This window comes from Nerophis ophidion, linkage group LG07 (genome assembly GCF_033978795.1).
Source record: "Nerophis ophidion isolate RoL-2023_Sa linkage group LG07, RoL_Noph_v1.0, whole genome shotgun sequence".
Taxonomy (NCBI): domain Eukaryota; kingdom Metazoa; phylum Chordata; class Actinopteri; order Syngnathiformes; family Syngnathidae; genus Nerophis; species Nerophis ophidion.
Genome location: NC_084617.1, coordinates 77756478 through 77828566, shown reverse-complemented (window position 1 = coordinate 77828566; position 72089 = coordinate 77756478). Strand labels below are relative to the sequence as shown.

The window sequence follows — 72089 nt, the reverse complement described above, 5'->3', positions numbered from 1 at the left end:
CAGTGTTTGAACCTGACAATTTCCCATTAACTCCTGTTGATTCAAATATATTCTCGTTAATGCCCATGGAAAGTTTCCAACTTTGAATATTCCTGGAATTTCGCAACCCTAGTCACTTTCAGCTCATATGCAGCAGCATGCTAAAGTGTTAGACTGCCATGCATATGTGCCACATATATGTGATGGAGGAATGCACAGTGAAGGGTTGAAATCCAACTGAATTTGTATTAAATCAGGTTGTTATAGCTAATAATTATGCTGCAAGATCTAGCATGTTGCATTCAATGTTTATTCCCATTAATTTCCCCTTAATTCCCAATTTTGAATATTCCTGGAACTTCGCAACCCTAGTCACGTATCCACTGGCTTTCAGCACATTCAAGTGTTAAAGTGCATATGTGCCACATGTATTTACACTAGTGTCAGACTTCAAAGTGTGTCTGCCGTGCAGATGTGTGCCTTTGAGTAGCAGCAACCTTTCATGATGTTGAGGACCAGGCTGAGGGGGATCCCCCCTGCAGGGGGCGGGGGCGTGTACATCTGGTACTCCCCCAGGGTAATGTTCCATGCATGGCTCACCACGGCTCGGTAGGAGGCCATGTCCTGCAACGTCAGTGATCCCCCTGAAAAGCACCACAGCAAATGGTTCCACTCAGCAAAAGGCGCCACAGCAATTTCAGCCTGGAATGGATGGCGGCTGCCAATTGTGAGGAAAATGGATTGGCTCGTTGCTAATGAGATCCCGTTGCCTGGCAGATACGTGAAATGAGTGCAAAATGGATCGTAATTGAATTCCTCTGACAATACCTGCCTCCTGAATGTCACGGATCAAATCTTCTGCAATTTTCCCAGTGTAGAAAGCGTCTGCTCCCAGATCTGCGATGGTCGCCAACGTATCGGCCAGAGTCTCGTATTTCACAACATCCCCCGTTTGCAGTAGCTTTCCATTTTTATCCGAGAACAACTCCCTGCAGGACAAAAGAAGAGTCCAACATGGGATCAATGAAGGATCTGCGGTGGTACCTCATTCAAAGATGATAATGCTTTCCAGAAGTGTCTTTGTTAGCGGGGCCGTGTTGAGTCATGTGGGGGCCCGAGGCAAACCTACTCATCATGGCCCGCCCCGTAACAAAAACAACATGGTCATTTACCACGGAAGAAAGTAACTGCTCAGTAAAGCTTGCGAGTTGCACAATAAAAAGTCAAACTCATCCTAAAGATTTTACTGTCATGGATAGGAAGATGAAAGAGGAACTGCACTATTTGGGGAATTTTTCCTCTCATTCCCAATCTGTATGTGAGACAAGACCACATATGTTTTTATTTTTTTGTGCATTATAATTCATAATATGTGGCAAGTATGAGGTGGCTAACGATGAAGCTAATGCCCATCCATCCATTTTCTACCGCTTGTCCCGATCGGGGTCACGGGGAGTCGCTGAACCCAGGACAACTTAGGACCTTCGTATTGTGAGGCACATGCACTACCCCCTGTACCACCGTGCTGCCATGAAGCTATCCATCCATCCATCCATCCATTTTCTACCGCTTATTCCCTTTGGAGTAACGCGGGGCGCTGGAGCCTATCTCAGCTACAATCGGGCGGAAGGCGATGTACACCCTGGACAAGTCGCCACCTCATCACAGGGCCAACACAGACAGACAGACAACATTCACACACTAGGGACCATTTAGTGTTGCCAATCAACCTATCCCCAGGTGCATGTCTTTGGAGGTGGGAGGGGCCTATCCCCAGGTGCATGTCTTTGGAGGTGGGAGGGGCCTATACCCAGGTGCATGTCTTTGGAGGTGGGAGGGGCCTATACCCAGGTGCATGTCTTCAGAGGTGGGAGGGGCCTATACCCAGGTGCATGTCTTCAGAGGTGGGAGGGGCCTATCCCCAGGTGCATGTCTTTGGAGGTGGGAGGAAGCCGGAGTAGAACCCACGCAGTCACGGGGAGAACATGCAAACTCCACACAGAAAGATCCCGAGGCCGGGATTGAACTCAGGACAACTTAGGACCTTGGTATTGTGAGGCACATGCACTAACCCCTCTGCCAGTGTGCTGCCATGAAGCTAATGGGAGTAATATATTGTGCACATAAACCCTCTAATAAAACATGTAAAACCTGCCATCAATACTAGATTTATAACTGATGACCTGAAAAATAAGTATTAGTGACGTTGGTATTATGAGTGCTAACATACAGAAAGTACTTTTAGCAGCTCGGCAACTGCCGGTGAGCTGCTGCATCGCCTTGGAGTATGTAAAAGTTGATTCTAGATTTTTGTTTCATCTGACACCACATGGACAAAGATAAGACCTTGTGGAGGAGAATTCTGTGGTCAGATGAAACAAAAGTTGAGCTGTTTGGCCACAATACCCAGCAATATGTTTGGAGGAGAAAAGGTGAGGCCTTTAATCCCAGGAACACCACACCTACCGTCAAGCATGGTGGTGGTAGTATTATGCTCTGGGTCTGTTTTGCTGCCAATGGAAGTGCTGCTTTACAGAGAGTAAATGGGACAATAAAAAAGGAGGACTACCTCCAAATTCTTCAGAACGAATGCCGTGCTGCTGTGCTCGTGATGCTAATGAGAAAAAGGAAGTTTGTTTGCAGTTGATTTCCTGCTACATTTATTATTAGTCTCATACATTCATGTCTGCAGTAGTTTTTATGACGTGAAGTATGTGATGTGACTGCAATAATGTGTTCATCTGTGTGGAATAAAGCACTTGGCTTTACCACACAACAGCAACCAAGCTTTTTGTTTCTGTTAAAAAAAATACGATGATTTGGACCAACAATCGCAATATTTATTTCTAGGACTTAACATGACGGGAGTTGATTTGCACAAGCAGGTCTTGGTAGTTATGTTTAGGCACAGCAACCACAAAACAACTAAAAACTAATGTGATCTGTTGTCATTTCTTCACTTTTAGTTCTATTATCAACCACTACTGATATGGCAAAGAATAAAGTGGATTGCATCACAGAAAGTTTGTCAAACAAATCAAATGTTCAAACAAACATTTTACAAAGTGATCACTGCAGACACGAGCGATCCGATTGTATTCCGCATGATGATGGCAGTGATATGTTTAAGAGTTATTTCCTTCAACGCACTTTTTTTTTTCTCTGACTTTATTACCATTATGAACCAATTTTTTCAGAACTCTATGAAAGCTCTTTCTTATCTCTCTGTTTGAAGGTCTGCAACACCCAGGAACAGAACAAGAATACAGTATTTGCTGCTCGGACTCTACACTCACTCTCACTTGTTTTAATGCTGCGCTCAACTTGCTCGACCAGCGTGTGGATTAAGCTGCCAAGAAGAAAAACGGATGTGACGTCATTTTGAAACCCTCCTATTGTTGGAGCGTGAGCGCCCCCTAGAAAGTCCTCATAAATGTCTTTCTCAGCTGCGGTCCATTTGGGCCACAGCCTTAGTCATGTGGAATAGACAATTCCACTTTTTACACACTCACGTTTTTTCTTCATTTGCACTTTAATTTTATTGAATGTTTATTTAAGAAACATACATTATTACTAATGTATTTATTCCAGCAGTGCATAATTGTTTGTACATTTATTTGTTATCAGTTTTTAGAAATCCTTTCTTTTGCAGTATATTTGATTAGTTTTATTTTGTAATCAGCCTGCCACAAACCTTCACCATTATCTTTGTGATTAACAAATGGTTGAATGTCATTTGACGAAGTTAATCCTGTTAAACTGTAAATGGGTTAGAGCAGGGGTGTCCAAGTCATCTTAGATGGGGGGCCACATGGAGACTAGTCTACTCCCAAGTGGGCCCGACTGGTAGAATCACGGCACCATAACTTTAAAAAAACAACAACTTCAGATTGTTTTCTTTGTTTAAAAATAGAACAATCACATTCTGAAATTGTACAAATCATAATTTGGGGAATTTTCTACACTTTTTTACACATTTTCTGCTACATCTTTATTTGTCGTTACTTATATTTTCTTAATAAAATGATGTGATAATGTTCATCAGTCAGCTCATTGGTTTTATTTTCAGACTATGAATATAAAAAAATAATATGAAAATCAAATTACAGGATGTTATTTATGTAGTTTGCTCATTTTCCTCCACTGATGTACTAACATCTTGTGCTCTATTTTGTACATATGTAGCATCATCTACAAAGATACAAACAATTGCTATTGCGACATCTGGTGGACACATTTAGAACAGCAGTTTCTTTCATTCAAAAATTTCAGGTTGATTTTTATACTTAGCCGGATAAAACTTGTTCAAGGTATGTTTGTCACCTCTGGGTTAGAGTAAGATTAATAATTCAGTTTTAATATTTGAATGGCCCCCTGGTTTAAAACCCCTCCTTTAAAGTGTATTCAATACATGATTTTTTTTACATATTTAAAAAAAAAATATTACTAACTGCAAATAAATAAATATATTTATTACAGCAAATATTTTTCATCCACAATCAAGACTAAAACCATCTTCTATAAAACATATAAATGATGAATAAATAAATAAAGATAAATTAACATCAGCATGTTAGTGTGTGAATGTGAGTGTGAATGTTGTCTGTCTATCTGTGTTGGCCCTGTGATGAGGTGGCGACTTGTCCAGGGTGTACGCCGCCTTCCGCCCGATTGTAGCTGAGATGACCACCAGTGCCCCCCGCGACCCCAAAAGGGAATAAGCGGTAGAAAATGGATGGATGGATGTTAGCATTTCAGCCAATTTCGTAGTCATACAAGAGATCATTCTAGATTGTACCTGATGTCATGGTTTTATTGATTATTGATTATTTTATTGATTATGGGACAAGCAGTACAAAATGGATGGATGGTACTTTTTTCCTCACTTATATGTTTGTCTTTGGTACACAAATGTGTTTATTTTGGGCCATTGGTTCTTTGTTTTATTTTTGCAAAAAAAGGTTTATATATGAATTTTTATATTGCTCTTTTTAGTATGAACATTTTCACATAAACTCAAAGTTATTGTGTTTTTTTTTTGGTTCTTCGTTGCTATTTTTGTATTACGACATTATATTCTTTGATCATGTTGTACTGCATTGTAATCCTTGGTTTTGTGATCGTGTGATGTTTCTTTGCCTGGACCCCAGGAAGAATAATCTCCACTGCAATGTAGACAAATGGGGATCTTTAATAAAGTAATAAAGTAATAAAAGTCATGGATTATTTGGCGCTATCTTGCCAGCATGCTGAGTGTTAGCCTGTTGAGAGTTTTAGCCGAGTTTGTTCATCACTTTAGATGAGATTAGTCATGGTTGTGTTTGGAGGATCTCACCGCAGTGGCTGCGACTCATTGCTGTCACTCAAAGGAATGTATTGACCCAGGATTTGTGAAATGGGGATCCCTTGTCTGGCCAGCCGGATGCTGGGTTGGAAGAGGCTGGCCCACGGCAACTTGCCATACAGCCGGTGGGCTTCTTCATAGCCTCGGATTTCTCCTGGGATTCCCACCCACTGGCCGCCTGCGTCAAGTACAGTCAGTCAGAGAAAGGAACATATATTATATCCACAACCAGGAACATATATTATATCCACAATCAGGAACATATATTATATCCACAATCAGGAACATATATTATATCCACAATCAGGAACATATATTATATCCACAATCAGGAACATATATTATATCCACAATCAGGAACATATATTATATCCACAATCAGGAACATATATTATATCCACAATCAGGAACATATATTATATCCACAATCAGGAAGATATATTATATCCACAATCAACACTTCTGAGGTGAGTTTGTGTTGAAAAATGAAGTTCTTCGGTCTTTTCAATGTTGATCTGATCGTGACACATTTGGCAGAAGAGATTTGAGATATAAGAAGTGTCTCTCTGGGCTACAACGTTAACAATAGTCTTCCTGAAGGATTAGTCCCAGTCATACAAGGATTGGACCATTTCCCTGCATTGATGTTATTTGCATCCCTGGGTAACACACAGTAAAAATTCACTCTTTTTACCAAATATAAACGATTCATGCCAACAACATTAAACACTAAAAACTACAATTTACTGCCTGTTTCCACATCCTAAAATGTAATTTGACTGTGAAACATCATGTTTGAAATCCTTCAGAAATGTTTGTTTTCACATAACTATATTACTTCTTGTTCAGCTACTTTTGTTTTCTCTATGAAAACGTTTCAATTCACACTTTAGTCATGTCCCTGGGTTTTAATGTGTTCCTGTTACACATTCTAAAAGCTTCAGGGCAGGAGTTTGATAAGTAATATGGTCTGAAGCTGTGTACTCAAATAATATACAAACAACCAGCAGTCTAATAGCCACCAATTACTAGCCATCTGGTGGCCAATGATATATATATATATGTTGACTTCCTATCATTATATATATATATATATATATATATATATATATATATATATATATATATATATATATATATGCATTTCCTACCGCATGTTGGAGCCTATCTCAGCTGCATTCGGGCAGAAGGCGGGGCACACCTATATATATATATATATATATATATATATATATATATATATATATATATATATATATATATATATATACATGTGTGTGGTTCCACCTTTTTTGAGCCAAGGCACATTTTTTTCATAGAAAAAATGCAAAGGCACACCACCAGCACAAATCAGTAAAAAATGTAACTCAGTTGACAGTAAAAAGTGGTTGTGGCAATTGTTGGATCCATCCATCCATCCATTTTCTACCGCTTATTCCCTTTCGAGGTCGCGGGGGGCGCTGGCGCCTATCTCAGCTACAATCGGGCGGAAGGCGGGGTACACCCTGGACAAGTCGCTACCTCATCGCAGGGCAATTGTTGGATATGACTTTAAAGCATAAGCAAGCATGCATGACTATAGCTCTTGTCTCAAAGTAGGTGTACTGTCACCACCTGTCACATCACACCCTGACTTATTTGGAGCTTTTTTTGCTGTTTTCCTTTTGCACTTTTTTACTCTTTTCCTGTGTGTAGTCTTTTACTTCTTGTCTCGCGCTCCTATTTTGGTGGCTTTTACTCTTTTTTTGTTATTCTCCTGTAGCAGTTTCATGTCTTCCTTTGAGCGATATTCCCCACATCTACTTTGTTTTAGCAATCAAGAATATTTCACTTGTTTTTATCCTTTTTTTGGGGGGGGGGGACATTGTTGATTGTCATGTCATGTTCGGTTTTACTTTGTGGACGCCGTCTTTGCTCCACAGTAAGTCTTTGCTGTCGTCCAGCATTCTGTTTTTGTTTACTTTGTTTCCAGTTCAGTTTTAGTTTTGTTCTGCTTAACCTTTCCTAAGCTTGTTAGGAGCACTCACCTTTTGTTTATTTTTGGTTTCAACATTAGACACAGTTTTACCTGCACACTGCCTCCCGCTGTTTCCGACATCTACAAAGTTAAAGTTAAAGTTAAAGTACCAATGATTGTCACACACACTTTTGGTGTTCTTTGCGTTTGACCCAACACCCTTGATCACTCCCTGGGAGGTGAGGGGAGCAGTGAGCAGCAGCAGTGCCACGCCCAGGAATCATTTTTGGTGATTTAACCCCGAATTCCAACGCTTGATGCTAAGTGCCAAGCAGGGAGGTAATGGCTCCCATTTTTATAGTCTTTGGTATGACTCGGCTGGGGTTTGCACTCACAACCTACCCATCTCAGGGCAGACACTCTAACCACTAGACCACTGAGTAGGTTGGAGGTTAAAAGGCAAGTAGCTACCGGCTGCCACCTACTGGTATGGAAGAGTATTACAGGGTTACTCTGCCCAGCTCTAGACAGCACCGACACTCAACAACAACACATCATTTGCAGACTAGAATTACTGCTTTGCAAAAACTATTTTCACCCCAAATAGTTGAAATTAGACAATCTCCCACAGAACACCAGACTGTACCCCAGGACAGTGGCACAGTGGCACAGTGGTCGAAAACACTGGATTAGTTAATGGTAGTCTTGCAGTCTAGTGAGACAGAATACAGACTTGTTTGCTGAAGATCTGTTTGCTACTGGGTTTTATTAGCACGATATGTTTTAGGTACTGAGCTAAACACGAAAGTCCGGTCCATGCTATTTTTTTTATCTCACGAAGTTATCTCGAGTTGATTGTAGTGAGTAAAAACACAGTCCTTGTGTTCATAGTTGGAGATCACATGTCACGCTGTTTCTAGCCCGCTAACAAGGTCACGATGCATGTTTGGAAAAGATGATTGGATGCTTGTTCAATACTTTCTGTGTGGTCTTGGCAGAGCAGTGGAGCCAGCATGCGGGGCCCCCAGCGTCTACATGGTCTGCACCATGGCAACCACTACAAAGAAGAGAACGCTTCAGAGGAACAACTGGAAATAACTACATTATCAAGAGTTTAAAGGGGTCTTATCCTCTTCATATCAGGGGCCCTGAAGACAATGTTGCATCCCACTGACAAACTATGTAAAGTGTGAAGTACTATGTAAAGTGTGAAGTACTATGTAAAGTGTGAAGTACTATGTAAAGTGTGAAGTACTATGTAAAGTGTGAAGTACTCCATACATCTCAAGGTTGTGTACAGGATAAATCTGCATTCTTCTCCTCTTGATCCGACTTCGCAGCCTCTTCCTTGACCACTTTGACTTTCCACCAAAAAAGGAATACTGTATTTATTTGAATTGCCGCCAGGGCTCTAATTAATTTAAAACCTCTTCTCTCTCCGGCGCTTACCAAAGGCATGCGGTAAATTTAGGCCTGCGCTTATAAATTTGAGTGTGATGTAAGGATACCATCAGGAAAAGCACATTTAATAAAAAAAACGTTACTATGGTCTTACCTTTACTTATAAATGAAGTCCATGCGCAGCTCCTTCTGATCAAAAGCATCGATAACTTGTTTATAGAAGTCTTCCTTATCTTTCTTCAGTTTTAAGAGTCTCTCTGTCTCCATGGAGATCTTCGTTTATTACCTCCTGCTTCGATTGAAAGTCCAGTTTAGAAAACTGTTTAATTTTAGATATGTAATCCTCCATGTTAAAAGTGCAAGCGAGAGGAAAAAATAAACTCTTGCTGCTTGTTGTCACTTCTTCTGCAGCCGAGTAGTCGCAAGAAGGATCACTAGCGCCCTCTACCACCAGGAGGCGGGAGTCATTTAATGACTCATATTTGACACACGCAGCTACGGTATATTAATAAAACATAGCTGCTTACTGTTCTTTTTTGCATATTCAATAGCTTGGACCTTAAATCCTACTGAATAGCTCTTAATCTTCTTCCCTTTATGCGATTTCAAATGATTGAAATCAGCCTCCTCCATTTTGAAAATGATGACAGGTGAAGTGTCACTCGTGACGTGACGAGTTTGACCCGGTGGAAATCCTAGGCATATGCTAATTATTTTGCAAAACGAGTTTGACCCGTCAGAAATTCTAGACATGCGCTAATAAAAATAATATTTTTCGAAACGCGTTCGACCCGGCGTTAATCCTGAGCCTGCGGTAATGCTAAGCATGCGCTAATTATTTCACTAAACAAGTTTGACCCGGCAGTAATTCTAGGCAGCACATGTTGCCATCCAGTCAGTTCAATTGAATATAAGTTGAAAAGGATTTGTTGTATTCTCTTTTTCTTTAGCATTAACACAAGGTGACAACTTCACTGCTTCTGGGCTTTGTAAAAGTAGGGGGGGGGGGGGCCTGTTCCTTCTTTCCATCAGTTGGAGGGTCTTTGGCAGTAATGGCTATTGTTTATATATCCAGGACTTGAACTCACGACCTAGCGTGCAGGGCGGACACTCTACTGCATAACTTGTTGGCGGGCAGTAGGTTGGACACCCCTGCCCTACGTGACAGCAGTTTAATGGAGGGAGGATGTCACCTGGGAGGAAGCGGAAGGTCTTGGGACATGACTTCAGCGTGTCGGGGTTAAACCTGCCAGGGACTCGCTCTCTGGAATTGATGATTTGGACTTTGCCTTTGAAAAGAGCAGACATTATTGTGGGCTCCTTTGGAAGGAGGTCCGGTGTTAGAGGAGAATCATGTGCTCGCCACCTGTGCTGTCCATCACTGTGAAGATGGCGCCGCCTCCCAGGCCCATGCTCTGCGGGTTCATCAGCGAGGTGCAGAGCAGCGCAGCAATGGCGCCATCTACTGCCGAGCCTCCTTTCTGGAGCATCTCCCTGCCAGAGAACACAACATGTCATCACTTCATCTCTGGGACTATCTCCTTCTGCTTCTTTTCACGGCCTCGGAGTACTTCCTGTCACTGAAAAGGAAGCCTCGATGTCCACTCACCGTCCAATTTGAGAACACGTCCAAGAGTCTGCGGCCACCGCGGCGTGGGAGAAAGAACCTTCCGGACACTTCCGCCTCATCAGTCGACTGACGCACACCAACAGGACGATGGCGCACAGCAGCAGGAACGCACAACATGTGTACAGCCTCACCTTTGACCTCGCCATGGCCGCTTCTCTTCTTGGGGATCATTGAGGAGCCATCACAAATGCCATTTAGTCCTCAACCTGTCAAAGGTGTCCATGTGTGTGTGTGTGTGGTGTATGGCAAACAGGAAGGTTGGGAGGTTGATAAACACCCCAAAAAAGGTGGGCGTGTACTTGCAAGTTAGGCCCAACCCCCGCCTGAAGTTGTAACTTGCTCATTTCCACTTGTGAAACACTTGATGTGAGTCATGCCATTCTCCACTTTCTTTATGTCTAAATGACCCAGTACATCTAAATCTAAATCTAATATATAAATACACTCTAAAGTGGGAGAGGAATATTTTTTAGATCAGCCTTTTGTGTATCACTTTTGCAGGACTTTAAAAATCCAGTTATGCTACAAATAAAAACACATCAATAGAATAGAATAAAACAATAAAAGATACAGAAGACCACAAGACTCGTGCCGATGGGAAAAAATGGACTGCAAGCTTATAAACGCAGTATTAATGAGTTTACAACATCAGCAATAGTACCTTTGAAGATATATATATATATATATATATATATATATATATATATATATATATATATATATATATACATACACATACATATATACAAACATATATATACATACATATATAGTGTACATATATATACACACATATATACATATATATTTATACACACACACACACATATATATATCATATATGTGTGTGTATGTGTGTGTGTGTGTGTGTATATATACATATATACACCTATATATGTGTATATATATATATATATACATATATATATATATATATATATATATATATATATATATATACATATATTACACACATAATACATACCGACTGACATGCACCTGGAGATAGTTTGACAGGTAACATTAAATAGTCCCTAGTGTGTGAATGTTGTCTATCTGTGTTGGTGACTTGTCCAGGGTGTATCCCACCTTCCGCCCAAATGCAGCTGAGATAGGCTCCAGCACCCCCCGCAAACCCAAAAGGGACAAGCGTTAGAAAATGGTTGGATATTGGAGTATGGGATCCATAATATAAATTAGTTTGAACTAATAAATGAACCTAAAATTTGACTTCTTTTTAATATTGGACACCGTGTGTTTGTGAGATGCGATGCAAGTGTAAGCCACTGGAATGTTTTTATTTTATACATTTCATATTTGAAGAATTAGTCAATTACTTATTTAATATCTGTCTGCTTTTTAAATTATAAAATATTTTACGCAATAATGGTTTATTATGATGGATCTATACTTTGTTCTCTATATTATTTATTATGTAAAAACAAAAATGTATACCACTGCATTTATAGATATTTTTAAAATCTTATTTTACTTAGCCATTGTCTTCTTTTAAGTGAAGTTACTTTTTACCCAGTTTGTACACATTGACCACGTCGTGTGTGCGTTTGTGTGCTTTAATCTTGTTTTATTTGAAGGTTGCTTTACATATCATTTCCACTTTTACGGCCCTCACCTCCTTCCTCTTCATGATGTCGTGTCACTTAGCTGCCTTTCATCTTCCTGCTGAAGCCACATGTGGTTTACAGCAGGGGCTTAACCTCTTTCACCTCAGGGCCTGAACTTTTCTTCTACAGAGAGGCTCACTCAAATGATAACGCTGAATTACTCATTTTACCTTTGATTTTAATTATAGTCAATATTTATAGCTAATCTTCTTGCAGTTCAACAGGATAAATCCTGTCAAATGATATGAAACCTTGGTTAATCACAAGGATTATTGTTTATTTAACACAAACCTTAGGCTTAATTCAGGCTGATTACAAAAATACTCATCAAATATACTAAATAGGTCGATTGGCAACACTAAATGGTCCCAAGTGTGTGAATGTTTTCTCTCTGTGTTGGCCCTGTGATGAGATGGAGACTTGTCCAGGGTCTACACCACCTTCCGCCGGAATGCAGCTGAGATAGGCTCCAGGCACCCCCCGCAACCCCAAAAGGGACATATATATATATATATATATATATATAAATATACACACACAAAAAAACATGCATTTAAATTGTGTTGACACTTAAGCGACTTTTCATTGACTTTAGCTGCAGCTTTCCTCTGTTTGTTTGATAATGTCATTACTGCCACAAGTGGTGGAAAAGTGTATTACAGCTGCGTACTGTTCTAGCACATATGGACCACAGCTGAGAAATAAATATTTTTTGCTGGCACTCAATGGACCTCGGCCCTATGTTTAAGAATTGCTGGTGGCAAGTAGACCTGTTTTTTTACTTTACTGAAGACCAAGCATTCCCAAAGTGCAGCCGAGGGCCATTTTTGACACCTAGCTTGCTTTTTTACACGCTCTCTGCAAGTTCCAAGCATTCTGTCAAATTTAAATGAGATAAATAATTAGTTCATTAATATCTCATCTCTAACATAAAGCTAAAATAAGGATATTCAGATACTGTATATATATAAAATAATGATAAATGGGTTGTACTTGTATAGCACTTTTCTACCTTCAAGGTACTCAAAGTGCTTTGACACTACTTCCACATTAACACACTGATGGAGGGAGCTGTCAGGCAAGGCGCTAACCAGCACCCATCAGGAGCAAGGGTGAAGTGTCTTGCTCAAGGACACAACGGACGTGACGAGGTTGGTACTAGGTGGGGATTGAACCAGGGACCCTCAGGTTGCGCATGGCCACTCTCTCACTGCGTACGCCGTCCGTATATATATATATATATATATATATATATATACGGAGAGGCGGGACACGGCTGGAGCGACACTACAGCCATCAGAGTCAGGTGCGTACACAACACACCTGTGCTCAATCCCTGCATCTTCTGCTGCAGCATAAAAGGGGAGAAGGAGGAGCAATGGTGGCAGAAGTAGACGAGAAGACAACGGACAACAAAGACCACGAGAGCGACGAGATCGACCCTGAGCGAGATGAGTCCCCGCAGCAGACGCAGCCACCGGCCACCGAAAGGTGCGCCACGACGATCAAAAAAACCCTACTTGGCGCGACCGACTGTCAAGACGAGATGTTTATTGAAATGATAAACTTGAGTCAAACCTGCTACGATGCGTCTTGTGTCAATTGTCACCACAAATAATATCACAAATAATAAACTCGAGTCCAACCTGCTACGATGCGTCTTGTGTCGATTGTCACCACAAATAATATCACAAATAATAAACTTGAGTCCAACCTGCTACGATGCGTCTTGTGTCGATTGTCACCACAAGCCACCCGATGACGGCTGGAGTCCTGTCACAAGTACATCCAGTGGTTGGATTGCTTTAGCATATTAAATACAAAATGTATTAAAGTACTCCCCTGCAGCTGAAATGTTTTTGTATGTGTCCCTCGATGACAGAAGACGACCACCCACTTGTGCTTGCTGCTTTATTGATCGCGTTAGGCTCAATGACGGCGGATGAGAAGTCAGGATTTACTGCCAATGAAAATCAAACATTTGTTTGACCTTCCCTTAATGTTTCAGGTCCAGAAAGAATTTATGAAGGCCGTAAAATCTTCAAGCACGTACTTGAAGATGCTCATTGAACGGTTCCAAGCATGGACTTGAAGACCAGGCTTTAAGTGCTTTTAAAAGGAACCCGTGTGCTGCGCTCCAAGGCATGTTTATGTTGATTTCACTGATACCATTCCTCGGGACTTCAAGGGGTATTGTACCAAAGACTGTCATTTTGAGACATATGAACATCAAATACTGCATCTTGTACCTATCATAACACAATCTGAATCAGAAATACTTTAATAATCCCCAAGGGGAAATTAAGATTGTGGAATAAGCGGTAGAAAATGGATGGATGGAACACAATCCCATTCAAGATCAGACAAAATGTTACAGGGAGACAGAACAGGATCAAACGTTACAGGGAGAAAGAACATGCAAGAGAAAACATTACAGAAAGACAGAACAGGATCAAATATTAAAGGGAGACAGAACATGATCAAACATTACAGGGAGACAGAACCGGATCAAACATTACAGGGAGACAGAACAGGATCAAACATTACAGGGAGACAGAACCGGATCAAACATTACAGGGAGACAGAACAGGATCAAACATTACAGGGAGACAGAACAGGATCAAATGTTACAGGGAGAAAGAACATGCAGGAGAAAACATTAGAGAAAGACAGAACAGGATCAAACATTACAGAAAGACAGAACAGGATCAAATATTAAAGGGAGACAGAACAGGATCAAACATTACAGGGAGCCAGAACAGGATCAAACATTACAGAGAGACAGAACAGAATCAAATATTAAATGGAGACAGAATAAAAATTATTCACAGAACAGGATCAAACGTTACAGGGAGAAAGAGCATGCAGGAAAAAACATTACAGAAAGACAGAACAGGATCAAATATTAAAGGGAGACAGAACAGGATCAAACATTACAGGGAGACAGAACCGGATCAAACATTACAGGGAGACAGAACAGGATCAAACATTACAGGGAGACGGAACAGGATCAAACATTACAGGGAGACAGAACAGGATCAAACATTACAGAGAGACAGAACAGAATCAAATATTAAATGGAGACAGAATAAATATAATTCACAGAACAGGATCAAACATTACAGGGAGACAGAACAGGATCAAACATTACAGGAAGACAGAACAGGATCAAACATTACAGGAAGACAGAACAGGATCAAACATTACAGGAAGACAGAACAGTATAGTTGACGGCTGTGCCAAGTTCCGGTGCCCGATACAAAAAAGGTGAGAAACAGGTAAATGCTGGGGGGAGAGAAATAAATATATTTTCAGTCTCGGTCTGGGCCCCTGAATGTAAACAATGTGAGAAAATGAGCAGAATAAAGGTTGCAAGTTTGGTCAGCTGACTGCCAAGTGGTGTAATAGCACTCGCACTTTACGATTTGCTAATCACGTGGCTACTTGTGCCAAAACAGATCAGAAGCAGGTTAAGCAGCAGAGTGTTTCAAATGTCGTTAAAAGCGTACAGACTGTCCTGAATTGTCAGCACAGTTGCAGCAAAACAGGCCCAGAGCATAATACTACCACCACCATGCTTGACGGTAGGTCTGGTGTTCCTGGGATTAAAGGCCTCACCTTTTCTCCTCCCAACATATTGCTGGGTATTGTGGCCAAACAGCAACATTTTTGTTTCATCTGACATCACATGGAGAAAGATAAGACCTTCTGGAAAAAGGTTCTGTGGTTAAATTAAACAAAAATGGAGCTGTTTGGCCAAAATGGAAAGTTAACGCTCTCCAGTCATGTGTGTAAATGTTGCAAACAGGCCCTTTAATATACATGTTTCACGTTAAAAACGATTAAACGATCTAATGTACAATTCATCAGGGTTAGGATTATAACCTAATGTGTCACCCATTTGATTGTGTGTAGTTTAAAAAATGTATATCAAATGACAAAATACAAAATCATAACGTTATTTGTTGTTCTCAGTAAAAGATTTTTAAGTTTTTGAATGTAACTGAATTCAAATCTAGAGAATCAAGCAGTCTGAAGAAATGTAATATTGTACAATAAACTAGTGTATATCAATAAATTACAATATGGTCCAAAAGTTTTTATTTTATCTCAGGAGTGTAATTTAAACTAAGTGACCATGAAACATTTGGGAAATGATTGCAATTCATTTCAGAATTAGTGTGTGAATAAATATTTAATAAAAAATTTAATAAATATATAAATGCTCACCTTTTTTGAGATAACGAATTTGGTATTTTTAATAGCTGTACACAATCAACCAAAAAATTAAGAAACAATTAAGAAAAATATTCTTGAAATTGTTCACAATATCAATCCATCCATTTTCTACCGCTTGTCCCTTTTGGGGTCGCGGGGGGTTGCTGGAGCCTATCTAAGCTGCATTCAGGCGGAAGGGGGTGTACACCCTGGACAAGTCGCCACCTCATCGCAGTGTTCACAAAGTGTGTAGTGTATTTATAGAATGTAAGAATTATGATGTTTGTAGTTAAATTACTGACATTAATGAAAATAAATAATTGTAATAATTGTATGTATAAACTGTATTTAAACTGTATTGAAATACACTTAATAAGAAAAGCATGGATGATGGATGATGATAATCATAAAAGCGCGTACAGCATAATAATGAAACTATACAAGTGTAAATGAACATAAACAGACAAAATAAAAGAGAACATGTTTCGTCCAGTAGAAAAATCATTTTTGAAGAGGTGGATTTTTTTAAATAGTGATTAACTTTTCAACAATAGTCAAATGTATTGATATACATAATAACAGATTTAAAAAAAAAAAAAAAAAAATCGGCGTGACGTTTTGGTTTAGTGGCGAAGTTTATACTGAAATTCTAAACCGGATATAGTTGTTCCACATCTCCGCTGCTTTTTCACACTGGTTGTCTCTTTGTGGAGCGCGAGGCTTCTTGTTTCTTGTTGTTATTTACAACAAAATTACCCAAAAATCTTTTAAGTCGTCGGTGACAACGACGGACAGAAAACACGGACGGTGTGTCCCACGTTTTTGGTAAGATTTCTTTATTTTGTCAAAAATACGAGTGGTGTTCCCTTTCCGGTTTGCTTTCCTTTGTGTTGGGCAGAAATGTCTTTTAATCTTAAACGAGCTATATCTGCCTACTTTGTGCACTGCAGTGGGGGGGACACACCTGTGCGACTCCCAGCGTGCTTGTGTGGCAGGTATGCGTGCTCCATTCTACGTACTAAACAAGCACGGTTGTAAAAACACAACAGAATCAATAAGGTCCATAAAAGGTGTGTGTCAGCATTGTTGTTGGGCGGTGGTGAGGATGATGATGATGGTGATGGTCAAAGTGAGGATGATGATGGTCAAAGTGGTGATGATGATGGTCAAAGTGAGGATGATGATGGTCAAAGTGGTGATGATGCTGGTCAAAGTGGTGATGATGGTGAAGGTGCAATAAGGTGATGCTGGTGAAGGTGCAATAAGGTGCAGCTTGGTGATGGACACTTGCAGCAAGTCTTCCCCACACGCAGTGGGTGTGCGTGGGGGTTTCTCAGTGCTGTCAGACACCATAGAGGATTTATCCCAAGAGGATTACTCTTCCATTTTTGGTGAGGCATCTCGATGGTGACGCAATGCACTCTTAAGGTATTTTTGGACTGCTACATTAGCGTTATATCATCCATCCATCCATTTTCTACCACTTATTCCCTTTGGAGTCGCGGGGGCTGCTGGAGCCTATCTCAGCTATAATCTGGCGGAAGGGGGCGTACACCCTGGACAAGTTGCTACCTCATCACAGGCCCAACACAGATAGACAACATTCACACACTAGGGACCATTTAGTGTTGCCAATCAACCTATCCCCAGGTGCATGTCTTTGGAGGTGGGAGGGGCCTATCCCCAGGTGCATGTCTTTGGAGGTGGGAGGGGCCTATACCCAGGTGCATGTTTTTGGAGGTGGGAGGGGCCTATCCCCAGGTGCATGTCTTTGGGGGTGGGAGGGGCCTATCCCCAGGTGCATGTCTTTGGAGGTGGGAGGGGCCTATCGCCAGGTGCATGTCTTTGGAGGTGGGAGGGGCCTATCCCCAGGTGCATGTCTTTGGAGGTGGGAGGGGCCTATCCCCAGGTGCATGTCTTTGGAGGTGGTAGGGGCAAATCCCCAGGTGCATGTCTTTGGAGGTGGGAGGGGCCTATCCCCAGGTGCATGTCTTTGGAGGTGGGAGGGGCCTATCCCCAGGTGCATGTCTTTGGAGGTGGGAGGGGCCTATCCCCAGGTGCATGTCTTTGGAGGTGGGAGGAAGCCGGAGTACCCGGAGGGAGCCCACGCAGTCACGGGGAGAACATGCAATCTCCACACAGAAAGATCCCGAGCCCGGGATTGAACCCTGAGTACTCAGGACCTTGGTATTGTGAGGCAGACGCACTAACCCCTCTGCCACCGTGAAGCCCAGCAATATATCATCACAATCCTATTTTCTAATGCATCATATTATGCCGCCCCTTCTAAAGTCCAACAATAACTGTGTGTGGGCATCTACACTGCTTATATAAACTTGTGTGTGTGTGTGTGTGTGTGTGTGTGTGTGTGTGTGTGTGTGTGTGTGTGTGTGTGTGTGTGTGTGTGTGTCTGCTCTCACATTCTTAACTGTATCCACCCATGGGGGGATCCCCAAATCTGCGGTCCCTTCCAAGGTTTCTCGTCGTTCCCATTGGGTTGAGTTTTTTCTTGCCCTGATGTTGGATCTTAGCGTAGGATGTAATTGTGGTTTGTGCAGCCCTTTGAGACATTTGTCATTAAAGGGGAACATTATCACAATTTCAAAAGGGTTAAAAACAATAAAAATCAGTTCCCAGTGGCCTGTTGTATTTTTTTGAAGTTTTTTTTCAAAATTTTACCGGTCTCGGAATATCCCTAAATAAAGCTTTAAAGTGCCTAATTTTCGCTCTCTGCGAAGACACTGGCCATTTCCCTGTGACGTCACACAGTGCTGCCAATGTAAACAAACAATGGGAATACCACAGCAAGATATAGCGACATTAGCCTGGATTCAAACTCGGATTTCAGCGACTTAAGCGATTCAACAGATTACACATGTATTGAAACAGATGGTTGGAGTATGAAAGTATTGAAGAAGAAACTGAAGCTATTGAGCGAATAGCTATTGACGCTATTCATAGCCATAGCATGGCCGAATAGCTGCGTTAGCATCGCCGGTAAAATATGCGGACCAAACGATCAGGACTTTCGCATCTTTTGACACTGGAGCAACTTAAATCCGTTGATTGGTAAGTGGTTTTTTTTGCATTAAATGTGGGTGGAAGGAAACGTAATATAGTTGCAAATGCATCTGCAGGTTATCCATACATCTCTGTGCCATGTCTGCTTTAGCACCACCGGTAAATAGCATGTTAGCGTCGATTAGCATAGCATGTTAGCATCGATTAGCTGGCAGTCAACATCAACAAAACTCACCTTTGTGATTTCGTTGACTATCGTTGCAAATGCATCTGCAGGTTATCCATACATCTCTGTGCCATGTCTGTCTTAGCATCGCCGGTCAAATGTGGAGACACTCTGGCACATTCAATGGGGGTCTGGCGGCAGACACTTTGGCATCTTGGGGCCAGTGGTGCAACTTGAATCCCTCCCTGTTAGTGTTGTTACACCCTCCGACAACACACCCACCAGGCATGATGTCTCCAAGGTTCCAAAAAATAGTCAAAAAAAGGGAAAATAACAGAGCTGAGACCCGGTGTTTGTAATGTGTTGAAAATGAAAATGGTGGGTGTGTTACCTCGGCGACGTCACATTCTGATGTCATTGCCTCCAGCGCGATAAACAGAAAGGCGTTTAATTCGCCAAAATTCCCCCATTTAGAGTTCGGAAATGGGTTAAAAAATAGATGGTCTTTTTTCTGCCCCATCAAGGTATATATTGACGCTTACATAGGTCTGCTGATAATGTTCCCCTTTAACAGCTATAGAGGTCAACTTTGATTGATTGAAATGTTCAAGTTGAATTAGCAATGATTGTCACACACACACACTAGGTGTGAAGAAATTATTCTCTGCATTTGACCCATCACCCTTGATCACCCCCTGGGAGGTGAGGGGAGCAGTGAGCAGCAGCAGTGGCTGCGCCCGGGAATCATTTGTGTTGATTTAACCCCCAATTCCAAGCCTTGATGCTGAGTGCCAAGCAGGGATGTAATGGCTCCCATTTTTATAGTCTTTGGTATGACTCTGCTGGGGTTTGAACTCACGACCTACTCATCTCAGGGCGGACACTCTAACCACTAAACCACTGTATGTATAGCCTAGTGCAGTGGTTCTCAAATGGGGGTACTTGAAGGTATGCCAAGGGGTACGTGAGATTTTCTACAAATAGCAACAATTCAAAAATCCTTTATAAATATATTTATTGAATAATACTTCAACAAAATATGAATGTAAGTTCATAAACTGTGAAAAAAAATGCAACAATGCAATATTCAGTGTTGACAGCTAGATTTTTTGTGGACATGTTCCATAAATATTGATGTTAAAGATTTATTTTTTTGTGAAGAAATGTTTAGAAGTAAGTTGATGAATCCAGATGGATCTCTATTACAATCCCCAAAGAGGGCTCTTTAAGTTGATGATTACTTCTATGTGGAGAAATCTGCATTTAGAATTGAATCACTTGTTTATTTTTCAACAAGTTTTTAGTTATTTTTAAATCTTTTTTCCCCAAATAGTTAAAGAAAGACCACTACAAATGAGCAATATTTTGCACTGTTAAAGGGGAACATTATCAGCAGACCTATGTAAGCGTCAATATATACCTTGATGGTCCAGAAAAAAGACCATCTATTTTTTTAACCGATTTCCGAACTCTAAATGGGTGAATTTTGGCGAATTAAAAACCTTTCTGTTTATCGCGCTGGAGGTGTGACGTCGCCGAGGTAACACAGCCACCATTTTCATTTTCAACACATTACAAACACCGGGTCTCAGCTCTGTTGTTTTCTGTTTTTTTGACTATTTTTTGGAACCTTGGAGACATCATGCCTGGTGGGTGTGTTGTCGGAGGGTGTAACAACACTAACAGGGAGGGATTCAAGTTGCACCACTGGCCCCAAGATGCCAAAGTGTCTGCCGCCAGACCCCCATTGAATGTGCCAGAGTGTCTCCACATTTGACCGGCGATGCTAAGACAGACATGGCACAGAGATGTATGGATAACCTGCAGATGCATTTGCAACGATAGTCAACGAAATCAAAAAGGTGAGTTTTGTTGATTTTGACTGCCGGCTAATCGATGCTAACATGCTACGCTAATCGATGCTAACATGCTATTTACCGGCGGTGCCAAAGCAGACATGGCACAGAGATGTATGGATAACCTGCAGATGCATTTGCAACTATATTACGTTACCTTCCACCCACATTTAATGCGAAAAAAACACTTACCAATCGAAGGATTTAAGTTGCTCCAGTGTCAAAAGATGCGAAATTCCTGATCGTTTGGCCCGCACATTTTACCGGCGATGCTAACGCAGCTATTCGGCTATGAATAGCGTCAATAGCTATTCGCTCAATAGCTTCAGTTTCTTCTTCAATATTTTCATACTCCAACCATCTGTTTCAATACATGCGTAATCTGTTGAATCGCTTAAGCCGCTGAAATCCGAGTCTGAATCCGAGCTAATGTCGCTATATCTTGCTGTGGTATTCCCATTGTTTGTTTACATTGGAAGCACTGTGTGACGTCATAGGGAAATGGATAGTCGCATCGCAAATAATGAAAATCAAGAACTTTAAAGCTTTATTTAGGGATATTCCGAGACCGGTAAAATTTTGAAAAAAACTTTAAAAAATACAACAAGCCACTGGGAACTGATTTTTATTGTTTTTAACCCTTTTGAAATTGTGATAATGTTCCCCTTTAACAATTGAATAAATCAGAAACTGATGACATAGTACTGTATTTTACTTCTTTATCTCTTTTTTTCAACCAAAAATGCTTTGCCCTGATTAGGGGGTACTTGAATTAAAAAACATTTTCACAGGGGGTACATCACTGAAAAAAGGTTGAGAACCACTGGCCTAGTGGTTTACCGACTGGTTCACAGGTGTGAACAAGAGATGACGTAAATGAGGTGTGGTTGTATTGTATATTAAGTATGGGTCAATGAAAGGGCATTTAATGACTTTTCTTAATTTTATTATTTGCTATTGTATGATTTTATTGTCATGATTTTATTGTATCTCAATGATTTAGGTAGCCAGGGACTGCAGATGGAAATGAGCTATTTAGCTATAATCTGGTACAGAACATATCTGTCTTTGAACTTAATGTTTCTGTACATTGTCCCCTTCAAATAAAGACTGAACTAAAATGTTGTTAATACCCATCTTGACTAAGTGAGTTTATAAAATTGCCACTGACTGTTTACAGTACACTTGTCATTCACTTCAATTTCACTGAAAATCACTCAAAAATTAATGTCTTTACATGTATACTTTCATCAAAAAATATATGGAGATATATATCAAATATCGAGTTTAAGTAAAAATATATGGAGATATATACTTTTTCACCCAGGCCTAATGTACTGTATAAAATTGTTCTAAAGAGGTTGGGGAACACAGCTGGTGTGAATCCAGAATAAAGTCCAAACAGAAAATAGGAATATAATTTAAGTGACAGGAAATGACACACATAAGAAAATACATGAGTATCATTGATTGGCTGCAGCAGCAGCAGCTCTGTGATGTCACTCGCTGCCTCCTCTTCCTCCCTCTTCACCGCTCCTCTCTTTCTGGCCTTGTTTTTCAGAGAGCAAATAACCCCGAGGCGCGGCGTCTGCCTGGATTTGTGTGCGAGAAGGAGCAGCGCAATCATCGCACCGGCAGAGATCATGCAGGGGGAGGCCGTCCCTCCTTGCCAGGCGCTGAAATGTTTGGACTTGAGACGGCAGGATTGAATCAGCAGACTGTTTACATCGGAGGGAGGGCAGTAAGAGCCGCTTGACACAAGACCCTGTGTGTGCGTTCATGCTGCCTCCTAAACATTTGCACCAGCGCCGCCTTTCTGTTAGATTCTGCCTTGGGCAGCGAGGTTGAGATGGAGTGGTCACTGGAGAGCGTGAGGGAGATGGTGGCCGGAGGGATGCAGTCCGTGAGAGAGTGTGAGGTCTGTGCTTTTGCCACAGTGGCCTGTGTGCTGCTGCTCTTTCTCTGGTACTGCTACAGGGTGGGCCGGGAGCATAGCTCCAGCCCCCTGCGAGGAAGGTACCTGACTGGACCCGGCAGGATCGGAGGAGTGGTCGGGGGCTTCATCGGCTCGGACTGTCGCAACAGGAAAGGGAAGCCGGGTTCAATGTCGGAGGAGCAGAACGGCTTCGCTTTCTGCCAGTCGTCCGAGTGTTTCCGCTGCGCCAGTGCAGGAGAAAGTCTGAACCAGAGGCTCTATCACAGCCTGCAGGAGTACGCCAAACGCTACACCTGGTCGGGCATGGGCCGGGTGCACAAAGGAGTACGCGATCAAGGCCGATACCTTAACAGCCGACCCACCATCCAGCGGCCAGAGGTCTTTTTCCTCCCCGACTTACCCTCGGCCCCTTTCTTCTCCAGGGAAGTGCAGAGACATGATGTTGAGCTCCTGGAGCAAAGCTTCCCTGCCCTTCTGGCCGAGTTTGAGAGCATCTACAACCAACCTCCGGCCCGCAGTGGCTCCTCCTTGCCGCAGGGTTGGAAAGTCAACAGCACGCCTCGTGGCCAGTGGTGGACCTACTATCTGGTCAACCAAGGCACCCCTCTGGTTCTGAATGTCAGGAGGTGTCCACGGGCCTGGAGGGTACTGGGCCAGCTGCGCACTTTCATTACAAACAACGTGTTTGGAAACGCCTGTTTCTCCGTGCTGTCTCCAGGAGCGCTCATCGCCGAACATTACGGTCCGACAAACGTGCGGCTGCGCTGCCACCTGGGTAAGCCATTCAACAACGTGAGCAGGTTCTTGTGGAAGTCTGGAAGGCTATAACCGCCAACTCCTACCAATTCTAAAACCAATGAAGAATGTTTTTACAACAAATTGGAGACATTTGTGAATAAAAGTGGAACCCTTGCAGACAGCTAATAAGGATACAGAGCTAACATCTCAATGATGACAATAACAGAGAAACGGACAAATGCAATAGATGATAAACAATGTGCAGTTCTAGTCTTTATGGACTTAGCAAGAGTATTTGACACAATTTACTATAATATCTTTGTTAACAAATTAGAACAGTAAGGTATCAGAAGGTGTTGAAGTAGGTAAGAAGCTACAGGTGGCAATACGTGAAGCTAGGTGAACACACGTCTACACTTCTGAATATAATATTGCAACATAGCCCAGAGGTCAACACCAAGACCAACATCCTTCAAGCTCTATATAAACAACACTTGTCAAGTTACAAAAGTCTTAAAGTTAGTACGTTTTGCAGACGTGCGACCGCCTTTTGTTCAGGAGAGAACACACAGAAGAAATTAATAAATTACAGAGATGGTTTGACAAAAACGGAATGTCTTTGAATCTCAGTAAAAAAAAAAAAAAAGGTATTCGGTAACAGTATAAGAGAAAAGTCAACCATAAATACAAATAGAGAATACATTTACATGGTAAAACAATACGAAATGTTAAGGTTGATTGAAACGTGTATTAGTAGATTGCACAGTACAGTACATATTCCGTACAACTGACCACTAAATGGTAACACCCCAATAAGTTTTTCAACTTGTTTAAGTCGCGGTCCACGTTAATCAATTCATGGTAGGTGGTAGGTAAGTGTAATATTAATATTAGGTAGGTGTAATATTAATATTAAGTAGGTGTAATATTAATATTAGGTAGGTGTAATATTAATATTAGGTAGGTGTAATACTAATATTAGGTAGGTGTAATATTAATATTAAGTAGGTGTAATATTAATATTAGGTAGGTGTAATATTAATACTAGGTAGGTGTAATATTAATATTAGGTAGGTGTAATATTAATATTAGGTAGGTGTAATATTAATATTAAGTAGGTGTAATATTAATATTAAGTAGGTGTAATATTAATATTAGGTAGGTGTAATATTAATATTAAGTAGGTGTAATATTAATATTAGGTAGGTGTGATATTAATATTAGGTAGGTGTAATATTAATACTAGGTAGGTGTAATATTAATATTAGGTAGGTGTAATATTAATATTAGGTAGGTGTAATATTAATATTAAGTAGGTGTAATATTAATATTAGGTAGGTGTAATATTAATATTAAGTAGGTGTAATATTAATATTAGGTAGGTGTGATATTAATATTAGGTAGGTGTAATATTAATATTAAGTAGGTGTAATATTAATATTAAGTAGGTGTAATATTAATATTAGGTAGGTGTAATATTAATATTAAGTAGGTGTAATATTAATATTAAGTAGGTGTAATATTAATATTAAGTAGGTGTAATATTAATATTAGGTAGGTGTAATATTAATATTAAGTAGGTGTAATATTAATATTAGGTAGGTGTAATATTAATATTAAGTAGGTGTAATATTAATATTAGGTAGGTGTAATATTAATATTAAGTAGGTGTAATATTAATATTAGGTAGGTGTAATATTAATATTACGTAGGTGTAATATTAATATTAAGTAGGTGTAATATTAATATTAGGTAGGTGTAATATTAATATTAAGTAGGTGTAATATTAATATTAGGTAGGTGTAATATTAATATTAAGTAGGTGTAATATTAATATTAGGTAGGTGTAATATTAATATTAAGTAGTTGTAATATTAATATTAGGTAGGTGTAATATTAATATTAGGTAGGTGTAATATTAATATTAAGTAGGTGTAATATTAATATTAGGTAGGTGTAATATTAATAGGTAGTTGTAATATTAGATAAAACATATATCCATCTATCCATCCATTTCCTACCGCTTATTCCCTTTGGGATCGTGGGGGGCGCTGGTGCCTATCTCAGCTACAATCGGGTGGAAGGCGGGTTACACCCTGGACAAGTTGCCAGGGTAATATATATAATATATATATATGTGCATATATATGATATTAGATGATAAAATGAACGGAACATTTCATGTAAAAATATGCAACATAAGGTAACAAAACATACGTCAATAATGACCAAGCTTAAGATGATCTGGACTAAAAATAACTACTTTTTTTATTATTATTTTGTTTTTGTACAGCTGGCTATTGTTACCATATCTGAGTTATTGTGTAGGAATATGGGGAAAACCTACTAAAGTACGCTTCATTCAATAACCAGGTTGCTAAAGAGGTCAGTTGACATAATGTTGCTTATAGAGAACATTCAAACCCTTTATTTATTATAAATAATAAATAAATAAATGATAAATGGGTTGTACTTGTGTAGCGCTTCTCTACTTTCAAGGTACTCAAAGCGCTTTGAGACTACTTCCACATTCACACACACATTCACACACTGATGGAGGGAGCTGCCATGCAAGGCGCTAACCAGCACCATTATTATTATTGAATTAAAAATATAACAATTCAATGACTTGGTGCATTTGCAAACAGCTCAAGTTATGCACAAAGCAAACTATGACCCGCTAGCCAAAAATGTACAACAATTCTTCTCAACAAAAGAAGAAAAATGTAAGCTTGAGAACATTTACGTTTAAAACATGCGTATGCACGTAGAATATTTCAAACTTTGAGTACGTATCAGTGTGTGGAATGGATTAAGCAAATAAGTCAAGAAAGTACTAATATGATCTAGTTTAAGAAAGTGTTCACATTCCAAGTGTTTACAAAGTACAAAGATGAAGAATCCTGATAAACAAATTGAACTTTATTCAGAAATGAGATCTTTTTCAAATCTTTATGTGATCCACAAAGTACTGAAATATTTATTCATGAGAACATTATGTATTTAAATTTTTTGTGCTAAAATTATAGCACAAGAACTGAACAAACGAACGTGTTAAAAATTGCTTTAAAATGGAAAAGGGGTGGAATTAAATATGATTTGCTTCTCCCTGCTTCTTTTCAGACATGTTGTACTGGGAAACAGGAAATATGTACTGTACTACACTGTAATGTATTCATGTTCTAAACATACTAAAACCATAAACAGGTTGGTCCAAAGAAACATGTCACAATGAGTCAGCCAGCGCTCCATATAAAATATAAATCATTTTTTGCAGTAAAGCGTTATCTGCTTGGAACGCTGATGGCCACCTTCATCTAACTCCTGGACGCCACAACCATTAACAAAAGGAAGGAGTAAAGTTGTCAAATTATTAGGCATGTGCCAATTTATCAACCAGCGATCAGTATCAGACTTTTGTGGTAAAAGTCATGATCGCCACTAATGGTCAGTATTGCCCTTCAATGCCGATCACAAATAGCGATGCCCTCTGGCTGACATTGTGACTTATTTAAGATTATGAAGTATTAGGATGAGACTACACATGTTACACATCAAGAGTAAGCGGAGCAGGCACGTTAAAAGCTAAGCTAGCCAGAAACAACAGAAGAAATACTCTTAAGTGCTTAGTAAACTTTAAGAAATGTAGATAGAACCATTAGTAGGATCAGTATTTGATTGATACTAGAGTGACTTAGATGGATATTTTTATGGTCTCACATTTTTTTGTTTTTGTTCACGTTTACAAACTTGGAAAAAAGTCCCTGCATGGACACAGGACAAAGTTGACAGCAAAAATTATTTAAATAATAATAGACAGTAGTTTTTAATTATGTTTAATTATTGTGTAGCATTCACTTAGTTTTGCTCAATTGTATGTAATAAAAGAGTATACAGTAGTAAAACCTACTCAGTGGTCTAGTGGTTAGAGCAGGGGTAGGGAACCAATGGCTCTCGAGCCAGATGTGACTCTTTTGTTGACTACATCTGGCTCTCAGATAAATCTTAGCTGACGTTGCTTACCAGGATAAGTATTTGATAATTCCGCTGGTAATCAGTGTTAAAAATATTCTTCAAAATATAAAACATTCTCATGCATTTAAATCTATCTATCCGTTTCTAACGCACCTGTTCAAGAAGTCGCATTAATGGTCAAAAGTATAGCTAACTTCAGCATAACAATGTCATTAAAAAGAATAAGAGATGCGCACATTTAGTTGCTGTAATCTGGGAAAGTCCAAATGAACGAGGAGGCGTAGAATTGTACAAGGGTACAGGTCTACGGGTTTCTCTCCTCATTGAGCTAAATTGATTCCTGTCTCTGTTTAATTCCTTGCTTCTTGTCTGTTTAATAGATGTCATCAGTGTTTGAACCTGACAGTTGTATTCGGTGTTAATAATGTTATATGGCTCTTTCGGAAATACATTTTAAAATATTTGGCTTTCATGGCTCTCTCAGCCAAAAAGGTTCCCGACCCCTGGGTTAGAGTGTCCGCCCTGAGATGGGTAGGTCGTGAGTTCAAATCCCGGCCAAGTCATACCAAAGTCTATAAAAATTGGAGCCATTACCTCCCTGCTTGGCACTCAGCATCAAGGGTTGGAATTGGGGTTTAAATCACCAAAAATTATTACAGGGCGCGGCCACCGCTGCTGCTCACTGCTCCCCTCACCTCTCAGGGGGTGATCAAGGGTGACGGGTTAAATGCAGAGAATAATTTCGCCACATCTAGTATGTGTGCGACAATCATTGCTACTTTATCTTTACTTTAACTTTAAGTATTGCACTGATATTGTCAATAGCATTCACTATAAATATATTGAAAATGTTCCAGTTAATGCATGTGATCGGTATCAGTATTGGTATCAACCAAACTCATTCATGGATGATCGGTGTCGGCCTAAATCCCCGATTGGAAAATCCTCAGAAACTATGTTTGGATAAGAGTCTTCTTAGGTTGTGATTCTATGGATGACTCAAAAGAGAACTACCGTATTTCCTTGAATTGCCGACAGGGCACTAATTAATTTAAAACCTCTTCTCTCTCCGGCGTTTACCAAAGACATCCGGTAAATTTAGGCCTGCGCTTATAAATTTGAGTGTGATGTAAGGATACCATTATGAGAAGCACATTTAATTAAAAAAAACGTTATTATGGTCTTACCTTTACTTATCCATGTGCAGCTCCTTCTGATCAAAAGCATCGATAACTTCTTTATAGAAGTCTTCCTTATCTTTCTTCACTTTTAAAAGTATCTCTGTCTCGATGGAGATCTTCCTTTATTACCTCCTGCTTCGATTGAAAGTCCAGTTTAGAAAACTGTTTTATTTTAGATATGTAATCCTCCATGTTAAAAGTGCAAGTGAGAGAAAAAAATAAACGATCGCTGCTCACTCTTGCTGCTTGTTGTCACTTCTTCTGCAGCCGAGTAGTCGCAAGAAGGATCACTAGCGCCCTCTACCACCAGGAGGCGGGAGTCATTTAATGACTCATATTTGACACACGCAGCTACGGTATATTAATAAAACATAGCTGCTTACTGTTCTTTTTAGCATACTCAATAGCTTGGACCTTAAATCCTACTGAATAGCTCTTAATCTTCTTCCCTTTATGCGATTTCAAATGATTGAAATCAGCCTCCTCCATTTTGAAAATGATGACAGGTGAAGTGTCACTTGTGACGTGACGAGTTTGACCCGGTGGAAATTCTAGACATGCGCTAATAAAAATAATATTTTGCGAAACGAGTTTGACCCGGCAGTAATTCTAGGCAGGTGCATACTATATACCTGGCGGCAATTCAAGGAAATACAGTACTCCTGTTCTAATTTTAGGGATTTGTGCAGACATAAAAAATATTCAAATGTGCTTTCTATGTTAAAAACGTACTCATTTTGTGAAATAAAAAGGGTTGAACTTGACGGTGTCTATTTTTATTGGCAGGTCTCAGAGTCCCCCCCTCCTGTGAGCTTGTGGTTGGTGGAGAACCTCAGTGCTGGTCCGAGGGCAGCTGTCTGCTTTTTGACGACTCTTTCCTCCACAGGGCCTTCCACGAGGGTAAGACAGGCTCACAATGCAGTCTTTGGTGTTTTAGAGAAGGCCGGCGTAAAACTTTGAATGGAGACATAAAGGTCTTCTGTGTGTGTGTGTGTGTGTGTGTGTGTGTGTGTGTAGGGGTCGCAGAGGACGGACTCAGGGTGGTCTTCATGGTGGACCTCTGGCACCCGAATGTGGCCGCCGCTGAGAGACAAGCCTTAGACTACATTTTCACCCCAGGCCGCTTAGAGGAGAAGGAAGGGAAATAGGAGCCCGTATGTGAGGAATCATTGGGGTTAGAGCGCCAACTCTCACATTTACTGTGTGCTTTATTCTTGTTACGTGACGGAAACTTTGGCCCTTAGTTTGTCAGCCATAGCGAGCACCCTCAACAGCACACTTTCATATTCCGGTGCAGGACTGATCATGTGGCAAAATGCTAATTATTACACATTGGCTTTCTCAGTCGGAACCCAACCATTCAATTTAGGCAAAGGTAGTGAGTGCACAATTGGGACAAGAAAAAAGGGCCATTCCACCCCACGGCTGCCATTTGCTTGCTGTAACTCTTAAAATTAACTTCAATGTATGTCCTTTTTTCACCTCGCAATCCAATCCACATATTGAACTGCTTAAAATACATATTGGCCAATCTCCTTTTTATAAACAAGGTTCGTAAAGACGACATATTTGAGTAACAGGACTGAGAATAACAGGAGTGAACTTTCAGCAGTTCAATTCACAAATTTATTTCAAACACAACAAGCCATCAATGATTGAAAATAAAAATTAATTACTGTATTTTCCGGACTATAGGGCGCACCGGATTATAAGGCGCGTTGAAGGAGTCATATTTCCATCCATCCATCCATTTTCTACCGCTTATTCCCTTCCGGGGTCGCGGGGGGCGCTGGCGCCTATCTCAGCTACAATCGGGCGGAAGGCGGGGTACACCCTGGACAAGTCGCCACCTCATCGCAGGGCACACACAGATAGACAGATTATTTATTTAATTTTTTTTCTAAATGTAAAAGACTTCCTTGTGGTCTACATAACATGTCATGGTGCTTCTTTGCTCAAAATGTTGCATAGATAATGTTTTAAATATCATCTTCAACTCACTTTCTGACAGTCGCTTCATGATGCGCCGTTTTGTGGGCGCTTTTATATACGTGCCTCCACCTGGATAGCGTCTTCTCCCTGTCATCTTTGTTGTAGCGGTGTAGCGTGCAAGGACGGGAGTGGAAGAAGTGTCAAAAGATGGCGCTAACTGTTTTAATGACATTCACACTTTACTTCAATCAGTAACGGAGCAGCATCTCCTCCTCAACAACACCGGAAATATGTCCCGTGAAGAAGCGTTCGACCGGAACTCTAGTAACTACAGTTCCTTGGGTGAATAATGTAAACTCACTACACTGGTATGTTTTAGCGCTTTCATGGTGAGTCTACTGACGGTAAGAACTTCAGGTAACACTTTAGTATGGGGAACATATTCACCATTAGTTAGATGCTTATTAAAGTATTAAAGACTTAATTCAGAGTTATTTGGACACTAGGGGAACCTATAAGGGTTTGGGTTAGATAGATAGTACTTCATTGATTCCTTCATGAGAGTTCCTTCAGGAAAATTAAAAAGGGTTACTAATAGAAAATAATTGTAAGACATGCACCTGGGGATAGGTTGATTGGCAACACTAAATGGTGCCTAGTGTGTGAATGTTGTCTATCTGTGTTGGCCCTGTGATGAGGTGGCGACTTGTCCACCTGATTGTAGCTGAGATAGGCGCCAGTGCCCCCCCGCAACCCCAAAAGGGAATAAGCAGTAGAAAATGGATGGATGTAAGGTTATTGAGGCGTACTGCTTGTATAATAAGGCCATGCACAATAAGACAATATGTTACTCATTTGCATGTTAATAAGCAACTAATTAATGGTGAATATGTTCCCCATACTAAAGTGTCACTGAACTTTACACTAAAAAAAAATAACTTAGATTTATATCCCGCTTTTCTAAACACTCAAAGTGCTCACAGAGAAGTGGGAACCATCATTCATTCACACCTGGTGGTGGTAAGCTACATCAGTAGCCACAGCTGCCCTGGGGTAGACTGACGGAAGCGTGGCTGCCAGTTTGTGCCTACGGCCCCGCCGACCACCACCTGTCATTCATTCATCATTCATCAGTGTGAGCGGCACTGGGGGCAAAGGGTGAATTGTCCTGCCCAAGGTCACAACGGCAGCGATTTGGATGTCAATAGGTGGGAAGCGAACTTGCAACCCTCCGCTCTACCCACTACGCCATGCCGCCCCTACACTACTTTGTGTTAAAAATGGCAACAGTGGAGAATGAATGTGCACACATGTTCTGGACTTATGCAGATCCCAAATACAGATCAGCAGGTACCAGAAGGTAAGAAAAAATATTTTTGCATGATATAACAAAACGCCAGATAACATGTCTTACCTTATCCACACACCATAATAATACGTGTTTGTTTAATGCGCAGACAATCCTTCAAGCGGCGTGGCTTCATAACTTACCAAAGTCCCACTAAAACATTTTGATAGATTGAGTGTGTAATGTTCTATATTTTCAATGGAACATGTACTATGTTGGTGTTGTTTACTTGAGTCATATTGCCATCACAGTGCAGTCTACACATATCTCTTATGTTTGACTGCCATCTAATGGTCACACTTATCCTTACACCATATACCAATTAAATTGGGTACCTCACCCAAACTTCTTCCTTACATTTGGCACACCGGGTTATTAGGCGCACTGTCGAGTTTTGAGGGAGAAAAAGGATTGTAAGGGCTCCTTATAGTCTGGAAAATACGGTATTTGACAGAAAAAAGAAAAAGAAACATTCTTAATCATCAATACAAAACATAATCACTTGATACTCAAATTTTACTGCAAAATTGTGTTTTTTACAGCATTTACAAGAAATGGAAAAATTGTGCCACTGTTTTTTTTTTATGGTACTAAGCTGCCAGATCTTTACCGTAAAAATCTATGGTCATTTTTACAGTGGATAACTTCCTTTGAAATCATAAGTCAAACAGACATTTAAGTGATTATTTTAATTTGAACAATAATACATTTTGAAATGTATAATATATAAGTTAAAGTAGCAATGATTGTCACACACACACTAGGTGTGGTGAAATGTGTCCTCTGCATTTGACCCATGACCCTTGATCACCCCCTGGGAGGTGAGGGGAGCAGTGAGCAGCAGTGGTGGCCACGCCCGGGAATCATTTTTGGTGATTTAACCCCCAATTCCAAGCCTTGATGCTGAGTGCCAAGCAGGGAGGTCATGGCTCCCATTTTTATAGTCTTTGCTATGACTCTGCTGGGGTTTGAACTCACAACCTACCCATCTCAGGGCGGACACTCTAACCACTAGACCACTGAGTAGGTCACTTATTTCAGTAATGAATAATATTAATTACTGAATATTATTAAAGTATAAAAGGTAAGTGTGACGGACTTCCTGCCGTCTTTGTGCGGGTTGCCGTGACCATCGATGCAAGACGCATGGTAGCAGGCTTGACACTCGTTTATTATTTCAATGAATGTGCCTTCGTTCCCGCCGATCGCGCCAATTTCTAGCACGACCTTCGGTCCTACTCGTCTCCGCCCGCCTTTCGGTTGCCGGTTGCTGCGTCTGCCGCGAGGTGGCATCTTTGGACTAGTCTCTGTTGTCACTCTCGTGGTCTTTTGTGCCGGGTAGTTCCTCTCCTAACTCTGCCACGATCGTTCCTCCCTCGCCCTTCTTATGCTGCAGCAGCAGATGGAGAGATTGTGAGCAGGTGTGTGTTGTACGCACCTGACTCAGATTGCTGCTGTCGTGCGTCACGCCTCTCCTCTGCGCCGCATGCGCCGCCTCCTGGCCTCCATCTTGGTCAGGACAGTTTCTCTCAGCCCGTCGCCTGCGTCCCTCCACAGTAAACAATTGCATGCAATACATGTATTTCTTTCTGTGAAAAGGTAGAGAATAAATACATCGTGTAAAAACAGATGTGTGTAAGGGTAACATGACTGAGTGAAAATCCAGGGACACGACTTAAGTGTGATTTGAGTTTTTCTTTTTTAAAGAAAATCAACTTAAAATCTGGTTAGGATGAGGAGTAAAAAACAAAAATACAATTAAAATGTTATTTATTAAATATACAATCCACTTTGCTCATTTAAAAACATATATTTTTGTTGTGCATTTTAACATTTTCCAGACAAAAGGCGAATGGCACCAATTGAGTGGAATGCCCCTTATATTTGCCCAGTGTTACTCCCGTGGCGTATGATCGGAGTGTCAGTCCTGCCATGAATGTTTACAGAGCTCATGACTCCTGCTTGTGGGCTGGCTTCATTCTGCTGAGCTCCTGGTTGAAAAAGCACATCCCTGCTTGGATCATGTAAGTTGCCCTGTGGACAAACAACCTTTGTGTTCAATTTGCTAAACTCTTGTCATTTGTTAGTATTTGATATTACCTTTCTAATCCTGTAAATATGTGGGGGTGGAGGTTAAACCGGGGGGAAACAATGATCTTCTGGTGTGTTTTGAAGAATTCTGATAAGTAAGGTGTTGTCTTGAGTTGCAGTGCACTTTATTTGTTGATCCAAAACTTGGAGATTTTGCAAAATACTGCAGTACGGTGGTACCTGAGTTTTCGTACGCCCCTTGTTTCATATGATTGGCCAAAATACCGCCCCAGTTTTTGGGCAGTATTTGGTCTGGGTAATGGTATGGCTGGACATTGCAACCTACTAAACTTGTCCGTTGTCTTTCCAATCCTTGCAAAAAATCAAGTGCCCAGTCAAATAATGCCACTGGTTGTAGGTGTCAGTCTTTGTGCTTTTCTTATTGAGTATGACTGCAAAATAAGCCACCTTCGGCCCAAAAAAAGTTGCAAGTGTCAGGGCTAGGGGTTTCATACCACAGTTTTTTTTTTTAAACTAAATTATGTGTTTATATATATATATAAATATACACGTGTATATATATATATATATTTATGTATATATACACGTGTGTGTGTATATATATGTGTGTATACATACAGTATGTTTAAATACATATGTATATATGTAAATATATATATGTGTATGTATATTCATACATACAGTATATATATATATATATATGTGTATGTGTGTATTTATATATATACATACAGTATGTATATATATACAGTATGTATGTATATATATATATATGTATGTATATATATATATATATATATATATATATATGTAGGTGTGGGAAAAATGAGGGGTTTCCTCAAATCTCCTGATGATTGAGGGAACCCCTCATGAAACAGTTCTGTAGAGATGAAGTAGTCTTGTGATTTTTCCCACACCTACATATTGCGCTCTACCACGATATCGAGTACTATTTTCTGGATAATCCAATCAAGGTATATATATATATATATATATATATATATATATATATATATATATATATATATATATATATATGTGTATATATATATATATATATATATATATATATATATATATATATATATATATGTGTATATATATATATATATATATATATATATATATATATATATGTGTATATATATATGTGTGTGTATCTATATGTATATATATATATATATATATATATATATTAGTCGAGGTTGCTGTGGTTTATCTGTTATACGGTGCTCAAGAGTGGAATATACGTCAGGTCAGGAAAAACATGGTGAATGTCTCCTGTATTTCTGTTAGCCTTTAAGCTAGCCAGCCATTAGTTGGGCTATCTTCTATCTTGCTTCTCCAGCAGAAATAGTCCCAGAGTTAATCAAAGTTTGTTCATCAATCATGGCTTTATGGTGATTTCAACTTAAAGCTGCAGTTTATTAATAATACCATTAATCGTTATTTCCCGAGTCAGCACATTGATGAAGAAGGTGAGACACATTATTGCAGTGGAGAAAGAAAGCAGTGTCCGCTTGGTCGAATGTTCATTCATCCATTTTTTTTTTCATCATTTACAAATATTTCGCATTGTTTTCTGCATATAAAATTATATTATTTCTGTTTTCATACAGCTCGGTCTTCATCACACCTTTTGGAACTATTTGCTAACGAAAACTGAGGTACCACTTTGTATTCCTGCTCTGTGATATTTAGTTTTGACGATGTGCATGGCCTCAAAACAGCCAGTCTGACTATAATCCATATTGCTTTGATGTACATGTGGGGCCGTTTTGTGGCAGCAGTTCCATTACTTGGAGCAGCTTCATGAATGCATTGCAATCAACTTGGATGTTCACACCATCTGAGAACGATGGCACTCACTTTGCGTGGTGTGGGTTTCAATTTGGATTTATGACTGCGGATAGAGAACATCATCAAGAAGTTTGTTCTCTACACTTGATGATGGGACGTTTTGTTTACATTTGGAGAAACACAAAGAAAGCCTGCTTGTGCAAAGGCAAGAGCGCCCTCTGTTGTCTGAGTTGGTGATTACAGTACATTGGTGCCTGGTGTAAGTGGTAGTAGGGAGAAACTATTTGACTGTCAAAGGTGAAGTTTTGGTCTTAGATGTTTGACAGCTGTCACCACGCTGTAGTGATAGTGTCCTGCTTGGTCCTGTGGTGTCTGAATGCATAAACACACAAGTGACAGTGACAGTGCCTTCAAAAGTCTTTACGAGCAACTTTTGAATATAAACTATGTCTTATGATGTGTTATTGTTTTCCACAATAAACGTTTGGTGCACAGAGTGGGGAAATAAACCATGCATCAACATTGTTCTCTTCATTCCAGTACTGAGATTCTCTTTCTTCCTTGGTTGACATTTTGAACTGCATTCACTCATGTGTGAAGAACATTATTTGACCAGCTGTTGCCAGAAGTGCCACCTTTATGGGCATCCTGTCATAAAAGAGTAGTCCAGTCCTCTGGGACAAAACAGATGAAGGAAATTGCACCGTAACATGTTTGTATCTATTGTGATTCTACAAAAGCCCAAAAGCAGTGAAGTTGTCACCTTGTGTAAATGCTAAATAAAAAGAGAATACAACAAATCCTTTTCAACTTATATTCAACTGAATAGACTGCAAAGACAAGATATTTCATCTTCACACCAAGAAACGTTATTATATGCAAATATTAGCTCATTTGGAACTTGATGCCTGCAATGTGTTTCGAAAAAGCTGGCACAAGTGGCAAAAAAGAGTGAGAAAGTTGAGGAATGCTCATCAAACACTTATTTGGAACATCCCACAGGTGAGCAGGCTAATTGGGAACAGGTGGGTGCCATGATTGGCTATAAAAGCAGCTTCCATGAAATGCTCACTCATTCACAAACAAGGACAGGGCGAGGGTCACCACTTTGTCAACAACAACATGAAGAACAACATTTCGCAGTAAACTATTTCAAGAAAGTTAGGGATTTCACCATCTATGCTCCATAATATAATCAAAAGGTTTAGAGAATCTGGAGAAGTCACTGCATGTAACATTGAATGCCCGTGACCTTGGATCCCTCAGACGCTACTGCATCAAAAAGTGACATCAGTGTGTGAAGGATATCACCACATGAGCTAGGGGAACCCTTCAGAAAACCACTGTCAGTAACTACAGTTGGTCACTACATCTGTAAGTGCAAGGTAGAACTCTACTATGCAAAGCGAAAGCCATTTATCAACAACACCCAGAAACGCTGCCGGCTACGCTGGGCCTGAGCTCATCTAAGATGGACTGATGCAAAGTGGAAAAGTGTTCTGTGGTCTGACTAGTCCACATTTCAAATTGTTTATACAAACTGTGGATGTTGTGTCCTCCAGACCAAAAAGGAAAAGAAACCATTCAGATTGCTGTAGGCGCAAAGTTCAAAAGTCAGCATGTGTGATGGTATGGGGGTGTGTTAGTGGCCAAGGCATGGGTAACTTACACATGTGTGATGGTATGGGGGTGTATTAGTGGCCAAGGCATGGGTAACTTACACATGTGTGATGGTATGGGGTGTATTAGTGGCCAAGGCATGGGTAACTTACACATGTGTGATGGTATGGGGGTGTATTAGTGGCCAAGGCATGGGTAACTTACACATGTGTGATGGTATGGGGGTGTATTAGTGGCCAAGGCATGGGTAACTTACACATCTGTGAAGGCACCATTAATGCTGAAAGGTACATACAGCTTTTGGAGCAACATATGCGGCCATCCAAGCAATGTTATCATGGACGCCCCTGCTTATTTTCAGCAAGACAATGCCAATCAGGTGTCCTAATTACTTGGCCCAGCCACAGGTGTATAAAATCAAACATTTGTGAAAGAATGGGTCGCTCTCAGTGATTTCCAGCGTGGAACTGTCATAGGATGCCACATGTGCAACAAATCCAGTCGTGAGATTTCCTCGCTCCTAAATAATCCAAAGTCAACTATTGCCTTTATTATAAGAAAATGGAAAAGTTTGGGAACAACAGCAACTCAGCCACCAAGTGGTAAGAATGTGAAATTTGGTGAAGGAGGAATTTTGATGTGGGGTTGTTTTTCAGCAGTTGGGCTTGGCCCCTTAGTTCCAGTGAAAGGAACTTTGAATGCTCCAGGATACCAAAACATTTTGGACAATTCCATGCTCCCAACCTTGTGAGAACAGTTTGGAGCGGGCCCCTTCCTCTTCCAACATGACTGCACCAGTGCACAAAGCAAAGTTCATAAAGACATGAATGACAGTCTGGTGTGGATAAACTTGACTGGCCTGCACAGAGTCCTGACCTGAACCTGATAGAATGCCTTTGGGATGAATTAGAACAGAGACTGAGAGCCAGGCCTTCTCCACCAACATCAGTGTGTGACCTCACCAATGTGCTTTTGGAAGAATGGTGGAACATGGCTATAAACACACTCGGCAACCTTGTGGACAGCCTTCCCAGGAGAGTTGAAGCTGTAATAGCTACAAAAGGTCATATTGAACCCTATGGGTTAGGAATGGGATGGCACTTCAACTTCATATGAGAGTCAAAGCAGGTGGCTGATAACCTTGAGCAATATAGTGTATGTTGGTTTGATTCCGAGCAACTGTAGGGCTGATGATCGTGGTGACCTTGTATTGACCTTAAGAATAATCTTCTAATCCTCTAAAAATCTAAAATAGTACGAACGACCATTTTAACGGCACAAACACAATAATAATTACTGAGACTATTCTGCCATATGTTTTCACTTTTCATGTTGTAATTAATATATATATTTGGTTCTTCTTTGACTGGAGGTGAGCTTGCATGGGAAGCAGGCTCCTCATCGTCGTCATCCTCCTCATCTTCTGATTCCTGAGTATTGTTGTGATTTTAGTACACAGCTGTATGTTTCAATATATTATTATGTGTATTTAAAGGCCTACAGAAATGAGATGTTCTTATTTAAACGGAGATAGCAGCTCCATTCTATGTGTCATACTTCATCATTTCGCCACATTGCCACATTTTTGCTGAAAGGATTTAGTAGAGAACATCCACGATAAAGTTTGCAACTTTTGGTGGCTAATAAAAAAGCCTTGCCTGTACAGGAAGTAGCAGACGATGTGCGCGTGATGTCACGGGTTGTGGAGCTCCTCACATCTGAACATTGTTTATAATCATAGCCACCAGCAGCGAGAGAGATTTGGAACGAGAAAGCGACTATTTCCCATTCAATTTGAGTGAGGATGAAAGCTTCGTGAATGAGGAAAGTGAGAGTGAAGGACTAGAAAAAAATTTTTTTTTAAAAGGGCAGTGGGAGCATTTCAGATGTTATTAGACACATTTACTCTTGATAATTCTGGAAAATCCCTTATCTGCTTATTGTGTTACTAGTGTTTTAGTGAGATTATATGGTTGTACCTGAAAGTCGGAGTGGTGTGGTGACTGCCAGTGTCTCTGTGGGAAGCCACGTTTCTTGACAAGGGAAGGTAGCCAGGCTGAGACCCCCCCCCCCCCCCCCCCCCTCCACAGTGTAAGCATCCGACTGTCGGGGGCGGCCGGTCGAAGGAGGCAAGAGAGTCCACAGCACCAGGAAGAAAGACACAAACTCTCCGCTCATGTCTACGGTAAGAACCGACTTATTGCCACCGTTTTCTCACCGAAACCTGCCAGTCGATATGTGGTCGGGAACCATGTTCGCTTGACTGCTCTGTTCCATAGTAAATCTTCACGTCAGCTTTCGGGAATGTAAACAAGGAAACACCGGCTGTGTTTGTGCTGCTAAAAACGGCTGTAATACACCGCTCCCTACCTGCAGCTTTCTTCTTTGACGTCTCCATTATTAATTGAACAAATTGCAAAAGATTCAGCAACACAGATGTCCAGAATACTGTGGAATTATGCGATTAAAGCAGACGACTTATAACTGGGATCGGTGCTGGATCAAAATGTCCGCTACAATCCGTGACGTCATCATACCGAGACGTTTTCTACAGGATACTTCGCGCGGAATTTAAAATTGCAATTTATTAAACTAAAGCGGCCGTATTGGCATGTGTTGCAATGTTAATATTTCATCATTGATATATAAACTATCAGACTGCGTGGTCGCTAGTAGTGGCTTTCAGTAGGACTTTAATATTTGCAGCATGTCCTCTGCTGCCATTGGCTTGCAGTGCACGTAAAGTGCGCGCGCACACGAACACACAAACAAACACACACACATACACACACACTCTCACCATACACACACATAGCAGGTGTAATTTATCCCGCGCGGGAGAAAAGGTGTGGACAATGGCGGGAAAGGCCACGTGACGTGGCGAGCACTCAGCCTCCATGACACGAGACAAGAGTGCAGACCCGCAGCCATGAGTTCTTCCTTCCCGCCATCTGACTCCACGACCTCCTTGCTGAAATCGTCCTCCAGAAGACCCCCGCAGGTCCACCAGCGTCCGCGCAGTCACCATCCGCACCGCCACCACCGCGCCGCCGAGCAGGCTAGTTGTCTGCCCGCGGAGAGCGAGGTGAGTGGCCGCCGTCCTCTCTGCCGCCCCTCCTCGCCCGTGACGGACGGAGGTGAGTCGCCGCGGGTCAAGTGTGGCTCCCACGCGGCTGCTCGCCAGGACGCGGCTGATGCTGACGAGGACGGCGGCCGCGGCGCGCACCGACATCACCGCAGGAAGCACAACCGCGAGGAGCGACAAGCGGCGCTCGGACCACCGGAAGCCGAACCTCCGCGACGTTGCCGCGCTCGCCCGCCCCCCAGGGTGCCGTCTTTTCCGGACAGCCACGACGACAGGACTCCGCTCTGTGAGCCCCGGGAGCGGAGGAGAGTCGCTGCGGGGAAAAGCGGCTGTCAGGTTGCCGCCAGCTCTCCTGTGCCGCCGTCCAGCTCCTCTTCCCGGCGCTCGCGGAGGTCCAGCGCCGCGTCTTCAGCCTCGGACGTCAATTTACGTTCCGTCCTTCATTCACTCTTTGGTCAGGTAAGACTTCGAATATTGTCCAAAGTATTCTTATTTTTGCAACTTTACCAGTTGACTAGACTGACCTTTACACTTGACGCTTGCATTAAAACAAATATAGACATTATTTTATGGAGCACATTAAAACAAATATATACATTATTTTATGGAGCACATTAAAACAAATATAGACATTATTTAATGGCGCACATTAAAACAAATATATACATTATTTTATGGCGCACATTCGTCCATCATCGTTCCCCATCCTTTATGGCAGGTTTGTCAAAGTCATTTGAGGTCAGGGGCAACATGGAGGACAATCTATTCCTAAGTGGGCCGGGATGGTAAAATCATGGCATGATGACCTAAAAATAAAGGCAACTCCATTCTTCATTTATTCAATATACAAACAAACATGTGGTCAACAAAATACACAAACAGTTTTACATTCATACATTGAAAATGTTGCAGAGCGGAAGGGGTTAGGCTGAAGTTGAACACTTATTGTGCCTAACCCTGTAAGCAATGGCAAAGACAAGATGAACTTAGGGACAGCGTGGTGCAGTGGAAGAGTGGCCGTGCGCAACCCGAGGGTCCCTGGTTCAATCCCCACCTAGTACCAACCTCGTCACGTCCGTTGTGTCCTGAGCAAGACACTTCACCCTTGCTCCTGATGGGTGCTGGTTAGCGCCTTGCATGGCAGCTCCCTCCATCAGTGTGTGAATGGGTAAATGTGGAAGTAGTGTCAAAGCGCTTTGAGTACCTTGAAGGTAGAAAAGCGCTATACAAGTACAACCCATTTATCATTTAACTTCCTAAAAATATGAAATTTCCTTTTCACAACATATAATAAATACACCTTGTACACAACATAAACACTGTTCAATTATGTACACAGTAAAGACATGTGAAATATCCTTCTACACGTGTTACTTAAACCTTTTGTACCAATTATATACTATATACAAACAGTTATACTTCCATGTACATATACAGTACATTCACTGTACAAACATACATATACACATACTGTACATATACATTCACTGTATAAACATACATATATACATACTGTACATATACATTCAATGTATAAACATACATATACACATACATATATACATTCACTGTACGTGTGGGCCGCCACGAAAGAAATGAATGTGTGGGAAACCCTGATATCCATACATACATACATCCATGCATATAATCACGTTTCATCAAACATCTATTGACCTTGTTGCCCTAGGGTAAACTGGCTAACACATGGCACACTGACAAAGCTTAACCTATTGTTACTATAACAATCTACAAGTTTATTATAGTTCTTTCTTCCCCTCCATTTATCTTCTTTCTTTTGTATTTCAAGTTATTACATATTTGAACAATTGTATTGTTGATAATAGAGGTAAGTATTGTTATTATTAATTATCAATAGTGATATATCTATTTTATTTGTTGTGTAATATTGCTCTGTCATTTCTGTATTATTTATTTCACTAACAGCTTCTTTGCTATCACTTTTACCATCTTATTTGTACATATCATATTTACTGATGGTGTTATGTTATTGTTGTTTGCTGCTGTTGTTGTTGTCCTCGTCGTCTCTGTCTTGTCCCCACAATTTCCCCCTCTGTCTTCCTTCTTTTCTCTGTCTGTCCCCTCCTGCTCTGGCCCGGCCGCACCAAATAATAATATAAATACATTGAATAAAGTCAAATACAAATAAGGCAACAATAGAAGTAACAGAGACTTCTCTTTTGTAAAGTCAATGTGTAGAGCAGATATAGATCATCTACATCTACTATATGATTTGTCTGAGAAGCTGGACAGGACAAAACAAATAAAAATAAAGACAACTTCAGGTTGTTTTCTTTTGTTTTACTTTGGCCAAAAATAGAAGAAGCACCTTCTGAAAACGTACAAATCACGAATAATCCTCTGGACAAAACACTTCAAATGTGTTGAGAATTCTGAGGAAATTGGTGCAGCTTCAAAAACACAACAAACTTAGACCTGGTCTCAGTGAATCTACAAAGCCAGGATTCAACTTTAAGTCACAGTCTTTCTGGGATTGGACATAAAACACAACATGTAAACTCTTTTAGGTATCAAACACCTCCTTTGTCACGTCCACATATCCATCCAGTGCTAACTCAACAAACCCTAAGAAATGGAGGTAAAACTATTCAAAAGGGTTAGTTGACTTTTCTGGTGTGTGACAGACATTTTGGGCCAAGGAAGGTGCTAAATGACCATGTGGTCCAAGCAGAAGACATAAAACAGCAGGTTTTAAGTGTCATGTGGGTGGAGGAGGAGGAGCCACAGTCACCCTTCACTGTGTACCTCTTGCTTGACTCCGGTATAAAGCGTTTGCTTGCCTAACAGAATTGCTATTGTGACATCTAGTGGACACATTAGAACAGCAGTTAAAAAAAAACATCTCATTTTAATACTTGGCAAAATCATCACGCGGGCCGGAAAAAACCTGGTGGCGGGCCTCATCCGTCAAATACATCATCAGCTGCAGCTTCTCCGTATTTTCAAATATCCACCATTATTTTATCATTCTTAGACTCATTCTGCGTCAGTGTGGTGCAGACTAATAGTGCTACAATTGCTTTGCCATGTTGGCTACACACTTGGCCGTGTTTTTGATGAATTCTTTTTTAATTCAATAAATATCATCCACTTCTTCTCAGCACTGTCCTTCTCGCTCACTTTTTTCTTTCCTATGGATGGAAAATAAAGTTATGTCGATCTCTGGCTTAAAGTAACAGTAGTTGTTTGCAACACTTTTAGATGCCCTGAGGGCACCAATTTGAAATGTATTTTACACGCTATGTCCATCCTATTATCCTACTTAATGATGTAAGTACGTACATACGTGACACATGCATGTGCATTAGCTTTAGGTGTTGTTGGTTAGCTCATTGGCCTTGTGGTTGGAGTGTCCGCCCTCAATGGGTAGGTTGTGAGTTCAAACCCCAGCCTAGTCATAACAAAGACTATAAAAATGGGAGCCATGACCTCCCTGCTTGGAACTCAGCATCAAGGCTTGGAATTGGGGGTTAAATCACCAAATGATTCCTGAGTGCGGCCCACTCTGCCGCTCACTGCTCCCCTCACCTCCCAGGGGGTGCACATGGTGATGGGTCAAATGCAGAGAGTCATTTCACCACACCTAGTGTGTGTGTGACAATATTTGCTACTTTAACTCTTTATTAATAGCAATTTGGATAGCTAGCGTTAGCTGTCATTAAATGTATATTCTATCACAACAACACAATTGCAACTTGTCGCTTCTCTTGGTCTGCTTTTGTACGCATTCCCTGCGTTGTTGACACTTGTTGACAAGACAGGGTGAGTAGACACCATTTTATTCAGGCCAATAAAAATCAACTTAGTCATTGTGAACAATATAAATAATTGTCAAACAAATGTGTTTTTAATTTTCCTGAGGGAACTCTCCTGAAGGAATAAATAAAGTGCTAAATATCTTTCTATCTGTTCTGTTCAACCACTGATGGCAACATAAGCCAGCAGGGGGTGATCTTGTTATATTTTTTGCTTTAAAAAATGTTACTGTGAGTAAGTTGCAAAATGCTAGCCCAGTAAGAACAGACGGAGCTCACTGAGACATTTGCTAGGCCGACTCATGGCGGGGATGCTTGTAACTCAGATTTTTGCTTGCAGTTTAATGCATTCCAATTAGCCGAGGGACAGCTCTTAGCTCAAAACACTTTTAAGTTGAAGTATCAATCATCAATCAATGTTTACTTATATAGCCCTAAATCACTAGTGTCTCAAAGGGCTGCACAAACCACTACGACATCCTCGGTAGGCCCACATAAGGGCAAGGAAAACTCACACCCAGTGGGACGTCGGTGACAATGATGACTATGAGAACCTTGGAGAGGAGGAAAGCAATGGATGTCGAGCGGGTCTAACATGATACTGTGAAAGTTCAATCCATAATGGATCCAACACAGTCGCGAGAGTCCAGTCCAAAGCGGATCCAACACAGCAGCGAGAGTCCCGTTCACAGCGGAGCCAGCAGGAAACCATCCCAAGCGGAGGCGGATCAGCAGCCGATACACAGGCAAGCAGTACATGGCCACCGGATCGGACCGGACCCCCTCCACAAGGGAGAGTGGGACATAGGAGAAAAAGAAAAGAAACGGCAGATCAACTGGTCTAAAAAGGGAGTCTATTTAAAGGCTAGAGTATACAAATGAGTTTTAAGGTGAGACTTAAATGCTTCTACTGAGGTGGCATCTCGAACTGTTACCGGGAGGGCATTCCAGAGTACTGGAGCCCGAAATGAAAACGCTCTATAGCCCGCAGACTTTTTTTGGGCTTTGGGAATCACTAATAAGCCGGAGTCCTTGGAACGCAGATTTCTTGCCGGGACATATGGTACAATACAATCGGCAAGATAGGAGGGAGCTACCGCTTCCGCTGCATATACACCTTAAAAGTATTTACCTTCTGCTATCTAGTAGCCGAGCATTTAATTGTTCTACCAGTCACAAAACCTTGCTGGCGTAGATAAATGAACATAGATTGTGGTACCTCACTTTTCCTGGGCACCGTCGTCATATGACTCTTGTTTACGTTGCAAATGTTCACCAAAGCTTTGAGCTGTTATGCCTTTGATGTGTCGCTGATCATCCAGCCAAACATCGTACTTCAACAACTAGTTGGTTTCTTCACCTATAGAAATATATGGAAGTCAATGTGTGTATTTAATATGAATGTTGGGCATCACGGTGGCAGAGGGGTTAGTGCGTCTGCCTCACAATACAAAGGTCCTGCAGTCCTGGGTTCAAATCCAGGCTCGGGATCTTTCTGTGTGGAGTTAGCATGTTCTCCCCGTGACTGCGTGGGTTCCCTCCGGGTACTCCGGCTTCCTCCCACCTCCAAAGACATGCACCTGGGGATAGGCCCCTCCCACCTCCAAAGACATGTATCTGGGGATAGGCCCCTCCCACCTCCAAAGACATGTATCTGGGGATAGGCCCCTCCCACTTCCAAAGACATGCACCTGGGGATAGGCCCCTCCCACCTCCAAAGACATGCACCTGGGTATAGGCCCCTCCCACCTCCAAAGACATGCACCTGGGGATAGGCTCCTCCCACCTCCAAAGACATGCACCTGGGGATAGGCCCCTCCCACCTCCAAAGACATACACCTGGGTATAGGCCCCTCCCACCTCCAAAGACATGCACCTGGGGATAGGCCCCTCCCACCTCCAAAGACATGTATCTGGGGATAGGCCCCTCCCACCTCCAAAGACATGCACCTGGGGATAGGCCCCTCCCACTTCCAAAGACATGCACCTGGGAATAGGCCCCTCCCACCTCCAAAGACATGCACCTGGGGATAGGTTGATTGGCAACACTAAATGGTCCCTAGTGTGTGAATGTTGTCTGTCTATCTGTGTTGGCCCTGCGATGAGGTGGCAACTTGTCCAGGGTGTACCCCGCCTTCCGCCCGATTGTAGCTGAGATAGGCGCCAGCGCCCCCCGCGACACCAAAAGGGAATAAGCGGTAGAAAAATGGACGGATAAAATATGAATGTTTCTTTTTCTTTACACTGAATTTATGTAACTACGTTTATTTACGTTTGAAGTTTGTGAACTTTCAATGTTTAGTGGGAAAAAATGTGGGAGCAAAATGTGTGTGGACATAAAGCAGATTTCATGGCGTGGCCGCATGTCGTGTTTCATTACCAGCCTTTTTGTATGACCCGTGTCATGTGACTTCAAACTTGACTCCTTATTGGCTGGCTGTGAGACGGGATTGATCGCTTCAGTCTTAATATATCGCGTCTTGAAGCAGCAAATTTTGTTTTTTTTACACTGAGTTTTTGTACAACAAGTTCTAAAACACTGAATTTTTAAACACAATTTTTCGTATCTCCTGAATTTTAAAACAATTAATTTTTTAAACACACACTACTGTCAACCGAATAGTTTTCACTGAAATAGTCAGCATAATTTGATGCACATGTACAAAAAAAAATTGTTACATAAATTCAGTGTCAAAACAGCGTTTGTAATAAACACAAAATATTAACCTCCATAAAACTAAAAAATATTTAAAATACTCCACGAGGCAGCAAATATTTATTTGATTAATTGACTCGTCAAATGATTGTTTTTGATCCGCTGTACACATTGGAGTTTGACTTTGAATCTGCAACTTGAATTTAACCAATGTTTAACATACTATACTAAATAAATGGTAATATAATAACCTACTCATAAATTACTTAGAAACAAATGGTTTTACCGTGGGGCAGTATAGCTCGGTTGGTAGAGTGGCCGTGCCAGCAGGTTCGATTCCCGCTTCCGCCATCCTAGTCACTGCCGTTGTGTCCTTGGGCAAGACACTTTACCCACCTGCTCCCAGTGCCACCCACACTGCTTTAAATGTAACTTAGATATTGGGTTTCATTATGTAAAGCGCTTTGAGTCACTAGAGAAAAGCGCTATATAAATATACTTCACTTCACTTAACACAAAGTATGTACCTATATATGTGAATATGTATGTATGTCTATTTATACAGTACATATATACATATAGTATATAAAAGACGTGTGACTAAATGCTGTTATTTCTTGTCTCAAGTGCTCTCATAATGTTGGAAAACGTGTTTCGAAGCTTGTAAACATTTTTTTATGCTCTAGCTATAAAAATAGTAGTTCTATAATTCACAATTCCTACTTTGCGGAAATGTGTTTCTCGCGACCAGTCCGGAACCAATTCACAAAGGATTATCATAGTAGTATGTCTATAAAATAATCCACAATGAGAACAAATAAAGTTGAAAATCTCAGCACTCTGATAAAGAAGGTGAGAAACACCAATAAATTTAAGAAAGCAAAGTTTGAAGATGGTGACCTGATGATCTCTGCACTTGTATTCCGCGGCACAATGGTTTGGAAGCATTGCATTAATTTATACACTGTCAGTGTGGGAATGTGGAAATACTGTCAAAGCGCTTTGGGCTCCTTTTTAAAAAGGGGTAGAAAAGCGCTAAACAAGTACAAACCATTTCCCAGGACAGAGGCCAAACTGAAAGTACCACATCTGGTCGTGTGGTTTGATTAATCTTTGGAAATGTCACGATGAACAGGTACAGTAAATCTGCATATTCTGTGCTATTTTCTTCCATAAATACCAAGATAGTCCACACATCAGTTTTAGTAAAAGGCAAAAACAAAAGTGCCAACACTGTCTGTCCTACTAGAAAATGTTTCTTCTACAAAATGTGTTTCTTATGTAATGTATCCTCCTACAGACCTTCTCAGAGGGACGCTGCTTTGTATTTGAAGTCGAATGTGCTGAGGCACATGAAATCTTCTAGTCAGAGGTGCAAAACTCTCATGTGCTAATGTGGCCAAATTTAACTTGCTGCAATATTTATTGGGAGCTACAGCTGTGATGTCAGACAACTGGATCCATTTTCAGCATCATTTCTATGTGGACTCATTCTGGCTCACAGATCTATAACGTCACTTTTTACTTCATTGATATCACCTTTCTGCATACATTCAAGTCATTGCTCTATAGCAGGCGTCGGCAACCTAAAATGTTGAAAGAGTCATATTGGACCAAAAATACAAAAACAAGTATGTCTGGATACAGATAGTGTCATGAGATATACATTGAATTAAGAGGACTTAAAGGAAACCAAATTAGCTCAAATATAGCTACAAATGAGGCAGAATCAGAATCTGATGCAATATGTACATACAGCTAGCCAAAATAGCATGTTAGCATCGATTAGCTTGCAGTCATGCAGGGACCAAATATGTCTGATTAGCACTCCACACAAGTCAATAACATCAACAAAACTCACCTTTTGTGCATTCATGCACAACGTTAAAAGTTTGGTGGAGCAAATGAGACAGAAAAAGAAGTGGCATAAAACACGTCTTAGAAAGTCGGAGAAAGTTATACATGTAAACAAACCACGGTGCGTTCAAGGACCGCCAAAATTAGTAGGACAAAACGGCGCTCGCCAAATACTCGAATCAGTGAAGCATGTTTAATACAAACAGTGTGTTTTATAACAATTAGGGAGGTTTGTGTCATGTTTGTCCTCCTACAGAAACTATATTAAAACAACAAATATATTTTTTATATTTTTTTCCTCGTCTTTTTCCATTTTTCATACATTTTTGAAAAAGCTACAAAGAGCCACTAGGGCGGCGCTAAAGAGCCGCGGGTTGCCGACCCCCCGCTCTATAGGCTTAGTCATATTATAATGTGATTCCATTTTGAGTTGTATTCTCTGAAGCTGCCATGAAATCAGGGAGAGATTAGTCATGAAATAGACTTGACTGGGAAAAACAGATGTTATTAATCAAGTGATAGGATTTATAAGTTGAAAGCATTCCCCAAGTACAACAATGATTCAGTCAGGCTGTGTGTGACTTGCAAAAGGGTCTTGGTTGACACAAATGTTGGACTATTCAACTGCTTGTGTTCCGACACGCGACTTCTTTCCGGAAGTGAAAACCAGCGGTAGCCGACCAAGCTAAGATGGCGGTTGTACAGCAAGCAGCGTGCGGACTATCTGAGTACAAAAAAGGCTTCAAAAAACAGATACAAGCAAAAAATCAAAATATGCAATGGAAAAAATCCCTGTACGTCATTAAAAAAAGGTTTGTTGCGTTAAAGCAAGGATTATATATGTCGGTCTTGTTCTCAGACGTATCGAACTATTGTGCTAGAGACAGCATTTTTACACAGCAAAACAGATGAAAACTTGGAGAAGCATGGAGGTCTACAACTTCTTTGTGTGAGGCTGGGTCAAGGAAATTTATATCAAGACCCTCTCGGATAAATATGCATACATTCTTCTTGGGTAAGGTCGCATTTTATAATTTAACTTTGCGTCTACTGATGCTTGTTGCTGTTGTACGAGCCTTTTACGAGTAGCTCATTTTTCCCTGTCTTTATCAAAATATAACTATCGATGTCAACATTGTGGATATGCTGAATGTTTCATTTATGATCGTGGCCTTTGGCAAAAGCTTAACTCTTTTGGGCGAACTCGGCTGAAGCTGGCGTCGGAGCTGTTTGGGCGAGCTCGGCTGTAGTGAGCTCGGCCTAGGCTAGCTCGGCTGTAGTGAGCTCGGCCTAGGCTAGCTCGGCTGTAGTGAGCTCGGCCTAGGCTAGCTCGGCTGTAGTGAGCTCGGCCTAGGCTAGCTCGGCTGTAGTGAGCTCGGCCTAGGCTAGCTCGGCTGTAGTGAGCTCGGCCTAGGCTAGCTCGGCTGTAGTGAGCTCGGCCTAGGCTAGCTTAGCTGTAGTGAGCTCGGCCTAGGCTAGCTTGGCTGCAGTGAGCTCGGCCTTGGCTAGCTCGGCTGTAGTGAGCTCGGCCTAGGCTAGCTTAGCTGTAGTGAGCTCAACCTAGGCGAGCTTTGCTGCGGCTGTAGCTAGCTTGCTAGGAGCTGGAGCGAGCTCGGGTGTAACTCACTCAACTTGAGCGGACATCGTAGCTGATGTCGATTTTGGGGTCCATTGTGGAGGGGAGTCATCTTAAACCCGATCCTACAAGATCCAGGCAGTTGCAATTGACTTTCTCTTACATCAAGGACCCACTTGCAAATGTTCTTGGGATTTGCCAACTTTTATAGGTGATTCATTCGTAATTTTAGCAGCAAGGCCGAGCCTTTGACAAGACTCACATCCACCAAAGGGCCTCTTACCTGGACCCCGGAGGCTGAGAGGTTTTTTTTTCCATGACCTAAACAATTGTTTACAAAGCACCAGGACTCATCCATGTTACTCCCACTTTGCAGTTTTTTGTCGAGGTCTGCGCATCGGATGCAGGAGTGGTAGCAGTTGTGTCCCATCGCTCCTCAATCGACCAGAAGCACCAAACATATGCCTTCTTCTCATGTCAACTCACTACTGCTAAGAGGAGTTATGATGTGAGGAATAGAGAGCTGCTTACCACCACTCTCAGTGGAGGCACTGGTTGGAGGCCACAGTAACCCCATTTGTGGTTTTCACTGATCGCAAGAATCTGGTCAACATCAGGACTGCTCAGAGACTTAACTCCCGCCAGGCACATTGGTCCATGTTCCTCACCCGCTTTAACTTCTCCATCACCTACAGACCTGGCTCCCGCAACATCAAACCAAAAGCTCTCTCCAGAATACAGTCTTACGGAGGGGGAAGTCACGCCGGAGACCATCAGTCCTGTGGCCCAGGTGGTGGGAGACCTCCAGTTGGATGTGGAGAGAAGGGTGTCTGGTGCAGTTAAGAACTCTCAGAGGGCAAAAACTTGTCCCGCAGATAAACCGTTTGTTCCAGCTGAGCAGAGGTCCGAGGTCCTTCTGTGGAGAAATGTCTCTAAGGTGTCCTGCCATCTTGTGGTGAGGTGCACAAACTGCTGCCCGCAACCGGACGCTGACTGGTCGCCCCATGATCCCAGCACGGGAGTACCAGCTGGAACAGGAGGTATGACTCTCCTCCAGGAACTCACCGTTGGCTGGTCCTTTCAGGAAGCTGGCTCCAGGATTTGTAGGATCTTTCAAAATCGACAGGCTCATCAACTTACAACTACAGCCTAACCATCATCGAGTGTGCCCCGTTTCCTGCCTCAAGCCAGTCTCTGCCAGCCTGCTGCGTCCTCCGTCTGTGCCGCCTTTGTGAACTCCAGGAGACGTGGTAGTGATGTGCAGTACCTGGTCGACAGGGAAGGTTACAGTCTAGAGGAGCGCTCATGAGTCTCCTGCTCCTGTTTCCTGGACCCGGAGACCAAAGAAGATGTCAGGTATACGGCTGCCACCCAGAAAAGCTCCCTTGGTTGTAATAAAAGATTGAGTAATCAAACAAGAGTCAAGTCTTTTGTATCCTTTGTGATATTACGGCATGTTTACATTTAAAACATTGCAAGATTACGTCATTTCCTCCGCTGGCACCGAATGCTGCCCGCTGGGCACCAGTCCAAGGCTATCAATGAAGGGAAAAATGTTATTTGAAATTATTAGTATACCGTATATTACCAAATAGTAGCCTAGGCGTTTATTTCACAAAATCAAGTTTGGAGACGGGCGTTTAAAAGAAGCAGGCGGTTATTTGCACAAGGCTTTTATATTTCTTTTTGCACCAGCCTGCACCAGCTCATTATTTGGTTACAATGGCTACTGTCCAGTTGTTCTCCTCCTGAGGGTAAAGTTGTTCCGACGCAGGAATCGATGAAGGCAGCACTCGTTGCACCAAACACCACCCTGGTGTCTCTCGTGTCACTGGCGGTGGCATACAACTCTTTGGCCTTAATGCGGATCATTTTGCGAGACACACGGTGGTTCATTCCACGAACGTGATGTATCTACTAACACAAATTAGCATCAAGCTTGTCGCTCACTTTCTTCCTACCTCCACCAGATAAGCGAGCCCGTTTTCCATCGATCGCCGACTGAGATACTAGTTCTCCCTTTTTTGTTTTCATTCTCGTACACGTTTTGGGTCAACGTTAAAATGTTTGACCGCTGCCAAACCAGAATTCTGCTCTGCATACTTCACAACCGCTAGCTTGAACTTTAAGTCAAACTTTCTGTTCTTCTTCCCCTTTAAAGTATTCCCGTCCATCAGTGGCGGGGTACCGGTATCCTGTTCATTCAACTCACTGCTACTGTTGCTTGCCATGTTGAAACTTTTCCTCGTGGGTTTGTTGTTGTTGTTGAGTGTGTGTTACGCTATATGCGGTGACCCATTGCAATATGTTGATTACCCAGAATCCCCACTAACGTAAGCCATCACGGCACAGATTTCTTTAAAGGGGAACATTATCAGCAGACCTATGTAAGCGTCAATATATACCTTGATGGTGCAGAAAAAAGACCATCTATTTTTTTAACCGATTTCCGAACTCTAAATGGGTGAATTTTGGCAAATTAAACGCCTTTCTGTTTATCAGTCTTTTAGCGATGAAGTCAGAACGTGACGTCACCGAGGTAACACACCCGCCATTTTCATTTTCAACACATTACAAACACCAGGTCTCAGCTTTATTTTCCGTTTTTTCGACTATTTTTTGGAACCTTGGAGACATCATGCCTGGTGGGTGTGTTGTCGGAGGGTGTAACAACACTAACAGGGAGGGATTCAAGTTGCACCACTGGCCCCAAGATGCCAAAGTGTCTGCCGCCAGACCCCCATTGAATGTACCAGAGTGTCTCCACATTTGACTGGCGATGCTAAGACAGACATGGCACAGAGATGTATGGATAACCTGCAGATGCATTTGCAACCATTAAGTTAACGAAATCACAAAGGTGAGTTTTGTTGATGTTGTTGACTTATGTCACTAATCAGTGACATAAGTCACTAATTATTGACTTATAAACGATGCTAACATGCTATTTATGCTAGCTGTATGTACATTTAAAACTAGATACCCACATTTAATGCGAAACAAACACTTACCAATTGACGGATTTAAGTTGCTCCAGTGTCACAAGATGCGAAAGTCCTGATCGTTTGGTCCGCACATTTTAGCGGCGATGCTAATAAGGCAGCCATGCTATGGGCCACTTCATTAGTTACACCCATGCTATGGCCAAATAGCGTCAATAGCTATTCGCTCAATAGCTTCAATTTCTTCTTCAATTTTGTTTTCGCTATCTGCCTCCATACTCCGACAATCTGTTTCAATACATGCGTAATCTGTTGAATCGCTTAAGCCGCTGAAATCCGAGTCTGAATCCGAGCTAATGTCGCTATATCTTGCTGTGGTATTCCCATTGTTTGTTTACATTGGCAGCACTGTGTGACGTCACAGGGAAATGGACAGTCGCATCGCAAATAGATAAAATCAAGAACTTTAAAGCATTTTTTTAGGGATATTCCGGGAGGTGTAAAATTTTGAAAACAACTTTGAAAAATAAAACAAGCCACTGGGAACTGATTTTTATTGTTTTTAACCCTTTTGAAATTGTGATAATGTTCCCCTTTAAGCCTTTGATTGTCATGTACCTCTCTGGACTCCACGCGTCTGCTGGTACCGTAATTACCTGAATTACTGCACCTTTGCTTTTCATTTTAGTTTATACATTAGGCTTAATGAAATCAATATGATCTTAATCTAAATTATGCAAATAAACAGCCAATGGGCGGCTATGCGGTTAATTCACAAAACGGGGTCAGACTCTGGGCGGCTAGTAGGACATGGGTGGTTATTTGCCCAAGAGCGTTTATTTGGTAATATACGGTAATTTAAAAAAATATTTTAATATTTGAGGCTATTTTCTACGTTATAAAAATTTTACCCTGCACCCTTCTTTAGCTATTGAAGACAGCTTAATATTGAGATTACACAGAGAAATCATTCTTTTCAGCCTTGTACCAGTGTTTGGATGTAACACAAATAATATCTCCAAAACAATAAATATGATAGTAAAGCAGGCAGCTGCAGGTGTGTGTGTTTAATCACTACCGTTTAAAGCAGGGGTGTCAAACAGGTTTTATCCGCCCCGCGTGATGAGTTTGCCAAGTATAAAAATGAGCTGCTTTTTTTTTTTTCTTAACCAAAGAAACTGCTGTTCTAAGTGTGTCCACTGGATGTCACAATAGCAATTCTGTTAGGCAAGCAAACGCTTTATACCGGAGTCAAGCAAGAGGTACACAGTAAAGGGTGACTGTGGCTCCTCCTCCTCCACCCACATGACACTTAAAACCTGCCGTTTTATGTCTTCTGCTTGGACCACATGGTCATTTAGCACCCTCCTTGGCCCAAAATGTCTCTGTCACACACCAGAAAAGTCAACTTAACCATTTTGAATAGTTTTACCTCCATTTCTTAGGGTTTGTTGAGTTAGCACTGGATGGATATGTGGATGTGACAAAGGAGGTGTTTGATACCTAAAAGAGTTTACATGTTGTGTTTTATGTCCAATCCCAAAAAGACTGTGACTTAAAGTTGAATCCTGGCTTTGTAGATTCACTGAGACCAGGTCTAAGATTGTTGGGTTTTTGAAGCTGCACCAATTTCCTCACAATTCTCAACAAATTTGAAGTGTTTTGTCCGGAGGATTAGTTGGGATTTGTACATTTTCTTGTTCTATTTTTGGCCAGAGTAAAACCAAGAAAACAACCTACAGTCGTCTTTATTTTGAAGTTATCATGCCATGATTTTACCACCACGGTCCACTTGGGAATTGATTTTCCTCCATGAGACCCATGAGCTAAAATGAGTTTGACATCCCTGGTTTAAAGTAACTAAAGTTGGAACCAAGAGAGGGACTTTAAGTGTACATTTGCTACAATATGCTAACATAAAGTGTCTTCCTCTGCATCTGTGTCGTGTCGGACCTTGTGACAAATGGATGGAAGACATGCCAGCAGGGGATCACCGCCCCTTTAGTAGAAAATCCTCCCGTGTCTGTCCTTGGTTTGCTGTTTGCTGTCCTCCTTCCTCTGCTTGGTAGCACACAGCATCACATTCTTATTACTTTCAGTCGTGCAATGCTGAGTACAGAGTAAACATAGGTAGTTAAATACTTCTTTAGTCCTCATGGGTCTTATTCAAACCAGAATTTACACTCCCCTCAAAAGCCATGCTGGCAGTGTGACGGAGAAAAGGGCTTCTTGGTCCTTTCTGATGCCCATTTTCTCCCTTGGAATGGGCAACTGTTTAGATTCAGCCTTCACGACGGTAAGACTACATTTGTCTTGTTTGTTGGAAATTTGAAGTATGTCTGGAACTACTAAAACTTTCATGTAATGCTGACAGTGCAAAGTCTTTCTTGTTGATTGTTGGTCCACCTCATGTTTGGTTGGACAAGCATTGTTGTGATTGCAGCATTTTGCTGTGTGTCCAGCACACAGAGCCTTGCTTTCTGCAGACTTGAGCATGTTTACAGTTCCTGTGACAATGTGCAGTCGTAAGGTGCCACTCCGTACTACGTGTCCAGTAAACTGTTATGAATGATGCGTGGAAACTTTGCAGCATGTTTTTTTTTATGGATGCTTCTAGCTTGTTTTCATACTGTACATTCTGTCCAACTCACTTACAACAACACAGACACTCCTCTTTCACAATAACTTCCCTGAACAAAGATGATTCTTTTTTTTGTGTACCAATGATTGTCACACACACACACACACACACACACACACACACACACGCACACGCACGCACTAGGTGTGGCCAAATTATTCTCTGCATTTGACCCATCACCCATGATCATCCCCTAGGAGGTGAGGGGAGCAGTGGGCAGCAGCGGTGGCCACGCCCGGGAATTGATCTTGATGCCGTGAAAATGTAATTAATTGTTAGTAACAGTGTTATTTACCCAAAAGTGTGTCATTACCATTAAAGGTGTGGCCAAGTACAGAGAGGCTGAACACACATGTAACATTTGACCTGGGACACATTTAAAAACAAGCTGCTGTCACAACTCAAATAATTGTTTGCAATGACTCCATTTTTTTTCTTTTGATTGGGAGCAAGCAAAAGCTATATAAATGTTTGAACCATGACTGCATACTATATGAAAAAAAGTAGTGGTATTAAATATATGTAAATATCAATATAATCCACTACCTTTGCTTCGGAAGAAGTAAAGCAAACAACCCGATGTGGGTTAACGTGTGTGTGTGTGTGTGTGTGTGTGTGTGTGTGTGTGTGTGTGTGTGTGTGTGTGTGTGTGTGTGTGTGTGTGTGTGTGTACTTTTCGGGGGGGTTTTCGGTCCCCTTTTTTAAATAAAGGGGACCACAACAAATCTTACGGTACATTAAACATATGTTCATTTATGCATGTATATAAACATACAGTACATGCAATAGAAGAACAATGTTGTCCTTCAATAAAATGTTGAACATACTAGACAACTTGTCTTTTAGTAGGAAGTAAACAAACAAAGACTCCTAATTAGTCTGCAGTAACATATTGTGTCATTTATACACCTATTATTTTATACACATTATTAAGGACAAACTGTATAAATGGATTATTAATCTACTCGTTCATTTAGTGTTAATATCTGCTTATTTTCTGTTTTAACATGTTCTATCTACACTTCAAAGTCCTCGTGTCCAGGGACATATTTACTGACTCTATAAACATAATATACATTATATATATATATATATATATATATATATATATATATATATATATATATATATATATATATATATATATATATATTTATTTTTTTTTTTTTTGCAAATTACAAATAACGAACAAAAAAAAATTCATGTACATACCTGTAAGTATTCACAACATTTCCTTTGTTGATGCACTTTTGGCAGCAATTACAGCCTCAGGTATTTTTGAATGCGATTTCTCAAGCTTGACACACCTATCTTTGGGCAGTTTCACCCATTCCTCTTTGCAACAACTCTCAATCTCCATCAGCTTGGATGGGAAATGTTGGTGTTCATCCAGGATGTCTCTGAACATTGAAAACCATCCCCACAGCATGATGCTGCCACCACCACCATCCCCACAGCATGATGCTGCCACCACCACCATCCCCACAGCATGATGCCGCCACCACCATGTTCACAGCATGATGCCGCCACCACCACCATCCCCACAGCATGATGCTGCCACCACCGTGTTCACAGCATGATGTTGCCACCACCGTGTTCACAGCATGATGCTGCCACCACCATGTTCACAGCATGATGCTGCCACCACCATGTTCACAGCATGATGCTGCCACCACCATGTTCACAGCATGATGCTGCCACCACCATGTTCACAGCATGATGCTGCCACCACCATGTTCACAGCATGATGCCACCACCATGTTCACAGCATGATGCTGCCACCACCATGTTCACAGCATGATGCTGCCACCACCATGTTCACAGCATGATGCTGCCACCACCATGTTCACAGCATGATGCTGCCACCACCATGTTCACAGCATGATGCTGCCACCACCATGTTCACAACATGATGCTGCCACCACCATGTTCACAGCATGATGCTGCCACCACCATCCCCACAGCATGATGCTGCCACCACCATGTTCACAGCATGATGCTGCCACCACCACCATCCCCACAGCATGATGCTGCCACCACCATGTTCACAGCATGATGCCGCCACCACCATGTTCACAGCATGATGCTGCCACCACCATGTTCACAGCATGATGCTGCCACCACCACCATGTTCACAGCATGATGCTGCCACCACCACCATGTTCACAGCATGATGCTGCCACCACCATGTTCACAGCATGATGCTGCCACCACCACCATCCCCACAGCATGATGCTGCCACCACCATGTTCACAGCATGATGCCGCCACCACCATGTTCACAGCATGATGCTGCCACCACCATGTTCACAGCATGATGCTGCCACCACCACCATGTTCACAGCATGATGCTGCCACCACCACCGTGTTCACAGCATGATGCTGCCACCACCATGTTCACAGCATGATGCCGCCACCACCATGTTCACAGCATGATGCTGCCACCACCACCATGTTCACAGCATGATGCTGCCACCACCACCATGTTCACAGCATGATGCTGCCACCACCATGTTCACAGCATGATGCTGCCACCACCACCATCCCCACAGCATGATGCTGCCACCACCATGTTCACAGCATGATGCCGCCACCACCATGTTCACAGCATGATGCTGCCACCACCATGTTCACAGCATGATGCTGCCACCACCACCATCCCCACAGCATGATGCTGCCACCACCACCATCCCCACAGCATGATGCTGCCACCACCATGTTCACAGCATGATGCTGCCACCACCATGTTCACAGCATGATGCTGCCACCACCACCATCCCCACAGCATGATGCTGCCACCACCATGTTCACAGCATGATGCCGCCACCACCATGTTCACAGCATGATGCTGCCACCACCACCATCCCCACAGCATGATGCCGCCACCACCATGTTCACAGCATGATGCTGCCACCACCACCATCCCCACAGCATGATGCTGCCACCACCATGTTCACATCATGATGCTGACACCACCATGTTCACAGCATGATGCTGCCACCACCACCATCCCCACAGCATGATGCTGCCACCACCACCATCCCCACAGCATGATGCTGCCACCACCACCATCCCCACAGCATGATGCTGCCACCACCGTGTCCACTGTAGGGTAGGGTGGGAGGGGCCTATCCCCAGGTGCATGTCTTTGGAGGTGGGAGGGGCCTATCCCCAGGTGCTTGTCTTTGGGGGTGGGAGTAAGACGGAGTACTCGGAGGGAACCCACGCAGTCACGGGGAGAACATGCAAGTTCCGCACAGAGAGATCCCGAGCCTGGGATTGAACTCAGAACCTTTGTGTTGTGAGGCACATGCACTAACCCCTGTCCCACCGTGCTGGCTCATGGCATCGTATTCCAAACTATTTGAGGCTGCAGTTGCTTTCAAAGGTGCATCAACAAAGTATCAAGCAAAAGTTATGATTACTTATGTCCATGAGATTTTTGTGTTTTATTTTTAATGAATATGCAAATAAATAAATAATCCCCTTGACATCTATAGAAATTTGAGAACAAAAATGGATGTGTTCCATTTTGGAAAGAGGCTGTGACATAATAAAGTGTGTAAAAGCTGAGTGGTGTGGTGTCGATGGCCTGCTGGTAAGTGGCGAGCACTCGGCTGTCTCAGACTGTGCTGACAGCGGTGCTGACGATGCCCTGACAGCGGTGCTGACGATGCCTCCGACAGCGGTGCTGACGATGCCCTGACAGCGGTGCTCACGATGCCTCGTCCAGCGGCTGCTTCCCTTCCTCGGGTTCACGATGTCTCAGTTTGTTTCCAACTCCTCAGCCGTCACGTCCTTGCATGTGACGTCAACGCACAATGTTGTGTTTACACTCTTCACTCCTCCCGCTGTTAACCCCTGAGGCTTCTGGGATATGTCTGCCTCGGTCTCTGCCCTTTAAAGGTTTCTTTCATTGTTGACAAGTGTTGGGAAGGAAAAAAAACAGAAACACAGGTTGATGTTCCTTTGTGAACATTGAAGGTATGTTGTTGGATGATGATTACATACTTTCTACCTTTTTGTCACACGTTCTTAGTTTGTGTTTACAGCAGCAGTTTTATGGCCATCCCTGCCAGTCTTTGGGTCCAATTATGGTGTATTTCTTATGTATCATTTTCAAGCTGGACCAGTGATTGATTGTGTTCTCTCAATAGGACCGAGAGCTACGTCCAGAAGAAATGGATGGTAAGTTTGTTTTTCTTCAACAGTAAGTCGCCAACAGAAAATGTCCTGTCAATCCATGTCATGAATGTCTCGTTAGTCATCTGTCAAACAAATGATCCAAATATGTTGGCCTGTTCTTTCACCTTTGTCATTATCTTCCTCTTTCTGCTCTACTCACTCTATACAAAACTCTCTTTGAAGCACCTCTAAACGACTGTAATGTCATCTGCTGGAACACCTTCCCTAGCTACCCTCACAAATTACAATCAATGCAGAAGTAAATCACAGAGGTCCTGTCATGGTCCAAGTTTAATGCCCCCACTCCACATCTATTCCAGAATGATCATCTCTTAAGACTAACAGAGTTCAACGTTTATCACAAAGATTTTCTAAGCTATCAAGTCATCCACAGGCTGAATCTCAGGCTCTGTAGCTTGCTTCCTAGTTATGGTCCCCAGCAAGCCCACAACACTCCTAACTTTCACCTGATATCAGGTAAACATGGTCTACTGGCTTGTACTGCTCCAAGTCTTGTATGCAGGGGACCAAAGATCTACATCCGGCTTGATGAGAGCCTCAGGATGCTTTATTCATTCTCCAACTTCAAAAAGAAACCGTGTTCATAGCTGTTAAAGGGGAACATTATCATCAGACCTATGTAAGCGTCAATATATACCTTGATGGGGCAGAAAAAAGACCATCTATTTTTTTAACCGATTTCCGAACTCTAAATGGGTGAATTTTGGCGAATTAAACGCCTTTCTGTTTATCGCGCTGGAGGCGATGACGTCAGAATGTGACGTCGCCGAGGTAACACACCCACCATTTTCATTTTCAACACATTACAAACACCGGGTCTCAGCTCTGTTATTTTCCGTTTTTTCGACAATTTTTTGGAACCTTGGAGACATCATGCCTCGTGGGTGTGTTGTCGGAGGGTGTAACAACACTAACAGGGAGGGATTCAAGTTGCACCACTGGCCCCAAGATGCCAAAGTGTCTGCCGCCAGACCCCCATTGAATGTGCCAGAGTGTCTCCACATTTGACCGGCGATGCTAAGACAGACATGGCACAGAGATGTATGGATAACCTGCAGATGCATTTGCAACGATAGTCAACGAAATCACAAAGGTGAGTTTTGTTGATGTTGACTGCCAGCTAATCGATGCTAACATGCTATGCTAATCGATGCTAACATGCTATTTACCGGAGGTGCTAAAGCAGACATGGCACAGAGATGTATGGATAACCTGCAGATGCATTTGCAACTATATTACGTTTCCTTCCACCCACATTTAATGCGAAACAAACACTTACCAATCGACGGATTTAAGTTGCTCCAGTGTCAAAAGATGCGAAAGTCCTGATCGTTTGGTCCGCACATTTTACCGGCGATGCTAACGCAGCTATTCGGCCATGCTATGGCTATGAATAGCGTCAATAGCTATTCGCTCAATAGCTTCAGTTTCTTCTTCAATATTTTCATACTCCAACCATCTGTTTCAATACATGCGTAATCTGTTGAATCGCTTAAGTCGCTGAAATCCGAGTTTGGATCCGAGCTAATGTCACTATATCTTGCTGTGGTATTCCCATTGTTTGTTTACATTGGCAGCACTGTGTGACGTCACAGGGAAATGGCCAGTGTCTTCGCAGAGAGCGAAAATAAGGCACTTTAAAGCTTTATTTAGGGATATTCCGAGACCGGTAAAATTTAGAAAAAAACTTCAAAAAATACAACAAGCCACTGGGAACTGATTTTTATTGTTTTCAACCCTTTTGAAATTGTGATAATGTTCCCCTTTAACCGCCTGTCTATGATGCCTCATGTGGATGGCTAGTGCTCCTTTAGAGGATTAGCATTGTCACATGTGGCTTGGGGGTAGACTACTTTTGGGTTGTGTGTGGTTGTATGTATATATGTGTGAATGTATGTGTGTATGTATGTATATATGTGTGTATGTATGTATGTATGTGTGTGTGTGTTTTTATGTATGTATGTATGTATGTATATGTGTGTGTGTGTATGTATGTATGTATGTATGTATGTATGTGTGTGTGTGTGTGTGTGTGTGTGTGTGTATGTATGTGTGTGTGTATGTGTGTGTGTGTGTATGTATGTATGTAGTATGTATGTATGTATGTATGTGTGTGTGTGTGTGTGTGTGTATGTATGTATGTATGTATGTGTATACTTGCTTTTCTGCTCCTATTTTGTCTTTGTCATATGGCCTTTTTGTGCTTGCCACCATGTCTGAGTATATACTGAGCTCTGGACCCCCCACCAAAAGCTTCTTCTAGCTTATCTGGGGGACCCTTTCACTTACCACCATCCTTAAATGGATATTCACTACTTTTGTAACCGTGATATGGTATTGTGAATAAACTTGAAACTTGAACTTAATCAGTGGCGGTCTGTGCATTTGGTACCCAGGCTTTAATCGAGGACTTAATCGCCCACTATGACGTCAAAATGATACTTTAGCGACCCAGTGTTGTCCAGGATGTTATGTGGTTTCTCAGACCAGGCTGCAGACAAATATTTAAGGCAACAATGTATTCCCGCCGCAGTAGTGCACACTGGTTAAAGCTTTAATGCTGGCCTTATAAGACAAACTCTTCATAGTTGTGGTTATCATAAAGATATGTTTACAATTATTTAGGCCTTCATTGTGTCCGAGAAAATAAATAGTTGGCCATTTCGATGGTATTAAATGTAAAGGACTGTTGTAGATCCAATGTTGATGTGCTGAACCCTCTTTCAATGTTGACTGTTATTTGTTCAAGCACATGATATGTATTATTAATAAAGTATTTGGATGTATCAATTAAATCAAAGTAATAGTTTGCTATTGACAAAGCTCATCTGTGCATACACTACTAAAATACACTTAGGAGATGTACAAAATATTATGTTGAATCACTAAGATGTTGTTTAAGGTTGATTTTAGCTTTTTAAAGGGTACTTCAATGTATATACAGTACAGTACTGTAGGTACTTTATTATCAAATATGTAACTTTCTTATGGGTTACATAGTTTAAAGTTGAACTATGAAGATCTTCCACTTTTCTGACTTTTAAATGTTGTTACAATGTTGGATACTCGATATAAACGCTACTAAAAGTCAAATCGTTAGCTTCATGCATTGTGGCGTGAACGAGCTGACAAAACTAACGCTGGGTTTTGCAGTCATTTCTTATGAATGTGGTCCATTCTAGTACGAAAGCCAAAAGCAGTGAAGTTGTCATGTTGTGTAAATGGTAAATAAAAAGAGAATACAACAAATCCTTTTCAACTTATATTCAATTGAATAGACTGCAAAGACAAGATAGTCAACGTTGGAACTAGTAAACGTAGTTATTTTTTGTAAATATTAGCTCATTTGGAATATGATGCCTGCAACCTGTTTAAAAAAAGCTGGCACAAGTGGCAAAAAAGAGTGAGAAAGTTGAAGAATGCTCATCAAAGACTTATTTGGAACATCCCACAGGTGAACAGACTAATTGGGAACAGGTGGGTGCCATGATTGGCTATAAAAGCAGCTTCCACTGTAAAGAATGTATTTCCATTTCTACATACTTCAACACTTTTCTGTCTTGCTTTACACAGAGTTGCGTGATGCGTTTAAAGAGTTTGATAAGGACAAGGATGGTTTTATCAGCTGCAAAGACCTGGGAAACTGCATGAGAACGATGGGGTACATGCCCACGGAAATGGAGCTGATCGAGCTGAGTCAGCAGATCAACATGAACTGTAAGAATTGAGCCGTCTTGTGTTCTTTCAATGTTTGTTGTCATGTGTACATCATGATATGCTGCTCTTTTTTCTTAAGTGGGAGGTCATGTGGATTTTGAGGATTTTGTGGAGTTGATGGGTCCAAAACTTCTTGCCGAAACAGCAGACATGATCGGGATAAAAGAATTAAAAGATGCCTTCAGAGAGGTAAATGTTCTTGTTTGCTGTAAGTTGGTCTTTTCCTTTTGTCTTCTACTAATTCTTTTTCACCAGTTTGACACAAATGGAGATGGTGCCATCAGTACGTCTGAGCTGCGAGATGCGATGCGTAAACTTCTGGGCCATCAGGTCAGCGTTGTAACAAATCTGTAATAAGATGGAGATGTCCATTGTGTCCACTAACTACTTGTTTGTAGGTGGGCTTGAATGAAGTGGAGGACATTCTACGGGAGGTTGATTTGAACGGAGATGGGCTCGTCGACTTTGAAGGTAAAAACAATGACTTGATGGAAGTATCTAGTGCAGTGATTCCCAACCAGTACGCCATGAGGAATTCTTAAAGTCCACTCAATAATCCCCCAAAATTATTCATGTACTAAAAAAATGTATAATTTGTTTAAATAAATGATTTTCATTATTGGTGTTATTAGTAATCAAGATCAACAAAGACAGAATCGCACAGAAAATAAACACATTTTTCCCATAAGAAATGCTCTGGAACCTCGATTTACCAAAAATTAGTTCTTTAAGGGGTCATGTCAAGAAAACACGTCTTTCTGTGGCAGCATCGGAGAAAGTTGTACATGTAAACAAACTACGGTGAGTTCAAGGACCGCTGAAATGAGTAGGACAAAACAGTGCTGGCCAAATCCTCTCATCTGTGAAGCATGTTTAACACAAACAGGGATATTTATAACAATTAGGAAGCTTGTTTGTCCTCTACAATAAATATATTAAAATAATAAAAAAAAAATGTTATTCATCCTCTCGAGTCGCAGGTTGCTGACCCCGTACTAGACCTGCGAGTGCAATCACAGTCTCAAATCACAAAACTCTTTCATCTACAGTAGAGTTGTACTGTATCAGTATAGTACCGCAATACTAATGAATCATATTCGGTACTATACCGCCTCTGAAAAGTACCGGAGTGTATCGAGTCGATACTGCTATGATCACGGCGATATTTTTTGGCATCACAACATCTTTTAAAAAATGTATATTATGTTTATAAACTGAGTAAATACATCCCTGGACACATGAGGACTTTAAATATGGCCAATGTATGATCCTGTAACTACTTGGTATCACAGTGATACATAAAAGGGTGTGATATCATCCTAAACTAATGTCAAGTATCAAAGAAGAGAAGAATAAGTGATTATTACATTTTGACAGAAGTGTAAAAAGAACATGTTAAGACAGAAAGTTAGCAGATATTAACAGTAAATGAAGTAGATTAATCATTCATTTTCTACCACTTGTCCTCAATAATGTGTATAAAATAATAGGTGTATAAATGACACAATATGATACTGCAGACTAATTAGGAGTCTTTGTTTGTTTACTTCCTACTAAAAGACAAGTTGTCTAGTATGTTCAACATTTTATTGAAGGACTAAATGACAATAATAAACATATGTTTCATGTACACTAAGATTTTTGGTTAAAATAAAGCCAATAACACCATTTTTGTTTGCGGTCCCCTTTATTTAGAATAGTACCGAAAAGTATCTAAATACTTCTGGTACCGCTACTGCTACCAAAATATTGGTATCGGGACAACACTAATCTATAATGATCAGGAATTTTGTAAAAATCCGCTTTACCTTTTCTGTTCATTTTAATAGTGCAAAGTGGAAGGCGGAAGACGGCGCTGTAAATACTTCCTGAATGTTTAAAACCACACATCGCGTATCCATGGCTTTGTTGGAGTCATATTGAGCTAGCAAAATAGAAACATTTTGTAAAAAGGCTAAAAAACACTTTTTGTTTAATTGATTGAAACTTTTATTAGTAGACTGCACAGTACAGTACATATTCTGTACAATTGACCACTGAATGGTAACACCCGAGTTTTAAACAAGTTTTTCAACTTGTTTAAGTCCACGTTAATCAATTCATGCTAAGCACGACTGCACTGCCCTGCTAACACAATGAGCTGGGAGACGGATAAGCCCCGCCCACAATGGGTGTGCTGCAGCCACACAATGGATGGATAAAAGGTTCTATCACTGAGACAAGATTCTTACAACAAAGCATATTTCTATTCAGTCTGTGGTTCCTAAGTCCAGATGTTTGTACAATGACAGGTTTGTAAATCAAGGTTCCACTGTTGTTTGCTACAAGTTCTGTCCACAATTCGGCCCCGTGTCGGCTTTTTTGTGATTCTTTGTTTGGGCATTCAAATCCGTGCAATGAAGCAAGTAAACAGACGTGTTTGTTACTTACTACGTTTGACCGTATGACAAAAATCAGGGTACAAGTTTGGCAAAGATGTTTCTTAAAAACTGAATCCTCCCAAGAAGTGAAGCGTACAAAAAGCTGGGTGGCTTTGTTTGTCTGTCAATGGGCGGACTAAAGGTTGGGAAACACTGTTGTGGTGTCAGTCCAGCGGCCAAGATGACCCTTGTCTTCCATTTTGTTTTCTCAGAGTTTGTACGAATGATGTCTCGTTAAGACCACAGAAAGATGGGTCTTGAATGTGAAGCCTTGTCCCTGGCAGTACTTAATCCAGTCCACCAGGACAGGCTACGTTCTCTGAGCCTTTCAAAAAAAATTGACCGACACTGGAAAATTTCAAGTCTTTGAATGTTCTAGAGTGAAGAGTCACCTCAAACCTTCAATCAAAAAGTGTTCTTCCAGTCCCACTGAGGCAGAAGTGGCTGTAGCCTAGCTGGTGATTGTACATCTGTCTTCTTGCACTTTAACTCTCACTCAGTAACTTCCTGCTGTCTGCTCTCTTCTTCTCCATGAAATGTTGCCTTCTGTGTTAGACCACGTCGGGATAAGCCTGTAGAAACAATTTAGAGTGGCTACATTGTTCAAAGTGTGACTAGGTTTCCACTTTCGATGTGTGTAGATTCAAACGAGTATGTTAAATGTTCTTTGTGTGACCTTGGCGCTCCACTTGAAAGCCCATGTAGCAATACAACCTGCAGTCCTGCTCAAAAGTTGACAAACACTTGTGAAGGACATCCTGTCATGGCTGTCTTCAGGTTCCAATCTTTTCTACAACTCTGAACTTTCCTCCAGAAGGTCTTATCGTTGTCCATGTGATGTCAGATTCATTAAAAAATGTTGCTGTTTGGCCACAATACCCAGCGATATGTTTGGAGGAGAAAAGGTGAGGCCTTTTAATCCCAGGAACACCACACCTACCGTCAAGCATGGTGGTGGTAGTATTATGCTCTGGGCCTGTTTTGCTGCCAATGGAACTGATGCTTTAAATACGACAATGAAAAAGGAGGATTAGGTCCAAATTCTTCAGGACAAGCTAAAATCATCAGGAGGGAGGTTGGGTCTTGGGCACAGTTGGGTGTTCCAACAGGACAATGACCCCAAACACACCTCAAAAGTGGTAAAGGAATCCCAAAGTCCTGACTTAAAGGTGTGGACAATGCTGAAGAAACAAGTCCATGTCAGAAAAGCAACACATTTAGCTGAACTGCAGCAATTTTGTGGTGAAAAATGTAAACAGAAGCTTGTGGATGGCTACCAAAGGCACCTTATTGCAGGTAAACTTGCCAAGGTCACATGTAAGCAAATATGAACATTGCTGTACGTATACTTTTGATTGCTGACATCTTCAGTAGAGCCAAAATAAATTCATAAAAGAAGCAAACTTCATGAATGTTTTTTGTGAGCAACAAGTATGTGCTCCAATCACTACATCACAAAAAAACAAGAGTTGTAGAAATGATTGTAAAGTCGAGACAGCCATGACATCATGTTCTCTACAAGTGTACCTACACTTTTGACCACCACTGTATGTGAGCACCTGTGATTTGTCCCTGTGCCAGTCTAGTCCCAGTGCCAGTCTAGTCCCAGTGCCAGTCTAGTCCCTGTGCCAGTCTAGTCCCTGTGCCAGTCTAGTCCCAGTGCCAGTCTAGTCCCTGTGCCAGTCTAGTCCCTGTGCCAGTCTAGTCCCAGTGCCAGTCTAGTCCCTGTGCCAGTCTAGTCCCTGTGCCAGTCTAGTCCCAGTGCCAGTCTAGTCCCTGTGCCAGTCTAGTCCCTGTGCCAGTCTAGTCCCAGTGCCAGTCTAGTCCCTGTGCCAGTCTAGTCCCTGTGCCAGTCTAGTCCAGTGTCATGAAGATGCTGCAAGACTCCCCTTAGATGTGAGTCCTCCAAGTCTGCCATCACAGACCAGGGGTGTCCAAACTTTTTCCACTCGGGCAGCACACGTCATAATTTATAAATGATGTGCAATAAAACCAATAAACGTCAATTATATGATAGCTTTCTGAACAAAACATCTTTGCTTAATGTCCTAATGTCTTCTAGCTGGGGTGTCAAAGTCAATCAATCAATCAATCAATGTTTATTTATATAGCCCCAAATCACAAATGTCTCAAAGGACTGCACAAATCATTACGACTACAACATCCTCGGAAGAACCCACAAAAGGGCAAGGAAAACTCACACCCAGTGGGCAGGGAGAATTCACATTCAGTGGGACGCCAGCGACAATGCTGACTATGAGAAACCTTGGAGAGGACCTCAGATGTGGGCAACCCCCCCCCTCTAGGGGACCGAAAGCAATGGATGTCGAGCGGGTCCAACATGATACTGCGAAAGTTCAATCCACAGTGGCTCCAAGACAGCAGCGAGAGTCCCGTCCACAGGAAACCATCTCGAGCGGATCAGCAGCGTAGAGATGTCCCCAACCGATACAGGCGAGCGGTCCATCCTGGGTCCCGACGAGCGGTCCATCCTGGGTCTCGACTCTGGACAGCCAGTACTTCATCCATGGTCATCGGACCGGACCCCCTCCACAAGGGAGGGGGGGACATAGGAGAAAGAAAAGAAGCGGCAGATCAACTGGTCTAAAAAGGAGGTCTATTTAAAGGCTAGAGTATACAGATGAGTTTTAAGATGAGACTTAAATGCTTCTACTGAGGTAGCATCTCGAACTGTTACCGGGAGGGCATTCCAGAGTACTGGAGCCCGAACGGAAAACGCTCTATAGCCCGCAGACTTTTTTTGAGCTCTAGGAATCACTAATAAGCCGGAGTCTTTTGAACGCAGATTTCTTGCCGGGACATACGGTACAATACAATCGGCAAGATAGGCTGGAGCTAGACCGTGTAGTATTTTATACGTAAGTAGTAAAACCTTAAAGTCACATCTTAAGTGCACAGGAAGCCAGTGCAGGTGAGCCAGTACAGGCGTAATATGATCAAACTTTCTTGTTCTTGTCAAAAGTCTAGCAGCCGCATTTTGTACCAACTGTAATCTTTTAATGCTAGACATTGGGAGACCCGAAAATAATACGTTACAGTAATCGAGACGAGACGTAACAAACGCATGGATAATGATCTCGGCGTCTTTAGTGGACAAAATGGAGCGAATTTTAGCGATATTACGGAGATGAAAGAAGGCCGTTTTAGTAACGCTTTTAATGTGTGCCTCAAAGGAGAGAGTTGGGTCGAAGATAATACCCAGATTTTTTACAGAGTCACCTTGTTTTATTATTTGGTTGTCAAATGTTAAAGTTGTATTATTAAATAGAGGTCGGTGTCTAGCAGGACCGATAATCAGCATTTCCGTTTTTTTGGCATTAAGTTGCAAAAAGTTAGCGGACATCCATTGTTTAATTTCATTAAGACACGCTTCCAACTGACTACAGTCCGGCGTGTTGGTCAGCTTTAGGGGCATGTAAAGTTGGGTGTCATCAGCATAACAGTGAAAGCTAATACCGTATTTGCGTATGACGTCACCTAGCGGCAGCATGTAGATGCTGAAGAGTACAGGGCCAAGGACCGAACCCTGGGGAACTCCACATGTTACCTTAACATAGTCCGAGGTCACACTGTTATAGGAGACGCACTGCATCCTATCAGTAAGATAAGAGTTAAACCATGACAGGGCTGAGTCTGAAATACCAATTCGTATTTTGATACGCTCTAATAAAATATTATGATCGACGGTATCGAAAGCAGCGCTAAGATCGAGGAGCAGCAACATAGATGACGCATCAGAGTCCATCGTTAGCAATAGATCATTAGTCAGTTTTGCGAGGGCTGTCTCAGTCGAGTGATTTGCCCTGAAACCGGATTGAAAGGTTTCACATAGATTGTTAAACGCTAAGTGCTCATTTAGCTGCTCTGCAACAATTTTTTCGAGGATTTTCGAAATAAAGGGAAGGTGAGACACCGGTCGGTAGTTTACCATGAGGTCTGGATCGAGGTTAGGTCTTTTAAGGAGAGGATGAATAACCGCTTTTTTGAATGCAACGGGAACAGTGCCCGAGGAAAGTGATAAGTTTATAATATTTAGCACTGATGGACCTAATAATACAAAAAGCTCCTTGATAAGTTTCCCAGGAAGTGGGTCAAGTAAACATGTTGTTTGTTTTATTCCATTTACACGTTGTAACAATCCTTCTAATGTTATTTCATCAAAACGAGAGAAACTATTTTGGATATTTGCAGTATCCGCTGTATATACAATCGTATCTGTGTTACTATAACCCCGTTGTAGCTGGGACGCATTGTCTTTAATCTCCTTTCTAATAAGTTCAATTTTCTTATTAAAGAACTTCATAAAGTCATCTGCCGAATGGGTGGAGCTACTGGAAGGAGTCCCTTGTTGGGTTAGCGATGCTACTGTACTAAACAAAAATTTTGGATCGTTTTTATTAATGCGGATGAGATTTGAGTAATAATTAGTTTTAGCTAAGGTAAGCATGCGTTTATAAGTTATTAAACTATCACTCCATGCTTGATGGTGCACCTCAAGTTTAGTCGTGCGCCATTTGCGTTCCAGCTTTCTACATAATAATTTCTGAGCTCTAGTTTCTTCAGTAAACCATGGCGTACGCCTTTTTGGAGCCTTTTTTAACTTCAGCGGTGCTATACTATCAATGGTTTCGCGCAGTGCGTTGTTAAAGTTGTTAGTGAGGTTATCAATAGACCCCACATACTTTGGGAACGGTGCCATTACCGAGGGCAGTAGGTCCGCAAGAGTCGTCGTTGTGGCAGCATTAATGTTGCGGCTGCTATAGCAGTTATTATTATTATTAGCTTGCCGAACATGAGTCTGAACTTCGAATTTTATAAGGTAATGATCGGACATTACTTTAGTATACGGGAGTATCATAACTTTGGAGACGGTGATACCTCTGACAAGCACTAGGTCTATCGTATTACCGCTGCAATGCGTCGGTTCATTTATTATTTGTGTAAGACCACAGCTATCAATTATAGTCTGGAGCGCCACGCACGGTGGGTCCAATGGGGTATTCATATGGATATTAAAGTCCCCCATTATAATTATATTATCGGCGTGCGTCACTAGATCAGCAACAAACTCTGAGAATTCATTAATAAAGTCCGAATAGGGCCCTGGGGGGCGGTAGATAACGGCCAGGCACAGAGGCAGAGGTGTGGCAGACTTCATAGAAAGCACCTCAAACGATTTATATTTATTATTTAAGTTAGGACTAAAGTTAAAGTTTTCGTTGTATATTAGTGCGACACCCCCTCCCCTTTTGAGGTGACGGGCAATATGCGCATTCGTATAGTTAGGAGGGGATGCCTCATTTATCGCAAAAAAGTCGTCTGGTTTGAGCCAGGTTTCGCTAAGACCGATGACGTTAAGGTTGTTGTCTCTAATGACCTCATTGACTAATAACGTT

The 72089-nt window shown here is 41.5% G+C and overlaps 3 protein-coding genes across 4 annotated transcripts in view; 2 read left to right on the top strand and 1 right to left on the bottom strand.

Moving 5' to 3' along the window:
• Nucleotides 1–10555, bottom strand: part of ggt5a (gamma-glutamyltransferase 5a) — a 19997-nt gene extending 9442 nt beyond the window's left edge. Inside the window, exons 1-6 of the mRNA XM_061907186.1 lie at nucleotides 10291–10555; nucleotides 10048–10175; nucleotides 9875–9970; nucleotides 5315–5501; nucleotides 808–968; nucleotides 477–623 (exon numbers count right to left, since the gene is read on the bottom strand). Of these exons, the coding sequence (XP_061763170.1) occupies nucleotides 477–623; nucleotides 808–968; nucleotides 5315–5501; nucleotides 9875–9970; nucleotides 10048–10175; nucleotides 10291–10457 (886 nt within the window). The 5' untranslated portion in view covers nucleotides 10458–10555. The remainder of the gene's footprint in view (nucleotides 1–476; nucleotides 624–807; nucleotides 969–5314; nucleotides 5502–9874; nucleotides 9971–10047; nucleotides 10176–10290) is intronic.
• Nucleotides 10556–16826: 6271 nt separating this feature from the next.
• On the top strand, nucleotides 16827–30739 carry asphd2 (aspartate beta-hydroxylase domain containing 2). Its single transcript, XM_061907213.1, has 4 exons — nucleotides 16827–16979; nucleotides 22759–23908; nucleotides 29814–29927; nucleotides 30045–30739. Exons 2-4 carry the CDS (start codon nucleotides 23047–23049, stop codon nucleotides 30173–30175), a joined length of 1107 nt encoding a protein of 368 aa, XP_061763197.1. The 5' UTR covers nucleotides 16827–16979; nucleotides 22759–23046; the 3' UTR covers nucleotides 30176–30739.
• A 9814-nt stretch (nucleotides 30740–40553) lies between these two features.
• Nucleotides 40554–68672, top strand: cabp1a (calcium binding protein 1a). 2 transcript variants are annotated; one of them, XM_061907184.1, is made up of 7 exons: nucleotides 40554–41323; nucleotides 60487–60517; nucleotides 64109–64252; nucleotides 64332–64441; nucleotides 64508–64582; nucleotides 64651–64723; nucleotides 66885–68672. In XM_061907184.1, exons 1-7 carry the CDS (start codon nucleotides 40709–40711, stop codon nucleotides 66908–66910), a joined length of 1074 nt encoding a protein of 357 aa, XP_061763168.1. In that variant the 5' UTR covers nucleotides 40554–40708; the 3' UTR covers nucleotides 66911–68672. The 2 variants fall into 2 exon arrangements, with proteins under 2 accessions (XP_061763168.1, XP_061763169.1); XM_061907185.1 differs by lacking the exon at nucleotides 40554–41323 and adding an exon at nucleotides 55698–55985.
• Nucleotides 68673–72089: the final 3417 nt, after the last annotated feature.

Excerpts from the sequence above, each read along its gene's own strand:
- asphd2 (XM_061907213.1), top strand. The coding sequence starts at position 23,047 with ATGGAGTGGTCACTGGAGAGCGTGAGGGAGATGGTGGCCGGAGGGATG. Across the intron at positions 23,909-29,813 it reads GCGGCTGCGCTGCCACCTGG|GTCTCAGAGTCCCCCCCTCC; the intron begins GTAAGCCATTCA and ends TTTTATTGGCAG. Across the intron at positions 29,928-30,044 it reads CCACAGGGCCTTCCACGAGG|GGGTCGCAGAGGACGGACTC; the intron begins GTAAGACAGGCT and ends GTGTGTGTGTAG.
- cabp1a (XM_061907184.1), top strand. The coding sequence starts at position 40,709 with ATGAGTTCTTCCTTCCCGCCATCTGACTCCACGACCTCCTTGCTGAAA. Across the intron at positions 60,518-64,108 it reads ACGTCCAGAAGAAATGGATG|AGTTGCGTGATGCGTTTAAA; the intron begins GTAAGTTTGTTT and ends TGCTTTACACAG. Across the intron at positions 64,442-64,507 it reads TAAAAGATGCCTTCAGAGAG|TTTGACACAAATGGAGATGG; the intron begins GTAAATGTTCTT and ends CTTTTTCACCAG.